At 39.0% G+C, this 65,154-nt stretch overlaps 4 protein-coding genes across 10 annotated transcripts; 1 reads left to right on the top strand and 3 right to left on the bottom strand.

The window, feature by feature from the left end:
* Window positions 1–12,973: 12,973 nt before the first annotated feature.
* LOC137137957 (alpha-tectorin-like) lies at window positions 12,974–23,305 on the bottom strand. Of its 4 annotated transcripts, none has more exons than XM_067524802.1 (19): window positions 23,020–23,305; window positions 22,256–22,383; window positions 21,891–21,985; window positions 20,722–20,946; window positions 20,498–20,569; window positions 19,305–19,410; window positions 19,083–19,209; window positions 18,458–18,707; window positions 18,138–18,300; window positions 17,890–17,980; window positions 17,688–17,750; window positions 16,715–16,917; window positions 16,504–16,638; window positions 16,033–16,220; window positions 15,366–15,514; window positions 15,035–15,280; window positions 14,753–14,915; window positions 14,111–14,203; window positions 12,974–13,550 (listed from the first exon to the last, which is right to left on the bottom strand). In XM_067524802.1, exons 2-18 carry the CDS (start codon window positions 22,299–22,301, stop codon window positions 14,111–14,113), a joined length of 2,415 nt encoding a protein of 804 aa, XP_067380903.1. In that variant the 5' UTR covers window positions 22,302–22,383; window positions 23,020–23,305; the 3' UTR covers window positions 12,974–13,550. The 4 variants fall into 4 exon arrangements, with proteins under 4 accessions (XP_067380903.1, XP_067380904.1, XP_067380905.1 ...); XM_067524803.1 differs by having other exon boundaries at window positions 22,256–22,352; XM_067524804.1 differs by having other exon boundaries at window positions 22,256–22,369; window positions 23,020–23,127.
* A 3,257-nt stretch (window positions 23,306–26,562) lies between these two features.
* Window positions 26,563–36,655, bottom strand: LOC137137960 (Fc receptor-like protein 5). 2 transcript variants are annotated; one of them, XM_067524810.1, is made up of 9 exons: window positions 36,359–36,655; window positions 35,014–35,049; window positions 33,438–33,698; window positions 33,113–33,358; window positions 29,319–29,354; window positions 27,772–28,032; window positions 27,447–27,692; window positions 26,814–26,987; window positions 26,563–26,699 (listed from the first exon to the last, which is right to left on the bottom strand). In XM_067524810.1, the coding sequence occupies exons 1-9, from the start codon at window positions 36,387–36,389 to the stop codon at window positions 26,584–26,586; spliced, it is 1,407 nt and encodes a 468-aa protein (XP_067380911.1). In that variant the 5' UTR covers window positions 36,390–36,655; the 3' UTR covers window positions 26,563–26,583. The 2 variants fall into 2 exon arrangements, with proteins under 2 accessions (XP_067380911.1, XP_067380913.1); XM_067524812.1 differs by having other exon boundaries at window positions 26,814–26,936; window positions 36,359–36,654.
* Window positions 36,656–38,938: 2,283 nt separating this feature from the next.
* Window positions 38,939–49,055, top strand: LOC137137962 (V-set domain containing T-cell activation inhibitor 1-like). Of its 2 annotated transcripts, XM_067524814.1 has the most exons (4): window positions 38,939–39,236; window positions 41,529–41,882; window positions 45,016–45,369; window positions 46,734–49,055. In XM_067524814.1, the coding sequence occupies exons 1-4, from the start codon at window positions 39,170–39,172 to the stop codon at window positions 46,829–46,831; spliced, it is 873 nt and encodes a 290-aa protein (XP_067380915.1). In that variant the 5' UTR covers window positions 38,939–39,169; the 3' UTR covers window positions 46,832–49,055. The 2 variants fall into 2 exon arrangements, 1 of the variants encoding a protein (XP_067380915.1); XR_010915872.1 differs by lacking the exons at window positions 45,016–45,369; window positions 46,734–49,055 and adding an exon at window positions 42,945–44,113 and having other exon boundaries at window positions 39,063–39,236.
* A 3,291-nt stretch (window positions 49,056–52,346) lies between these two features.
* On the bottom strand, window positions 52,347–63,519 carry LOC137137958 (alpha-tectorin-like). Of its 2 annotated transcripts, none has more exons than XM_067524807.1 (20): window positions 63,208–63,519; window positions 62,706–62,738; window positions 62,005–62,080; window positions 61,641–61,735; window positions 60,718–60,936; window positions 60,501–60,572; window positions 60,090–60,201; window positions 59,848–59,947; window positions 59,293–59,542; window positions 58,952–59,117; window positions 58,689–58,779; window positions 58,301–58,363; window positions 57,796–57,998; window positions 56,962–57,093; window positions 56,532–56,719; window positions 55,615–55,763; window positions 55,290–55,535; window positions 55,011–55,170; window positions 54,369–54,461; window positions 52,347–53,529 (listed from the first exon to the last, which is right to left on the bottom strand). In XM_067524807.1, exons 3-19 carry the CDS (start codon window positions 62,048–62,050, stop codon window positions 54,369–54,371), a joined length of 2,385 nt encoding a protein of 794 aa, XP_067380908.1. In that variant the 5' UTR covers window positions 62,051–62,080; window positions 62,706–62,738; window positions 63,208–63,519; the 3' UTR covers window positions 52,347–53,529. The 2 variants fall into 2 exon arrangements, with proteins under 2 accessions (XP_067380908.1, XP_067380907.1); XM_067524806.1 differs by lacking the exon at window positions 52,347–53,529 and adding an exon at window positions 53,890–54,127 and having other exon boundaries at window positions 63,208–63,518.
* Window positions 63,520–65,154: the final 1,635 nt, after the last annotated feature.

The raw sequence follows: 65,154 nt of genomic DNA, 5'->3' as shown, positions 1-65,154 counted from the left end.
GTTTTAAAATTTGATGTCTATAGCATATTTTTTAACATACACTGGATATTTTGCTGAATTAATTTTAACTTGCAAAGGTGGGACATCTAATAAACCTACATGAGTGGAATGTAATGCCCACAATTTAGATGGAACTGAGGCCAAACTAGAAAGAGGAAATTGCTGCTTTGTCACTACAAACATAAATTGTGTCTTGACATCTGTTAACAAATCTTTAATGAACAAATGTGTTGGCTCTTCCACATATGACCAGAAAACAGTAAGCTCATCAAAAAATCAACGGATCTCGGCTTGTCTGTTAAGGGGTCGCCACAGCGGAACATGTTCCGAACGATGATTTGGCATGTGTTTTTACGCCGGATGTGTACTTTAAAGTACTTTAAAACTATCCTGGCCCCCCTTTCGGTTCTCTGATTGATTTTGAGTTGATTGTTGTGCCCACATAAAAGTGGGATGAATATGTGGGGTAAACAACAGATGGCTGTGGGATACCACAGATTTGACCCAGTCCTCACCTTAATCCCGTATTGTGCTAACATTTTGGTAGTTTTCCTGCTCTTTGTAGAAACAGCAGAGGTAGGACCAGGCTGCTGGGCAAAAGCATCACAAGGGACAAAGTCTCTGTTACACAACTCGCATTTAGCTGTGTTGAGAACTTAATTGTAACAGTAAACACATTACCACAAAATCTAAACCACAGCACCCCCATTATGATCAGGATGGTGCGGACAGCTCTCTGCTTCGTTTGGTCAACTTGCCTACTGTTACTGCCCACTCTTCCTGGACGTGGGCGAATCAGAACATGAAGAACAGAAAGGCTGCAGAACAACGTGACAACTAAGGAAGGGATTAGCACAAAGGCAGCTATCACATATTTGTAAAATCGGTTGTACTGCGGGATAAAAACGCCTCCCCATATAAAACAAATCAGCCAAATGCAAGCAGTGATGATGTTTCTGATCCTGACTCCGCTCGCCTGTCTCAGACCTCGGTAGGTGATGGGGTGAACAACAGCCAGGTAGCGCTCCACACAGGTGACGATGGCAAACAAAATCTGTGCTGGCCAGACGAAAGAGCAAAGGAAGACACTAAACGTCATCATGATTGGGACATGTTTGTAGCTGCTGTAGAAGTAGCAGGTGTAGCCAAAGGCTCCGATCATCTCTACGCCGGCCATGTTGTAGTTGAAGAAGTCTGAATGAGTCATGGTAGCTCCTGAAAGCCAGTGCTGTTGTTTCCACTGCTGAAATCCCAGATAGAGGACAAAGACAGAAACAGGGAGGACGAAGACATTGTAGTTTAGAGCGACGGCCAAGAGGACGTACATGCCAACTGGGGAGTCAGAGCATCGCATCCCATCCAGAGAGAGAGAGGAGTTGGACAGTGAATTGAAGTCATTAGTGATTATGAACGACATTTGTATGTCTTGAGGAAGAAGAGAAGGATTGAAATGTGGGGAAATCACATGAAGGGACAGAAGAAGAGAAATCAAATTAATCTATAAAATTGACTATGCAATAACATTTACATAACACACAACAAATTGATTCTAATTTTATAGCCTTTGTTTAGAAGTGTTTTAAAGTTATTTCATCCAGTCAAAGCTGTTATTGTTGGAGGCCTCAGTGGGGAGTGTTTCCCCTTTGGGAGAAAACCTTTGAGACCTGTTTAGTCACATGCTTTTATTCAAACTGACAGACTTGAGCATACAGCAGTAAATGCTGAAGAGTTTCGTCATCCCACAGAAAATCATTTCTTTTTTAACTTTCCAGTCTAGATTTCTTGTTGTTTTTCCTGTTGCAGTAATGATGTTTCACACATGAACTGATATAATCTGTTAACTAACTTCTTAACACAATAAGAATAAAACCACCCACCTTTTCTTATGTGTTTAATCCTGACCTTTTATTCTGTGGCAAGTCTCTTTCTGTGTGTGTCCAAATCTACACTAGGTGTTTGCTGAAGACAACTGAGGGCAGGACTTCTTTATTCTTTATGTTGCACTATGAAAAGCCATCATTCAAGTTCTTTGTGATTCTTGCATTATGGAAATAGCTTCAGTCACATTACTCTTTACAGCCACAAAGCAAAGCAAGTTTATTTGTAGAGCCCACTTCATTACAAAAGAAACTCACTGTGCTTTACATTTAAGAAGATGTAATTCAGTGATACACTATTTTAAATGAATGCACTCACCATAACATTAGAACCACCTCTTAATATAATGCACTCCAGTATGATTTCACCATCCTCCATGGCCAGTAATAATCATTAATTGTAATCTGAATTCCATTTAATTCTCGCGGTTGAAGCAGTGTCTAAGTCTGGGAAAACACTGTGCTCTCCCCTCTCCGCTACTGTCTTTGTACAAATGAGTGTATAGTACTTCCTCCAGCTCCTCCGCTGAGCTCCCTAAGGCTACATATGTAACATTTTCAATATTTTTAATATTTTATTAGGATCTGTATACCTGCAGTGGTGCAGTTGTAGACATTTAATTCAGAGTGTTTTGGTGTCATATTGCAATTTTGCAAACACTTTAAAAGATCACCCATGGCTACATCCTGTCCCCACCCATCTGCGCCTTTTCTACTATGTATCCCTCACGTTATTGTACTGTTCTCATAGTTACCTTCACTTCATGCTCTCAGGACAAAAAAATCATACATTTCAGCATTTTATCTGTTTATTCAAGTCTTTATTTTTCGTTTGGAACAAGTTGAAATCAAACATCTTATCACACTCTCCCAAGATGCTAATTTTTAACAGATTTTTTCTTATTCTGCTGTTTACAGGGTGACGATAGCCTCCCTCAACTTTCTGTACCCTTAATTAAAAAGAAATATACCTAAAGTTATTTTATTGAAACAAACTCAAGTAATGTTCAATTATATTTTCCAAGTATACTATATGTAGTAAGAATACTAATGTCAGTGTACCAGTAGTACACCTATAAGTATACTATCTCAGTTGTTATTTGGACTTGTTTGGCCCACTTTTTAGTGTAATGCTTTTTATAAAGTATAAAGTACACTATAATATATACTGCAGTTATACCTAAGTATCTACTATTTGTTTACCTGTCCTATATCCCCTCCTCTCCCCTTCACATCAACAGTGACAATCCGTTGCAAGAGATTATGTTGCAGTTAGAGTTAACAGATTCAGTAAATGTTACACATTCAGCTAGTACAAAAGTTTTTTTTCATCATGAGAAGACACAAAAATGGTCCAAGAGTTTTTAAAAGAAGTTGTAGTAAAATCATTCAAGTTGTATTAGTGCAAAAGTTTGTATCCCTGTTGATAAAGTAAGGAACATTAGTACTAGCTAATTGTCCATTAAATATTATGTTAATGAATAGAAAACTTTTGTTTGACTGTTTTTAATGTCTCCAAAAAAAACAAAAAAAAAAACAAAAAACAAGATGCAAACTTTTGGACTCAGCTGTAGTAATATGTATCATTCCAGCATCTTCTTACGTGTTTGTAATAGTTTCAAAATTTTTTAACATTACTTTCATAGTGTATCAATGATGTCCATTAGCTTTGCTGCTAAATAGACAGCATGACAATTCCCCTTTCATTGATTTAAGAAGCTATTTTTATTCAGATCTGTTAAAAAATAAGGTAACGTGACATTGTAGCCTGTCAACCTGAGGAGAGTTAACTACAATCTGGACCCAGAAACATAAATATGACTTAGATGCAGTAAGACCATTACAGTATACACAGTATATCATTACAATGTTTGTATGTTTACATTTTGCATGATAGTTGCCAACTTTTAATGCTATTTTCATCAGCTTCCAATGTGTCATTTAGCTTTATGCTAACTAGCCAGCTAACGCTATATAATGAAGCACCAAACCAACCGTTTAAAAATTAATTTATTAAGTCATCCTAATAAACTGGAGCTATTTATTTATCTTTTCCTCATTCCAAGAAAGACGTGAATTGTACTTAGTTTAGATTGTGTATTTCCTACAGACAGGAATGAAATGCGTCTACAAAGCAATTTTCCAGACATAAAATAAATAAGAGTTTAGTCAGTCAATAAATTATTCTATATATTAGTAACACCATCCATCCTGTAGGATATTTAAGTCATTCTATATATTGTACATTCTGCATAGTAACATATGTGCTAATGTAATATTAGATTTATAAATTTGACCCAGTCCTCACCTTAATCCCGAAATGTGCTAACATTTTGGTAGTTTTCCTGCTCTTTGTAGAAACAGCAGAGGTAGGACCAGGCTGCTGGGCAGAAGCACCACAAGTGACAAACTGTCTGCTACACAACTCGCATTTAGCTGTGTTGAGAACTTAATTGTAACAGTAACCACATTACCACAAAACCTAAACCACACAACACCCATTATGATCAGGATGGTGCGGACAGCTCTCTGCTTTGATTGGTCAACTTGCCTACTGTTACTGCCCACTCTTCCTGGACGTGGGCGAATCAGAACACGGAGAACAGAAAGGCTGCAGAACACCGTGACAACTAAGGAAGGGATTAGCACAAAGGCAGTTGTCACATATTTGTAAAATCGGTTGTACTGCGGGATAAAAACGCCTCCCCATATAAAACAAATCAGCCAGATGCAACCAGTGATGATGTTTCTGATCCTGACTCCGCTCGCCTGTCTCAGACCTCGGTAGGTGATGGGGTGAACAACAGCCAGGTAGCGCTCCACACAGGTGACGATGGCAAACAAAATCTGTGCTGGCCAGACGAAAGAGCAAAGGAAGACACTAAACGTCATCATGATTGGGACATGTTTGTAGCTGCTGTAGAAGTAGCAGGTGTAGCCAAAGACTCCAATCAACTCCATGCCGGCCATGTTGTAGTTGAAGAAGTCTGAATGAGTCATGGTAGCTCCTGAAAGCCAGTGCTGTTGTTTCCACTGCTGAAATCCCAGATAGAGGACAAAGACAGAAACAGGGAGGACATTGTAGTTTAGAGTGATGGCCAATGCGACGTACATGCCAACTGGGGAGTCAGAGCATCGCATCCCATCCAGAGAGAGAGAGGAGTTGGAGGGTGAATTGAAGTCATTAGTGATTATGAACGACATTTATATGTCTTGAGGAAGAAGAGAAGGATTGAAATGTGGGGAAATCACATGAAGGGACAGAAGAAGAGAAATCAAATTAATCTATAAAATTCACTATGCAATAACATTTACATAACACACAACAAATTGATTCTAATTTTATAGCCTTTGTTTAGAAGTGTTTTAAAGTTATTTCATCCAGTCAAAGCTGTTATTGTTGGAGGCCTCAGTGGGGAGTGTTTCCCCTTTGGGAGAAAACCTTTGAGACCTGTTTAGTCACATGCTTTTATTCAAACTGACAGACTTGAGCATACAGCAGTAAATGCTGAAGAGTTTCGTCATCCCACAGAAAATCATTTCTTTTTTAACTTTCCAGTCTAGATTTCTTGTTGTTTTTCCTGTTGCAGTAATGATGTTTCACACATGAACTGATATAATCTGTTAACTAACTTCTTAACACAATAAGAATAAAACCACCCACCTTTTCTTATGTGTTTAATCCTGACCTTTTATTCTGTGGCAAGTCTCTTTCTGTGTGTGTCCAAATCTACACTAGGTGTTTGCTGAAGACAACTGAGGGCAGGACTTCTTTATTCTTTATGTTGCACTATGAAAAGCCATCATTCAAGTTCTTTGTGATTCTTGCATTATGGAAGTAGCTTCAGTCACATTACTCTTTACAGCCACAAAGCAAAGCAAGTTTATTTGTAGAGCCCACTTCATTACAAAAGAAACTCACTGTGCTTTACATTTAAGAAGATGTAATTCAGTGATACACTATTTTAAATGAATGCAGTCACCATAACATTAGAACCACCTCTTAATATAATGCACTCCAGTATGACTTCACTATCCTCCATGGCCAGTAATAATCATAAATTGTAATCTGAATTCCATTTAATTCTTGTGGTTGAGGCAGTGTCTAAGGCACTGTGAACTTCAAGTACACTATTAGTTTATTTACTATATACCTTTTCATTAATTTCTTTAACTAAAGTCTGGACCCAGAAACATAATTATGACTTAGATGCAGTAAGACCATTACAATATACACAGTATATCATTCCAGTGTTTGTACGTTTACATTTTGCATGATAGTTGCCAACTTTTAGTGCTATTTTCATCAGCTTCCAATGTGTCATTTAGCTTTATGCTAACTGGAGCTATGTATTTATCTTTTCCTCATTCCAAGAAAGACGTGAATTGATACTTACTTTAGATTGTGTATTTCCTGCAGACAAGAATGAAATGTGACTACAAAGCAATTTTACGGACATAAAATAAATAGGAGTTTAGTCAGTCAATAAATTCGTAATATTATATGTAACGTAATATTAGATTTTAAAAATTTGACCCAGGCCTCAAGCTGAGCCAATAATGTGCTTCGAGTTTGGTAGTTTTCCTGCTCTTTGTAGAAACAGCAGAGGTAGGACCAGGCTGCTGGGCAGAACTACCACAAAGAACAAGCCTTCCCCTATGCACCTCATTGTCAGCTCTGTTGATAATCTAATTATATTAGTAACCACATTACCACAAAGCTTAAACCACAACACTCCCATTATGATCAGGATGGTGCGGACAGCCCTCTGCTTTGACTGGTTGATCTGCTCCTTGTTGCCTCCCACTTTACCTGGCCGTGGGCGGTTCAGAACACGAAGAACAGAAAGGCTGCAGAACACCATTACAATTAAAAAGAGGATCAGCGTGAAGGCAGCTATCACACGTTTGTAATAGTGGTTGTACAGCAGGATGCAAAACCCTCCCCATGTAAAACAAATCAACCATGTGAACCCAGTGACGATGTTTCTTATCCTGACCCCTCCCGCCTGTCTCAGACCTCGGTAGGTGATGGGATGAACAACAGCCAGGTAGTGTTCCACACAGGTGAGGATGGGCAAAAGTGTCTGTCCTGGCCAGATGAAAGCCCAACCAAAGACTCCCAACATCAGCATGACTGGGAGATGGGTGTAGCTGCTGCAGTAGTAGGAGGCATAGCCTAAGACTCCAATCAGCTCTATGACGGCCATGTTGAAAGTAAAGAAGTCTGAGTGAGTCACAGTGGTACCTGAAAGCGAGCGCTGCTGTTTCCATTGCTGAAATCCCAGATAGAGGGCATAGACGGAGATAGGGAGGACAAAGAGCGTGTAGGTTAAGTAGATGGCCATGACGATGTGCCTGCCGACTGGGGAGTCCAAGCATTGTATCTCATACAGAGAGAGGGAGGCGTTGGAGAGTGAATCAAAGTCTTCTGTGCTGATGACCGACATTTATAGAACGGAGTCTTGAAGAGGAAGAGAAGGATTAAAAGTGGGAAAACCAGATGTAGAGACAGGGACAGAAGAAGAGAATTAAAATGTAATGTGATTGTACATAACATACATTTTAAAAAAATTTGATTGCCTATGTTTTTTTGTCCAGTTCAAGTTGTTTCTGAGGCCTTAATGGGTGCACCTTAAGTTAAAGACTGTTTCATGCTTTGTCTTTGTGGGATTACATCTTTCAGACTAGATGTTTTCATCCAAAGCGACTCCCAAGTAATGTAAAACGCAAGCAAAAAGTCAGGAAGAAGACATCAAAGTCCAGTGCTGTGAGAGAAAATGTTATAGTTTCATGAGATTCAAAGGCAAGTTTTTTTTTAAGTTAGTAGTAAATTGCTCAAGAGTTTCCTCCTCCAACAACTTCCCACAACTCATTTTTTTCAGTCTAGGTTCTTTTTTTTCTTGTGGTCATGTTCCACACATGAACTGATATAACGTAGTGACTAATTTCGTAAAACACTTAAAAAGAAAAACACTCACCTTTTCTTTTGTGTTTAATTCTAACCTTTTATTCCGGGGCATCTGCCGAGCCTCTCTGTGTCTCTGTGTGTGTGTGTCCAAATCTACACCAGGTGTTTGTTAAAGACAGTTGGGGGCAGGACTTTTAATTCGCGTTGCACTATGAACCACCATTCCTGAATTATGGAAATAGTTTGTCACATTATTCTTTTACAGGGAGATAATTCCAGTTGCACACCAAGCTCATTATTACAAAAGAACTCACTGTGCTTTACATTTAAAAAACATACTCTACAAATATGCAATTAAATGATACTGCCACTATTTTAAATGAAAGAGATGGTCAAAACATTAGAATCACCTCTTAATATAATGCATTCCAGTATGACTCCATCACCCATTAGAACCTGTAATTGGTCATAAACTGTGATCTGATTTTCATTTAATTCTTGCAGCTGCCTGTGTCCAAGCCTTCAGTCTGTGGATCAATAAATTGCTGACAGGCAGGAGGCAGCGTCTGAAAGTTGCAAAACACATTTCCTTGCCTCATAGGGCTGCGTGCTCTTCCCTCTCCTCTGCAGCCTTTCCTCCAGCTCCTTTGGGACCTCGGATTTGAAAAGCAATGAGTCGTAAGCGTGTGCATGGACTTGGGATGCCAGGAGTATAAAAGCATATTATTAACCCTTATCATACCCAAGGGACAACGGACGATGCATCTGCGACCACGTTGTCAGAACCCTTCACATAACAATATTCAGACAGTAGGACTGTAGAAATAAGGAGCATCTGACCAACCAGAAGTGTAAAAAGGTCAGCGGATTATGGTTGGTGTACACGATTATAGCAACACTGCTGCAGTCAAGCTACACCTCAAACTTTGCAGAGGTGGTCACAGTTGCCTTTGCAACCTTTTTTTACTCATCTAAATACACTACGCAACCCTGCATGCCACCTGTTACCTTGCTTTTTAAAAATACTTATTTATAGGTAGGGAGACCCAGGGCCCAAGTATCATCAACGGCCTTAATTAGCTCCAGCTTTAGCTACCTGCAAGTAGAGCACAAAACAACTTGATGAGCCAGAGGCCTGTGGGGGGGTGGGAGTGATTGGATGGTACAACAAGAAACAGGACTTTCCAAAAGAAGACCACGGTTTGAATCCAGAGCTAGATGTCGTGTACTTTAATGATGATTGTTTCACTACATTATCCACGATGTGTCACTGTCACTGTATAAACAGTAGCTATGTAACATTTTGTTTTTATGTAATTTGTCTATTAACTTAACCTTGGCGTGAAGTTTATGTCCCAATCCTTGGGCTGTTGTGTGTTTATGTGGCTTCAAACAGTGGTGCACCTGGGGGATCCAATAGTGATACCAAAGGGTATGAAAAGCAGTAATATTTGACACTTTGGGCACCATCATTATTTGGTGCCACACTAAAGGTCGGCAAACACTTGACAACTGTACAGCTGATTATGAATCTGATTTCATTTCTTGATATCTGTTCAGACCTAGTTGGTCCTGGTGTCAGTGTCAGTCCGGCCATGTCTGTGTTAACAGTCATTAGAGACAGTCGTTAAGTGTTTGCTGTGTAAACACTCTAGTCTTTAGTCTGAAGACCCAGTCAGTGCCAGTTGTCACTATCACAAGAATACACAATTGTTTTCTGCTCTTGTGGGATCTGGGGGGGTATCCGTCTCTGGGACTTAGAGTCATTCTCGACTAGTCGTTGGCAAACCATCAGAAACCCAGGCGTGAAAAGCCCATTCAACACCCTATTAAGCGGCAATTACCATACCACAAAAAACACGTTAAAAAAAGGGAGCAGCAGGTCAAATAACATAGCAGAGAGTATTCTACATAGCAACAATATGGTTAAAAGCACTTTGCCATCCTAGTCCCCCTCAGTCCCCAGTCCAAAAATTGTACAGTAACATGCAATAACAATGAGACTTCAAATGATCAGCTTTTCATTTTTATGGTTTATAATGCATGATATGTTACCCTGACATAATATTTTGTGGTGAGCAATGCTTCGAGGTTGAATTGTGAGTGATTCATTACTGGCAGTGCTGGCATGCACTTTATGAAAATCTGCTGGCAATAATTTCACACTCAATCATGCATGCAAAAAACCCAAAGTCCTGATGTCATTTATCATTCTGACATATTGAGCAAACACACTCGTTAATGTGTGATGTATGTAAACCAGCGAAAAGCAGCAGACACAGGAAGTGGACCAACATAGACAGAAGGCTACTGATGAGGTGGGTGAATTTTGATAACTTATGATGATTATTTGATAGATGTTTAGATAACAATGCTTGTGTTTAATGATTACATTTCTTTAATTTTGGGTCATTTCACTGGTAATAGTATGATCTTGTAGATTAAGGTACTGAGTTGTGTTGGACATTAACTTTACTGCAGATTACTTAAATCGGATTAATTAAATCAGTGAAATGCTGAGGAAAGTGTGGGTCATCTTGAAGTCAAAGTGACAGTGAGGTCACAGTATAGTTACTGTAACTCATTCACATAAAGTGGAATTCCTGAGGTTTAGGTGTGTTGCATTCACATGACAGGAAATATTTTTCATAGGAAAGATAATTACTGGTTGGACTATTTTCAGAGGCGTTTTGGTTAAATTTGAATAAAGAACTTTCACATGACCTTTTTTTTTGTGTGTTACATCAGATGTTTCACTAATTTTAACCCTGAGCTGCGAAGGCCAAACTATACATCGAGTATCAAAGTTTGTGTGAATATTTTGACTAAAAATGTCCTTTAAATCTTGATGTTCCTTTTTTCTCTTCACTTTCTCCTTTGTCGTTCCTCTTCTGGCTTCCAGACTAAATGAAAATGCCACTCAACTTCTTTTCATTCTCCAACGTGTCCCATCTTCCTTCTTCCCGCTTGTCCTCCAACGTCACGCAGCTTTTGTCAATTGACACCTGCTTACAATCCTCAAAAAACGTTTTCATCTTTACGAGCTTCTCCGTCACCAGCTTCCTCCTGCTCCCTCTCTTCATCCTCGTCCTCTACGTGGGGCATCAGCGATGGAGAAAGCAGAGTTCTGTTACCGCGACAGCGACAATGAGCCACTCCGACTTCCTGACCTACAACATGATTGCCATGGAGATGATCAGCATTGCGGGGAATTGTTTCTGCTGTAATGGCACATTTTCTGGCATCCAAAGTGTAATGGTTGCGGGGCTGTACATGTTTTCCATCTCTTCACCAGGACAGATCCTGTTGCACATCCTCACCTGTGTGGAGCGCTACTTGGCTGTTGTTCACCCCATCATCTACCTGGGTCTGAAACAGTCAGACGGGATCAAGACCAGAAACATTATCACGCTGTGTGTTTGGATTGCATGTTTTATATGTATGCATCTGACTGAAGAATTCATTGTAAACTTTAGCACAGCTTCCGCTGCTTGCTTCTTGCTCTTGTCCTTTTCTGCCGTCGCTTTCTGCAGCATCTCTGTCATCTGTGTTCTGATTCGCCCACGGCCTGGGGACGGTAGCGGGGACAGAGAGAGGGTTGACCATTTGAAACAACGAGCTGTTAACACCATCATGGTCATACTTGCAGCTCTGTTGTTCAGGTTCATGGGGAACCTGAGTTGCATTGTTTTGTACAGTTTGGCAGAACTGCAGGATGTGAAGTGTGAGCTGATAATCTCTTCATTCTGGTTCTCTCTGCCCAGCAGTCTGGTGTTACCTTTGCTGTTTCTGCACAGGGCAAAAAAAATACCACGCTGATGCCTTCATGACCTCTGACCCATAAGAAGGCAGCAAGGATTTGAGTTATTTATTATTATTATTGTTGTTGTTGCCTTTCGAGAAGCTTGGACTTTCAGGCACAACACCAGCTCATTTATTTTGAGTGCACTGTTGCTTTGGTAGAATCACAAGAAGGAGTGGTTGAAGTATTTCCCTCTACAGTAAGTTTTGTTAGAAAGATACATTATAATAATCATATAATACATTAAATACTAATTAAAAAAGAGAAGACTAAGAAAAATGTTTTAAAGTTTTTTTATGTGCCAATTTTTTAAAAAAAATATTATTATTATTTTTGTACATTTCGCCAATAATTTATAGTGCATGGATAATTTCTGTTTCTGGTCTGTTCTGCAGACCTCAGCTCCCTTGCAATTTTGAAAATTGACTGGCGTACAGATATTATGTAAACAAGCTGCTGTTTGAAACCTAACCCAACACTTAAAGCTTGTTTTCTGTCTGTGTATGAATAAAGTTATGTTGTAAGTTTACATGCTCAGCATTCTTCTGTTGTCTCCATAAATTTGGTATTGCTGCACGAAGGCTTCTTTCAATTCACAAATTAATAATTTCCAGTCACTACTTATTCGAAGTTGGATTTGACTTAATACTTAATACCATTAATACTCCTAATAATGTTATTAATGTAATTAGAGGCATTTTTAATTTTTTTTTCCATTTCTGCAAAAAAAAAAAAGGCTTTAAACTAGAAAAAACAGTTAAAGAATTAGACAAAACTGTGGTAAAAACCCACTTCGACTTGTTGAGTTTTTACGCTGGATGCCCTTCCTGCTTCAAGCCTTCCTGCTTCAACCCTTGCACTTTGCCTGACTCGGGACTGGCACAGAGGTTGGCCTTGGTGGCTGGGCAGGGCCACAACTGGTCGGGTGGGATTCGAACCTGCGGCCTTCTGCATCCCAACCCAATACCACTGATCCACTAATTAACCTAAATCCCCCTACACAGTGTGTCACAAGGAAAATGAATGGTTCAGAAACATTTATCAGGAGACAGATCTGCTCTGTCTGATTTAAAACACCAGTGTTTATTAAAAAGGTCATTTAAATCCTGTCTGACATTAGGCAAAGCTATGAAAAGCTACTGGTATGGAAATTGTTCACCACATCTGTTGTTGTAGACAAGTAAAATATGATTAAAATCTTGTGTTTATCCTGCACAAGTGTCCTTGAGCACAATGCTGGATAAGTGTGTTGTTTTACTACGCTGTGACTTTGTTCCTGCTGCGCTTTATACTACACAGTCACTAAATTCACTAAATCCTTTTTTTTGGTTTGCAAGATGCAAAAAGAACAAAAAAAATGTTATGAAGTAGCATCAAACGTTTATTACTTTAAGTAGCATCATTAGCAACAGATCTCTTCACAGTTCAGTTTTAAATGTTCTTCCTGTATTTTATTTATTTATGGATATAGGAGCAAATCTGGAACAAAATCATCTCAAGCCATGTTACATAGAAAGGTCAACAACTTACAGAAATACAGAGAAAAGTTATCTGTCCCGCCCTTTATTTAACTAAAATAATCAACATATTGAGACTAGTTATATATTGTCTCCCAGCCCTTCATCTATTTAGACCTGCACACAGCCTGAAATCCTGAGACAGCAACCTCCTAAATGTTCTGTATGCAGTATTCATTGGAGTCTAAAGAAAATCAATTGTAGCTCACACACCTCCCTTCACCAGTTATAATTATGTATCTGTCACAGACATTCTTGTCCTGTTCTCACATTTTCACTAAAACAGATGCAAACACCAGCTGTGTGATGTAACACGTCTTCACAGTCCTTTCAGGATAACAAAGATTCGCATGTCTATAAACTGAATCAGGGCCAGTCCAAAGTCAGGGATCATCATGAAGGTCGACAGCCTGTCAGTCCCTCTGAGTCGCCATGGAAACAACCTGAAACAACAGCCAGAACAACCTGCTCTTTATCTGTCTTTGAAGGTGTAGCATGTACTAATGCTCAGTAACTAATGACTAACACTAATGGATTTAAAATGGATGAGAGGGCCAAAACATTAGAACCACCTCATAATATAATCTACTCTAGTGCAACTCCACCACCCACTATGACCTGAATAATAAACAATTACTGCCAGTTTCAACCTAAAAACGAAAAGGAATGATAACCTTGTCAAAGTAGAATTCCAGGCAGAGCCACTGTATTGTCATCCCTTTGATTTTCTCCTAGTGTTCTTTGACTGTCTGAACATCATAACTGTTCTTTTGGTTTAATTAGATTCTTGGACTCTGCCTCTTGTTGCTCTAGTGGACAGATTAGAGGGTGGAGGGATGGGTCACTAAAGCAGAGGACGGTCTCAGACCGAGTGTGTGAAGTCAAGTGTGAAACGACTTTCTGTTGCTTATTGTGTTAGTGCTTTATGCGACGAACATCATGTGACAAAGCAGGTTCTGTGGGTTGTATGATTATAACCTACAACAGAAGAGTTGTCTCTTACCTAATTAGTCCAGGCCATGCTGATAAATGCTAAAGCTTCATCTTGATATTTAGGCCTGACAGATCTGCGTCCTCGAACAACTCCATTACAAACCTATACATAAAAAAGACACACAAAAAACATGAAGTCCAGAGCACTAAATGTAACCAGGGGAAGGGACAAGAAATGAAAAGACCTAATCATGACATCAGTTTACTGAGTAGAGCCCGATGTTCACCAGACACAGTGATTTGAGTTCTGCTCAAACACTTTGGTCCTGGTGCTCCCATAATCCTTTAAATACCGTTTGCCAGACGTGTGTCTTCTGTCTGACTACTCTGCCATAAAGGTCTGTGATGGACTGTTACTGAGATGTTTGTCCTTCTGTCAGGTTCTCCAATCTCCACAGAGAAACCACCTCCATGACCAAAGGACTTTGTGTCTGGTTACTCAGTTTGGACTGACAGGCAACTGTAGAAACTCACTGAAATGGTGTGAATACCTTTCACAGTACTTTGCCACCTGTGTGTTTTCCCAAATCCCTCTCCCATTAGGTCTTATATTTACTAGTGTATTAGTCCAGCTCGACTTGACAGAGGACTGTTACATAATCTAAAAAGAGTTTCATAGGATAGAAAATAGAAATAGAATGTCCAAATGTACCGGGACACAGTCGTTGTTCTCTTTGACACACAGCTGCAGTTTGCAGTGCAGGTAGATGTCACCAGATTTCCCAGTGAACTGGAACATGTTGAAGGTGAAGTAGTTGGATGTTCCCAGTCCGTTTCCCTCCACCTTCACCGTCTGGTCAGTGGGGTTCGCACAGCTGCTCACAAACAGGAAAACAGACAGAACATCAGAGCAGATGTTGGTTTCAGGAATCAAACATCACATTTATTAAAGAATCTCTGACAACAGCAGCTCACACCTGAGTGTGTGTCTCACCCGTTTATGATCAGGTCGTATCTCAGACTTCCATTGGGTGATGGTTCACTGGTTGCCCAGCAAGAATCAGTCACCACAACAACCAAGCTGTCATCAAGTCCATCAGTCTTCAGCTCCACCCAGATCCTCTGGTCCAGCTGGACTGCAGTGCTCGGGTCCACAGCTTGAGTACGTTCAGCATCATTGTAAACGTTCATGGTCAGAGAGTAACTCCAAGCTCCAGATGTGATATGTTGAATCACAGAACTGCAGAGTTCAAACACACGCAAATCAGTTGTGTTATACTCACTAAACTCCATACAACAATCTCACAACATAAACTGAAAAACACCTGTCTTTGATACTGAAGGACATAGTCTTGATGTCTGGCTGAGTTTCAACACAGGAGAAGTCGATGTAGACTTGGTCATGGCGTTGGATGATGTCAGAGCTGTTCTGGTTTGTGATGGCGTTCTTGTAGATTATCTGGCTGTTGTTGGTCTGTGAGGTCACAGGAATTTAGATGTTATTGCACATTCCTAATGATAAAAGTTGAATCATATCAACTGGACTTCTTTCTTCTTGGTTGGAAATGTTTTGCTATTTAGCCAAGCAGCTTCTCTTCTAAACACCCCTTATCAACCTAGAAGGAATCACTAGGTGTGGTCTCCCTAGTGGATTTGTGAAGTGGTCTTAAACGTCCTGGATGAATTAAAGGAAAGCCTATATAGAGTGGGGGACAGATGGGCAAGGGATTTTTCAGATAACCACCCCTGGATGAATAAGAACCTTCGTCAACAAGTTCCTCATAAGTTAATTCAATAATAAAATTTTACTTTTAGCTGCTGTGTGAGTGAGACATAAACATGATAGACGATCAACATAATTAAACAACAATGAGGGTCGGAGCTGAACAGGATAGAACGTTTCCAAACTATAGAAGATCAGGAGAAGCTCAGCAGAGCAGGAAGAGTTGTAGCTGCTTGTTAAGCATAAAGAGGTGGAGAAGAAAAACCCACCGTGACCACCGCCCCACAGGTGTTGCTGTTGTTGAAGCTGAAGGTCACCATGTGGGTCTGCTGGTCCATGTGACCTCTGCAGGTCTGATCGTTGAGGTGTAAGGTGGAGTAGTCGATGCCTTTGTCCTCCAAGAGACAACCCACCAGAGACAGTGAAGCAGAGTCCTGGCTGCAGACGGTCGGACCACCTGAACATTCAGCAGCACAGAGGAAGGAAATAAAAACATGAAACAGTGAACAAGTCAAATAAGGGCTTTATCTAACAATTATGTACAGTTCTAATGGTTAGAGAACTTCGGACTGTAGCAAAAAAAAAAAGACAACACGTATAAGAAGAGCTCATTTAATGAGGTCCAATCTGTGGTTCTGAAATCAAGTTCTGAAGGTTAATTGTCAGCAGCTCTGAGATTATTTTTGCCTCCAGCTCTTTGAAACCGTCCAGCCTTTTACATTCAGGACAAATCATCATACCCAGAGTGTTTGTCGATGTGTACTCGGAGGCAAAAAGGGCCCGACAGAAGCAACGAGTTTCTCCACTGTCCATCTTCTGACCACAGAATTCATGAGGACTGCAGGTCCTGTCCTGACAGAAGGCCTGAGGGTGGGCTGAGAGAGAGAGGGAGGTGTTAATATCTCTTTATTTAACTAAATATCACTTTGTGAAACTGTAGGTTGATCTTACAGCAGCCGGCCTTTGTCCACCAGTCCCCCACTGTCTCGTTGTTTTGCAGGTTGCAGGCTCTGGAGTAGGCCTTCAGGAACTGACAGCTGAGTCCGTCCACTGCAGGATATTTACACAAAGTGTTGGTGCAGGCGGTGACGTAGGGCTGTGGGCTTGTGTGGATGATACAGGCAGTGAAAGGTTCCTCGCTCATGAGCTCACAGCTGTTACACAGATATAAAAAGACAATGGAAAACAGAATAATGAAGACTAATCTGTGCTGAGTTATGTTCTCTAAATAAAACAAAATGTAAAGACAGGACAGATCTGTTGACATAAAATGTGATCATCACCCTCAGTGTAAAGGGGTGAAGTTTGTAAACCCATGATGAAATCTGTGTGAATGCACAAAGACAGTAATAAGCATCTTTTTCATCAAGTTAATAATAATCAATTATTGTGGAAATGAGTGCACATGAACGAGCCTCGTTTGCACTTCCACAATTCACCAAGGATGGACATGTTGTCTTTGCCCCTTATTGGATCTATCAATGTGAGTAAAGGGCAGCTAAAAGGAAGAAGTAAAGTTTTACAGCTTGTGTTGCTCAGACAGCGTTTCTAAACAGCAAGAACGCAGGAGCTGCTATTATGAAACTGTTACACATCGAAAATTTTCATTCCAACTAATTTCTAACCCGTCATTGTTTTGATAATGACACATGACCGGTTACTGACTGGTAGAGCTCATGTTAAAACTTCTACTATCTACTACTTCTACTAGCCTGGAATTATGACAAAACACCTAAGTGATGTTCTCACAATCAGAAAACTGTGCCAGAAACTGCTTATGCATGGTTTCAGTGTGTTTGAACTGTTTATCTGGCACCAGGTGTGATTATTTTCTATCACTACGAAAATGAGCCTGGTGTCATGTATTTACCTACTGACATTTTATGACAGATAAATGTTTTTGCGTATGGATGAATCTACTCACAATTCAGTTGCCCAAGTGCAGTTGATGGTGCTGTCAGCAGTGTCACTGTACTGCATCTCACAGCTAGAAGGTGACAAACAACACACCATCAAAACTGTTTCCTGTGGTGTATTGTGTTTTCAAACAGAATCTACTTCGAGAACAAATTAGAAAGTACATAAAAACCCTGAACATGAACAGAATTCTGTAAATGAGGTCTTACCCTGAAGAACTGTAGTTAGAAAACCTCAGTTCACTTGAAGAACTGATGGAGTTTGCACATAAACCAGAGAGTTGGGATGGTAGTCCAGGTCCTGAACAGATTCAGGACAGAAAGTCTCAGGTCAAGTCCCAACTATGAACAAACATCACTAACAGCAGAGTTTACATTCTGGATGTGATTTCTCTGCTTCACAGCTGATTGTTTTATCTTTTGAAGATATAGGTACAGTAGGATGTTATATTCTGTACCTGTCAAACTGATCTGGGCGGTGTAACCATCAAAGAAGACAGAGGTGGTGTAGTTGGATAGAGACACCTTGGCGATGACTCCAGTTTGGTCCTTAGAGAGCTCCACACTGTGAACCAGCTGAGTGGAGCTGTTGAGGGTCAGCGTTGTGTCGTCCAGCTGCATCTCAGCAGAGACAAAGTGGAGGAAACACTGATTCAAACATCTCAGACACAAACAGGCTGTTTTCACATCAACAACCACTGAGTTCACCACAGTTCAAACAACTGAGAAGAACCAGGAGAAGCAGCTCTGACACTGACTGAGTCTGTAGGAAACTTACCCGAACTCTGCCACCTTGTTCCAGGTGGATGAGGACACCTGAGCCGTTCAGTCTCAGTGTCACACTGTCCAGGAAGCTCACGTCTTTACGACTTCGTTCCTGGAAGTTCCCCAGTATGAGGAAGTCTGGGAGTGATGGAGTCGACATCAGAGAGTGCACACACCGATCCTGGACAGAGTTAACTTGCCCGTTAAAGTCGATGACTGTGGGGCCAGTCAGAGTGCAGGTGGTGGTGGATTCCAATGTGCAGCTGATGGACATAGAGAGACTTATCAACTTATCAGCTTATATAAATCAAAATCCAATTTAGCTCTTTAACTAGTTACCGTGTACTGCAATCCACACAGTTTCAAACTTCTCTGGACTCCGGACTTATTGCTTTCATACACTTTGACTTTCTAGAATATTAACTAAAGCTATTCTCTGCCAGCAACCTTCAATTAATTACGCTATAAATCTTGGATTACATGATTTAAACACTAATAATTTAACTAGATCCATCCTTTAAATTGAATCATTAATCATATTTCAAAATCGCTACTGAACGTAAACCAGCCTGTATCATCAAGACTCTGATTCATATTTCTAAGGCCTTTCTTTCTCAATATAAATCAAACATATTTACACGCCATTGCCTTTACAATGCTCCAAGGGGCCACACTCATTGAAACTGAGGGCTGCCGTTTGATTACAGGTCAGATTCAAGCAAGTCTCTGGAGAGTTTACCACGGTGCCAGGTCTGTACAGAACACCTGGGAAGTGAAAAAATGTTATATCATAGATAACTTGTTAGTGGTCAAACAAAACTGAAACATTGAAATGTTACAATTTAGCTTTTCAGGACAACCTGAGTGTCTGCATCCACTGCTGTCTATTATCGTCCAATATTGTTGAGAAGGTTGGGTAATGTTTAACTTATCGACCGTGTTTCCATCGACCTGAACATCATACACCTAAACAGCAATAAACACATGCGCTGTTACTACCACAGAGGCACAGATCAGCACAAGCAAATAAAAGAGTTGGTCGTTATACCATTGAGTAATCAGAAAAGAAGGACCTTGGTTAGAGAGGTGACCAGGAACCCAACTGTCACTTTAAGACAGTTTCCGAGGTTTTCTACAGAAATGGCTTGAGATAAGAGACTCTACTAATCATGGAAAAAAACTTAAGATGACAGGTCACATACTGTACAATTACCATCCAGTCTAATGGTATACACTGCCCAAATCTAGGTGGTAAAAGTACAAAACTCAATACTCAAATAAAACATCCAGTATAAATAAAAAAAACAGACTACACAAGTAGAAATACATATTTTTTTAATATAAAAGTACACAACCTAAACTATGCCTACGTTCAAAGTAAAAAAGTAAAATACTTGTATTTCAAGTGTAGGATGTGATGCTAATAACCAAGTCTAATCCAGATTTGTTTTACTAATTTCACAAAGGGAAAATTAAGTCAGTTATTGTCAGTAAGTAGAACAACTGATAAAAGGGTAAAAAAGTATCAAAGATCTGTGTAAATGTTGATCTTATGGAACAAGCAGCAGGCACTAAAAGTGAAGCTAATTTACTTCACTGCTTTATCCACAATAATACATCAGTATTTATTATTTCATATGTTTTCTAATCTTTATCTGCAAAAAGATACGAAAAGTAGAAACTTAAGCTGTTAAATAAAACTAATGGAGTAAAAGCACAATATTTTTCTCTGATTTGTTATGGAGTATAAGTAAAAGAAACATAAAACAGAACTCCAGTAGCTCAAAGTACATTATTGGGATAAATGTACTCAGATACTGACAACCTCTGTCCAAGTGTACAAATTGTGTACAGATGTAAAGCTGCAATTGCAGCCAAAGGTGCTTTTACACAGTACTGAACTAGAAGTCTGAATACTAATGTTACTGTGTGTAGATCAATGGTCAAAATGCTTAAACAATGTTTTATTTTATTTTCAAATACAATTTATTATGCAGTAAAATGTGGAAAACTTGGTGTCCAAATACTTAGTGTAGAGACTGTATGAACTTACCAATGATTCCTGCATGCTGCTATAAAAATACAGAGCTGATTGTGTCCCATGGTTTAATAGTACAAATCTAGCCTGTAAAGAGTCAAAAGGGAATAAACAGATGCTACAGTATATGATTACATCAATAACCATTTGGTTAGATTCAGTTTAAAAGCTTAAATGTTCTGATGAGTGGGTACTTACACCTGTCACATTAATCTTTTCATGACACCAAAAATACTCACAGCAATATTAGAGTGATACACATCCACAACCGGTATACATTGTAGTTTGGTCTTGATGGATGGCAAATGCTGATTGACAAAGGCTTCATCAAGAGTATTGCTTGGTACGATCTGAAAAATGCCACTGTCTTTCAATAGTGGAGGCCCCACAATACAGTCTCCTCTGCTCTGAGGGTCATAAAAACCATTGAGACAGATGGCAAAGGCGTCATTGGTGAAGTTCACCTGGGAAAATGAAAGAGACATTTAAACTATCAAACTATCATTTCTACAAAAAGTTCTGACCAGCTTTTACTTACTAAAGATTTCAGTCTAAATTCTGATTGTGGTTCATGAGGCTACACAAGTGAAAGTTCAGATACACTGCTAAATTAATGACACTCTTTGATAGAAAGATGTGCGCACAGCATCAAGTCCTGTTGATGAGCTATGTCAGACTTTGTTCACACATTGAAGAATGTGTTACTTTGGGACAAACATCTGTCCCCTGATGACATGATGATTGACATTAACTGGGATGTGTTGATTTATTCATTCACTGGTGACATTTCGTTGGTCTGCTCACCTCTTCACTACCACAGGTAATAGAGAAAGTATCAGGCTTCATGTTACTTGTGAGGGAAATTTCAAAATCTAGGTAACACTGTTTCACTGTTTCACACTTCTCACAGACCCAGTATCAAACCTGCTTACACCAGTGCTTCCTCACCTTTTACTCCCCAGCAAGACATCCTGTCTCTGGCCACACAAAGAAGTGTCTTAGCTAGATATCAACCATAAAACTACCTACACCTGAACATTTGCTTCCTAGAAGGGAGCCCACAGGAACCAGCACAGATGATCAGTCTCAAGGACTTAAAAGAGATGGAAGACAAAAGGACAAAGTGACAAGAACTTGCTAATTAAGACTCCTGACCACATTGTATAAAGGTTGATTTGCATTTACTCATCCCTTTGTTCTTTGTGTGAACCCAGCTGTTGAGCTAAATGTATAAAAGGCTGAACAACCTACACATCTTGGTCAACATGATGGACCCGCTCATGAGTGTAGTTCTGTTATGCTCTGCATATTTCTCCATTTTGCTGATTAAATTCACCATTATCGTTCACTTGTGAGCTGCCTTTTGCCTCCTAACTTGCCTTACAGTTTTTGCCACAACATTACTCACATAGATTTGGTTGTACGTCTGTCCATAAAATGTGATGGGACACGAGCTGATGTTCAGCTGTGAAGAAACATGAAAGATCTGCAATCCTTGAGCACCTGAAGATAGTAATAAAACAGCATTTGATCAACAGTCAGTCAAGTCTTTTCATGACACAGCATCATTTCGCATTTCTTCTTTATATCAGAGGAAAATCTCAGCATATTGGACAGATTCTCAGCAGCTAAAGCTTCACTGCTCCTCATCACTTCAAGTCATTCTGCTCTTTGTTCCTGATTCTTTGTTTGTGTCTAATGTTAGTTCTGCTGACATCCATCAACAAGTCTTGTGGGTGAAGGTTTTAAAATGGCTGCTGTGTGTGAACTTACCTGCTAGCAGGCTGAGAGCAGACAGGTAGATCAGGGGGTGGAGCATGTTGGAGGAGGACAGTCAGCTGATGAAGAGCTGGAAGAAACAGGTGGACACCTTTGGGCAGAAAGTGCCTGTAAATGTTTTACTAAAATTTAAAATAACAGCAGTTAGTTACTTCGATGAGTAAGATACATGATTAATGATACATGTTTGGTCGGAGCTATACAGTAGAGTAAATCTAGAGTAGTGTCTATTGTTGTGTCAATTTGTAAACTAAAACTACAACTTTCTCCTTGAACGCTATTTTGTTTACACCAGCTACTTGTATATATAGCGCACAGTTGGGTTAATAGCCACATGAATTATTTTGAATATTTTATCGCATGGAATTAAAAATAAGGTGATATTTAGACCAAACTATGCTGAGAAATTCTATGTAAAAATCAGACATTCAACAGCCCTATAATCCTTTTTTGCTAAACATTTTACCATAATTATTAGAGATTGACAGGTGAATCAGGCTCTGTAAAATATAAAGATTTCTGCAGTCACCCACAGAAAAATGTACAGTTGACACGAATCAATTTTTCTAGATAACTGCAAATTAATGATTGAGATAACAGATAGAAGATAACAGACCTATGGAGTATGTTTAACAAATCCTGTTTCTGTATAAATGTATTATTCTACTTAAGTAACTTTACAGTTCTTTTTAAAAGGTCATGACTTGTTGTGTATTTGAAGAGGCAGAGTAACAGTAAGAATGTATGTATTGACTTACCCTATCAAGCTTAGATTGAGGATGAAGAAGATGAATGTTGTTAGTAGACTCAATGTTGGTCTGTTTACAAATGACACCAACATCTCTTTTTATGTGTTTCTTTTAATTTTATGGGTGTGGATACCGTCTACACCCAGGAGAAGATAAGTGGTGGGCTGGAGGTGGAGTCAGAAATGGTGCTACCTGCTGTGAGCCTTCCTCTACTTTTTCTAAAGAGCTATTTTAAACAGACCTGATGAGGAAAACTTTTAAAAAAAATGTATTTATTATTCAGGACATAAAACATTTTTTATAAATGAAAAACTGCAGAAACCAAAGAAGCATCAAATAAGATTTACTGTATACAACAGATTAACACAGAAAGAAATGTGACATATGATGTGACAAATGTGACAGCTCATAAAAGTGTTTCTACTCACAAACATTCTGCATTGAGAAGGGGATGGGTTTTGATTTCTCTTCTTGGATTTATTATGCTTGATTCATAATTTAACAGCTATCAGTGAAGTCCCTCCGCTGAAAACCAAGGGGCGCTTTTTGGTATAAACACCGATGTCAGTCAGCACTGCTCTGCTATAGCCAGAATTAAAAAAAACATAGTGAAGCTGCCTTTGGGTGCTAAACTGCACTAGTGAAGCTTAATGAACTTTAATGAACTTCCTGATGTGCGAAGCTATGACAACTATTCCAGATCAGTACATTTGGTATGTGACAGGTAGCTCGTTGAACAAGTTGCTCTACTCTTTTGAAAGAGGTGTTCTTTTCTTATACAAAGGTATGAATAACACACTTGGTTAGTTAGAATATAAACCAACAGAGAAATATAATATTTTCTCTGGAGTGTAACAAGGTGTGTTTAGTTAAATGGTCCGTTATCAATACACCGTATAAAATAAATGTCATTTAAAAAAATCTCTGCCTGCCACACATTTGTTTGGATGTGTTTTGTTACATAAAAGCAGCTTTAAAATTTGGTTACAGTAAGTGTCTTAACAGTTGCCAAGTAAAAGTCACTGTCATTGGATTTTGTATTCCACATTAAATCGAAATTCCCCTCAGATTACAATTGTGTGTCAAAAAAATGTAAATATAGTAAATATTTGTATACCACAATAATGAAAGTATGTTTTAAAAAGAATAACAAAAAAGATCTAAATGTTACCGATACATACATATTTTATCAAGATCTAATTTGGCAAAAGTCCTCTAAATCTAATTCCCTCATTTGTCCCTAGTTGGTTCCCAGTTTGTTAACAACTGCCTCTTTAAATTGAATCGCTTCTGCATCACACTTGACAAAATGGTGGATACCATTGCTTACAATAAGGCCACAATGGCACCCAGATTCACACTTTTTTTTTAAAAGGTGACATTTAAACAGTGCAAACACAGCAGTTTGTTAGGCACAAAAACATCAGAGGTAGGTTAGGTCAGGGTTAGGGCCAAAATAAAAGGGGAGTAGTAAATAAATCAGGGGACATTTATGCCAGTTAACCGAACATGCCTGTCTTTGGACTGTCAGAGGAAACTGAAGTAGCTGGAAGAAATCCACACAAGCACGGGGACAACATGCAAACTCCATGAATCATTTATACCGGCAATGTAAGAGCAAACACAGCCTTAGATATTTAAGTAAGTTGTTGTTATTATTTATGATTGTTGTTATTTTGTGTCAAATCGTTTCATTATAATAAGTCCTAATTGTGCCATACGTTTATGGTAAATTAATCATGTGAGCCATGGCAGCAGCACATGTGCAGTAGGAGGCACATACAAAAGAAAAGCAATAGAAAACTGTGAAAATTGTTTTGCTTTCATTTTATGAAATTCGTCTAAACTGTGATTTCTCTCACAAAACATACATTGTTTTTTTAATATTTATAAAACAGACTTCTTACAGTTATTTAGGCATAATGTTATATCTACAAAGCTCCATGAGATCTTGGTTAAACCTTTGAAACTCTACTATTGAAGGCTACTCGGTGTCTTGAAACACCTTCTCTGCCTTCAGTGGATCTAATGACATAACCTTTATTTTATCTTTGACAAAGAGAGATAATAAGATGATGAGCTTTACATTTGACAGTTTTACACCTGCACACATTCCAGCTTCTCTCTTGGCATTATATCAATGAATTGTATGCAAAGAATGAGAAAAAGGGGGCTGGAAAAATGCCAAACGACATTGATATTTCCTTCTTCCTCCTTGGAGAGTGACATTTAGTTTAGAAAATGATGCAGTTAAAAGTAATAAAATTCAGCACCCAGACGCTCGCAACTCCTTTACTTAATTTTCCCTGAGAAGAATGAAAAGGGAAGCGTTCTAGATATACACACGCAAACTCCAAGACACAACTCCAAACATTTTTCACTCGCTTTTTTTTTTTTTTTAAGAAAAATAAAAATTTGTAAGTAAATAAAATTTAATTTGGGTGAAAAAGAACAAAATCTGACAAAAGTTTGGGCCATTTAGTGTCAGAGTGGTGAGCATCCTGACAGGGATGATAAAAGCTGATGATAAAAGGTGCCAAAGCTCAACTCGTACCAAATCTGTAGAAATGCTAAGATCAGAAGACAATACCTACAGTCAGATTGGACCCTTAAAGAGAAGAGGGGACAAGGATGTGGGTTTAAATGGATCTGGGCAGGGAACACCAAAGTTAACAGGAAGAAGATACTATTCCTAACCTTTGAACATTCTTATGAGTGAAGTCTTTTAGTTTTTTACAACTGCACAATTGTCATTTGCTAATAAAAATGGTGATTATCTGGGCAATATACGTGTACCAAGCAACAGAATTCTGAGTACGCTTGAAAATACAACACACCTTCACACTAAAGAAGGTCTGCTTTCAATCACCTGTTTAGCTAAATGGGTTTGGTTCAGGTCAAGGTCTGTCCACATTCTTACCACAAGTTAACCCTCCAGTGTTCATTTGGGACGGGGCCCGAGACCAAATCGAGTAGAGGGTCTCAATTTGTTTGTTTGAACTAGACCCAAGTGTGACCTGCACAAATATACTGCAACAATGACTACTGGAGTTCAATTCAACTTGACCAAACGATTATCAACATCTTCAGATAAAAAGAGACCAGACAAATGGTCTTTGCCCGCTTTTCCGCCCAAGGCCGAGTCATGCTGGTGCTCCACAGCACTGTATTGTAAAGTGTTTGCAATTACAATCCCTTGGGCCCTCGTCCTCCTTCTTCAAAGCCAATTCATAATTTAGGGTAGCCTTACAGTACCAACCCTAAGAGCAGGCACCATGTTATGCTCTAGAGCTCCTTAATCTGACCCCAAGAATGACTCAAATGTGGAACTGGTAAAGGCCAAAGAAAACGGTTGGCCAGAGCAGGAATCACAGCATGTTCTCAAATGCTGACCTTTTATTATACTTTAGTCAAAATTTCTATTTTTTAAATTAATTGGTTTTCTTCTTCTTAGGTTTTGGGTACAATAAATAATTTTGTATTAAGTTAACAACATTTCTAATTGTAAAGACTTTGGGTGTAGTCCAGATGTGTCGGTGCACCAAAAAAACCAGAGTGACAACGTTTTTCCTCTTATGTCTGTTGAGCTCCGAAGTGATGCCCTGTTGTCACAACGACAATTACATCATCGCAAACCTGGTCAACCACGGTGGGTGAGGAAATCTCCACGGTAACGGGCAAGTGTTTTACTAAAATCAGAGCAGGTTGGAAAGAAAAAATACATTTATCAATCTTTAACACATAAGGAGTTCTGTTAGAACAGCTGAGATGGATTGTAAGATCGATGAATTATTCAGTGTTACCTGTGCATGTTTGTCGATACAAATACACCATGAGGACAGTGGAGATGAAGTACGGACAAAGCACCAATAGATGGAGAACCACACTGACCACAAGCTGGTGGGGAGTGGAGTCAGGGGCAGAGGCTGCGGAGGCAGGTGGGAGTGTCATAGGATTACTTGAAGAAACAATCCGACCTGGTGAACATCAAGATTAAATAGGTCCTCAAATAAGGATCAATGTTCACTACAGGAACCTTCCGCTGAACAGGAACCTTTTGAGGTACTTCTTTCTGTTGGGTGATTCTGGAGCAACCTCAGCTCTGGATTGAGGGTTTACGAACATTGCTGATTGTTCACATACATTTACTACTGTATTTCTTTATACTGCTTGTTTAAAATTCTTTAGTTTGTTGCTGACAGTATTCAGGATGGAGCAGCCTGAAAGGTTTTGTGGTTCACTGATGACAAAGTTCACTGTTGACTGTTTTGTCAATTTCTGCAGAGACTGTAAATGGGAAATTTCTCTTTTTATATGTCAACAGACTAATTTGCTTTCCAGGACCCTGCTAGAGAGTGATGGATGAACCTTTTCCCCCTGGGGAAAGTACCTGCTTCTTGTTTTTGGAAAAATCTGATGCAAAAGGATCTTCTTACCTGTGACGTAGATCCAGCTGGGTGGAGACTCTCCATGACTGCTGATGTGACACTTGTAGAGGCCTTCATCAGACATGGTAACGTTGTGGATGGTCATGTGACCTGTAGGCTCAGTCCTGATGAAGGAGCCATCTTTATAGAAATCAGCTGGGAGCTTGAAGGGAGGCCTCTTTGTTTGACAGTGCAGAGAGACATCATGTCCCTCCATCACAGGGAGGACAGGACTCTGCAGGATCACTGCTCCACCTCAACACAGAGACAAACTACAGCATTTCATCCATTTCCACACAGCTTCATCAACACTAACTCCACAGTCTGATCTTACCAGTGACAGTGATGGTGATGCTGTTACTGGTTGATCCCTCTCTGGATTCACACCAGTAAACTCCACTGTCCAATGGGACAATGTGGCTGATGTTACAGGAAGAACCAGCTGGTTTTCCCCAGTCTCCACATTTAGTTCTGGTGTGTTTGCTTGTGTTCCTCCTCAGTGTCCATCCAGCAGAGCTGTCGTCCTCCTCACAGCTCAGAAAGACAGAATCACCTTCAAACAGCTGAGAGCTGCTGGGACTCACAGTCAAAAAGCCTGTGGGGAATTTAAAATACATTTATTTTCTACTGCTTGTAAGGCCCAGACAGAGGTGAAGACACACTAAACATTAAACAAAGCAAATCATTATCATAGCAAATCCACAAAACACAACAGTAAATATCATGAGTGTGGTCTCAGTAAGTGAAAGGTGAGATGGGAGAACCAAGGAGCAGGACTAGAACTGCCAGATAACAAAATTGATTTCTGCGGGAAGTTTATAACATTTTTGGAAAAATTACAATCTTTAAGTGTGTAGTGATTTACAACTTCTAAGGGCATCCAGTCATGGATGAAGGAAATATCAGAAGGACAGAGTTCTGATAATTCTTTACTTTTATTAGCCTTAATTGAGTGCGATTTCATTTTTAGGGTGAGAAAAAAACTTTTTTAAGAAAATGCAATTCTTTAAATACAGTTATTTAAATGTTGCTTGTTGAAGTGAAATGTCTCCCACAAAGCAGCAGAGAGCACTTAGTAACTGACCACCACAGCACAGACAAACAGTAACGAACCCTCAGTTTTAAGGACTTTGAACTCTGGGCCCTGTTTTTACTAATGAACCACTGAGAAAACATCAAAGAATGAGGTTTAACAAACTTTCCTGTTTCCTGTTAAAGCTTAAGGGGAATTAATGCACTGCTTTACATCCCGACCTCTAAAAATACTTTTAAATGAAGGAAGTGGTTACACAATGTGTCAAAAGAGATACATCAGTCTGGTTGACTGTCAAGTGGATGAAGTTTAGTTTTTAGTCTCCACTTTCAGTAGCTGAGTTTCAGAACCTCGTTTGGATTCTTTTCCATCCAGTTTTTATGTTTGCTGAAGTCTGCTGAGCGTTAGCAATTGAACCACATTCTATTCTGTGATTTGTGGATTGTTAAGTATTTTCTTTTATTCCTTATTTATATACAGTAATACTAACACAAACATGGTTACAAATTCCTGACCTTTCACAGCCTCTTAAAAGGAGACTTTTTCAAAAAAATAATTTTATTGTTTAAAAAATAAATAACAAAACAAAACAAAAACTAAAAACAAACTAAAATAGAACAATTAATCTGTAACTATTAAAGTGATTAAACAGTTCAATAAAATCAAATCCTGCATGGCAGCATCTTCATAGCTCGTGTAGAATCCTAAACGATGGGATAACTTTCCATTGGTTATTGCAATCGCTGCAGGGTAGAATAGATTTAGTGAAGAGCTGTGATGGGTTGTGTTTTGGGTGGGAACATTCAGTTTTGTCCCAAAGTTTTATATCATGAGAGAACATCACTAACCTTGGTTTGTCCTGCAGCACAGCAGCAGGGTCACAACTGGAGAGAAATGAGACAAGTCAGCTTCAGAGAACTGAAACAATCTGGGCAGAAAAACTCATACCAATAACAGCAGAACTCACGAAACATCGACACATAAAAAGAAACAACAATTGTTTTCACGAAAATGTTCAACAAAGACTTTTATGCAAAACTGAAAATACATCTTCTAAAAGCAAATTAATAAATTATAAACACAGACAGTTTTCCCCAGTTACTGCACAAGTCTTCACTCTTTTTAAAATTACTTAAACATCACATGTGCAGGCAACAGCTTTCAGAAATCATATATTTTTAATAGAGCACCTGAGTCCAGGTAATGTGATTTTAGTATAAATAAACCTCATGATTAATGCATTTATTACATTGAAAAAAAACAACCATTGAAATTATTTAGATACAAAGTAAATAACGTGATAATACTACTACTACTAATAATAATAACAATAATAAAATGTTTACAGTCTATATGTAAAAGAAGCCCCGTTGGAATGTAACTCTTTCACAGGAGCAACAGTCAAAAAACAATTTAAGAGATTAATTGATAATTTAATAGTAATCAGCTGCAAACATAAAGACCTTTCATGGTGAGCAACTACATGAAATTGATAAAGACAGCAGAGAAGGTGTCTTTACACAGTACATTCTGTACTTTATGCGCGATGTGTAAAACTGATTTTAACGCCGGTGGCTCATAAACAAGTTTGACAGCTGCTTTTGTTCACATGTTATATAATTTAATTATTTGCCATCGCAGAAAACTGCTATGAAATGTAATCTTAGAAGGAAGCTGTTAAAAAAATATTTCTTTGACAAAGTTATTTCCAACTGCAGAATTTGAAATGTGTAATTATGATTTGAAACTTAAGTACTGCACGTTACTATATGTTTTAAGTTTGAAATTGACTTTGCCAAGTTCCTGTCCATCACTAAATGTAGATTTCTCCAATGTAGAAAGTATTCATCGTAAAAATCGGATGATTATAAATGGTGATCAGGTGGGTTTAAAGCAAAGTGCATGCACAGCTTTTTTACACCACAGACCTGAATTTGACTCCAGGGTCTTCTGTGTGGTTAGATTTAGGCAAGAAAAGCACTTTGGTTAAGGTTACAGTGGGATTGTGGTTATGTTTAAAGGTTATGGAGAACCACAAAAGCCTTTTGCTTTAGCCAGTAGACTGTTTTTCTCTAAGCTTAATCAAAGTCCTGTGAGAGTCAGAACACAACCAATAACTAGAAATTGCTGCCTTGCTGTTCCTCCACCAACCGGTTTACATACATGTCTGTTAAAACGTATTTTCTAATCAGTTCAAGTGGATGATTCTGCCAAATAGTTCTTTACAGCTGATCGAGATATGAAGGTCACAACAATGTGCTGGATGTGAGATCACAGCTACCTTTGACCATCAAATCTAATCCGTTCATCCTTGTGTCCAAGAAGAGCCACTTTTGAAGAAATTCAATTAAAGTTGTAAATAAATTAGTATGTTCATGAGAATGGGACACAGAAATCCCCAAAACAGAACGTCCCTGGCCACGGCTGTCGCCAGTGTGGAGGAATAAGAACTGTATTAATGCTTCATTTAACTGCTGTACAGCAAAACCAGATAGTAATATGTTCAGTATCACCATATTTTCAACTCATTAATCCTCATTATAATTCTGAAAAAAACATAATGCACTGGAAGAAATTAAAGTTTTAAGAGACATGATGAAGCACATTGTGATTTCCAGCTGTTACTGGCTGCATCACAGCAAAGTGATGAAACATTCAGGACTTTGGAATTAAAATGTTATGCTCACACTGATCCCTAAATCTTTGTGCTGTTTGCCACCTCGGCAGAAAAGCTGTAGACAGTTAATTGAACAGGATATGTTGTACTTACAGAGCAGCCATTGAAGAGATGCTGGGTCCATTTTACCATTTACTGATATGAGTCCACTTCCTCTCTGTAGGTGGGTGTAGAGGATGTGCGGTTCAAGTCAAACCTGCCTGTTGCTCTTCTAGAAATGAATGTTTGAATCATTTCTTTCCAAAGCTGGTCAGCCATAACCTCTTTAGCCCCGTCTGTTTCTACATTTGGCCTTTCACAGCTTCCTCATGTAGACCTACTCACCTGCTCACCTGTTTGGAGACTTAAGCCAATTTGTTCTTTTATTTAACCCACGTGTTGATGTTGTCAACCTGCTAAGTCTCCTGCTAACATCACTTACATGTTTTACTAGCAACATGCTATGTAAGAGTCACTACGGTGACATACTTATCATGTAATTACCTGCACAGTTGTAGCCACGATGCCCACTGCTTCTTTGTATGTGTATATATGTGCTTATAAAACCTTTAAATCTTCAGCAGAGTGTGTGCCTTGATTTTTCATTACATCTGCTACTATATACTTCTGCTCCACAACATTCGTATTTTTTACTCCATTATATTTATTTGATGGTACAGTTTCTTTTCTGAGTATAATTTGACTAATAAAACATTATACATTTCAAAAAAGCAGTACAAACTGCAGTTCAAAACAAGCAAAACAGAGAGCACATGAGGTTCCTTGTTGCAGTTTCAGATGTCTCAGGATTGGTATCAGTTTCAACACAGTGTCATTTCTATTATTAGATGCAAAACTTTTTATATCACATTAAAAAAGGGACAAATCTGCCTGGTCAGAGCAGGAATCACAGCATGTTCTCAAATAATCACCCGATGCTATACTTTTTTCTATCATTTTTATCTTTTAAATTAATTGTTTTTTTTCTTCTTGGGCTTTGGGTATAACACATAAATTTGTATTAAATTAACAACATTTCTAATTGTAAAGACATTGGGTGCTGTCCAGATGTGTCGGCCCTTCAGAAAAACCTGAGTGAAAAAGTCTTTCCACTTATGTCAATTAAACTCAGAAGTGATGCTCTGTTGTGACAGCAACTATGACATCATCGCAATCAATTAGTCCCTGGTCAACCGAGATTGGTGAGGAAATCTCCACGGTAACGGGCAAGTGTTTTACTAAAATCAGAGCAGGTTGGAAAGAAAAAATACATTTATCAATCTTTAACACATACGGAGTTCTGTTAGAACAGCTGAGCTGGATTGTAAGATCGATGAATTATTCAGTGTTACCTGTGCATGTGTGTCGATACAAATACACCATGAGGACAGTGGAGATGAAGTACAGACAAAGCACCAATAGATGGAGAACCACACTGACCACAAGCTGGTGGGGAGTGGAGTCAGGGGCAGAGGCTGCGGAGGCAGGTGGGAGTGTCATAGGATTACTTGACAAAAGAATCCGACCTGGTGAACATCAAGATTAAATAGGTCCTCAAATAAGGGTAAATGTTCACTACAGGAACCTTCCACTGAACAGGAACCTTTTGAGGTACTTCTTTCTGTTGGGTGATTCTGGAGCAACCTCAGCTCTGGATTGAGGGTTTACGAACATTGCTGATTGTTCACATACATTTACTACTGTATTTCTTTATACTGCTTGTTTAAAATTCTTTTACTTTGTTGCTGACAGTATTCAGGATGGAGCAGCCTGAAAGGTTTTGTGGTTCACTGATGACAAACTTCACTGTTGACTGTTTTGTTAATTTCTGCAGAGACTGTAAATGGGAAATTTCTCTTTTTATATGTCAACAGACTAATTTGCTTTCCAGGACCCTGCTAGAGAGTGATGGATGAACCTTTTCCCCCTGGGGAAAGTACCTGCTTCTTGTTTTTGGAAAAATCTGATGCAAAAGGATCTTCTTACCTGTGACGTAGATCCAGCTGGGTGGAGACTCTCCATGACTGCTGATGTGACACTTGTAGAGGCCTTCATCAGACTTGGTAACATGGTGGATGGTCATGTGACCTGTAGGCTCAGTCCTGATGAGGGAGCCATCTTTATAGAAATCAGCTGGGAGCTTGGAGGCAGGGCTCTTTGTTTGACAGTGCAGAGAGACATTATGTCCCTCCATCACAGGGAGGACAGGACTCTGCAGGATCACTGCTCCACCTCAACACAGAGACAAACTACAGCATTTCATCCATTTCCACACAGCTTCATCAACACTAACTCCACAGTCTGATCTTACCAGTGACAGTGATGTTGATGCTGTTACTGGTTGATCCCTCTCTGGACTCACACCAGTAAACTCCACTGTCCAATGGGACAATGTGGCTGATGTTACAGGAAGAACCAGCTGGTTTTCCCCAGTCTCCACATTTAGTTCTGGTGTGTTTGCTTGTGTTCCTCCTCAGTGTCCATCCAGCAGAGCTGTCGTCCTCCTCACAGCTCAGAGAGACAAACTCTCCTTCAAACAGCTGAGAGCTGCTGGGACTCACAGTCAAAAAGCCTGTGGGGAATTTAAAATACATTTATTTTCTACTGCTTGTAAGGCCCAGACAGAGGTGAAGACACACCAAACATTAAACAAAGCAAATCATTATCATAGCAAATCCACAAAACACAACAGTAAATATCATGAGTGTGGTCTCAGTAAGTGAAAGGTGAGATGGGAGAACCAAGGAGCAGGACTAGAACTGCCAGATAACAAAATTGATTTCTGCGGGAAGTTTATAACATTTTTGGAAAAATTACAACCTTTAAGTGTGTAGTGATTTACAACTTCTAAGGGCATCCAGTCAGGGATGAAGGAGATATCAGAAGGACAGAGTTCTGATAATTCTTTACTTTTATTAGCCTTAATTGAGTGCGATTTCATTTTTAGGGTGAGAAAAAACTTTTTTAAGAAAATGCAATTCCTTAAATACAGTTATTTAAATGTTGATTGTTGAAGTGAAATGTCTCCCACAAAGCAGCAGAGAGCACTTAGTAACTGACCACCACAGCACAGACAAACAGTAACGAACCCTCAGTTTTAAGGACTTTGAACTCTGGGCCCAGTTGTTACTAATGAACCACTGAGAAAACATCAAAGAATGAGGTTTAACAAACTTTCCTGTTTCCTGTTAAAGCTTAAAGGGAATTAATGCACTGCTTTACATCCCGACCTCTAAAAATACTTTTAAATGAAGGAAGTGGTTACACAATGTGTCAAAAGAGATACATCAGTCTGGTTGACTGTCAAGTGGATGAAGTTTAGTTTTTAGTCTCCACTTTCAGTAGCTGAGTTTCAGAACCTCGTTTGGATTCTTTTCCATCCAGTTTTTATGTTTGCTGAAGTCTGTTGAGCGTTAGCAATTGAACCACATTCTATTCTGTGATTTGTGGATTGTTAAGTATTTTCTTTTATTCCTTATTTATATACAGTAATACTAACACAAACATGGTTACAAATTCCTGACCTTTCACAGCCTCTTAAAAGGAGACTTTTTCAAAAAAATAATTTTATTGTTTAAAAAATAAATAACAAAACAAAACAAAAACTAAAAACAAACTAAAATAGAACAATGCAAATTACTCTGACTGATTAATAGACAATTAATCTGTAACTATTAAAGTGATTAAACAGTTCAATAAAATCAAATCCTGCATGGCAGCATCTTCATAGCTCGTGTAGAATCCTAAACGATGGGATAACTTTCCATTGGTTATTGCAATCGCTGCAGGGTAGAATAGATTTAGTGAAGAGCTGTGATGGGTTGTGTTTTGGGTGGGAACATTCAGTTTTGTCCCAAAGTTTTATATCATGAGAGAACATCACTAACCTTGGTTTGTCCTGCAGCACAGCAGCAGGGTCACAACTGGAGAGAAATGAGACAAGTCAGCTTCAGAGAACTGAAACAATCTGGGCAGAAAAACTCATACCAATAACAGCAGAACTCACGAAACATCGACACATAAAAAAAGTGTGTACTTTATGAGATGAGATGTAAAACAGGTTTTAAATGTGGTGGCTCAGAAACATCTGACAGCTGCTTCTGTTCACATGTAATGTACATGCAATCGCAGAAAAATGGTATGAACTGTATTCTTAAAAGGGACATGTCTCAAAAATATTTCTTTGTCAGAGTTGTTTAATAATGCAGGTTATGACAGGTGTGATTATCATTTAATCCTGAAGTTATGTACTTTACTTTTTGTTCTAAGTTTGTACTTGAAGCATCCTGTCCGTCACTAAATGTGGATTTCACCAATGTAGAAAGTATTTATCATAAAAATACGATGGGCTTAAAGCAAAGTGCATGCACAGGTATTTCACACCACAGACCTGAATTTGACTCCAGGGTCCTCTGAGTGGTTAGATTTAGGCAAGAAAAGCACTTTGGTTAAGGTTAGAGTGGGATTGTGGTTATGTTTAAAGGTTATGGAGAACAACAAAAGCCTTTTGCTTTAGCTAGACGACTGTTTTTCTCTAAGCTTAATCAAAGTCCTGTGAGAGTCAGAACACAACCAATAACTAGAAATTGCTGCCTTGCTGTTCCTCCACCAACCGGTTTACATACATGTCTGTTAAAACGTATTTTCTAATCAGTTCAAGTGGATGATTCTGCCAAAAAGTTCTTTACAGCTGATCGAGATATGACGGTCACAACAATGTGCTGGACGTGAGATCACAGCTACCTTTGACCATCAAATCTAATCCGTTCATCCTTGTGTCCAAGAAGAGCCACTTTTGAAGAAATTCAATTAAAGTTGTAAATAAATTAGTATGTTCATGAGAATGGGACACAGAAATCCCCAAAACAGAACGTCCCTGGCCACGGCTGTCGCCAGTGTGGAGGAATAAGAACTGTATTAATGCTTCATTTAACTGCTGTACAGCAAAACCAGATAGTAATATGTTCAGTATCACCATATTTTCAACTCATTAATCCTCATTATAATTCTGAAAAAAACATAATGCACTGGAAGAAATTAAAGTTTTAAGAGACATGATGAAGCACATTGTGATTTCCAGCTGTTACTGGCTGCATCACAGCAAAGTGATGAAACATTCAGGACTTTGGAATTAAAATGTTATGCTCACACTGATCCCTAAATCTTTGTGCTGTTTGCCACCTCGGCAGAAAAGCTGTAGACAGTTAATTGAACAGGATATGTTGTACTTACAGAGCAGCCATTGAAGAGATGCTGTGTCCATTTTACCATTTACTGATATGAGTCCACTTCCTCTCTGTAGGTGGGTGTAGAGGATGTGCGGTTCAAGTCAAACCTGCCTGTTGCTCTTCTAGAAATGAATGTTTGAATCATTTCTTTCCAAAGCTGGTCAGCCATAACCTCTTTAGCCCCGTCTGTTTCTACATTTGGCCTTTCACAGCTTCCTCATGTAGACCTACTCACCTGCTCACCTGTTTGGAGACTTAAGCCAATTTGTTCTTTTATTTAACCCACGTGTTGATGTTGTCAACCTGCTAAGTCTCCTGCTAACATCACTTTGTTTTACTAGCAACATGCTATGTAAGAGTCACTACGGTGACATACTTATCATGTAGTTACCTGCACAGTTGTAGCCACGATGCCCACTGCTTCTTTGTATGTGTATATATGTGCTTATAAAACCTTCAACTCTTCAGCAGAGTGTGTGCCTTGATTTTTCATTACATCTGCTACTATATACTCAATGTCGTGAAGCAGAAGTATATTATATTTAAATATATATATATATATATATATATATATATATATATATATATATATATATTTGTGTGTGTGTGTGTGAATGTGTATTTATATAATTGATGTCTACAGTTTATTTTCTCCTTATAAGTTTACTAAAAGGTCTGAACGTTTTTAGTGGTGTTCTTTTGTTTAACAAAGTTTATATGTTCACGTCTTTCCACAACAACTACTTCTGGTACACGTTTGGTGTTTTTGGGTGTTTCTTGATATTGTGTCAAGTCTTCTCTGATTTCTCTGGTTCGAGGCCAAGCAAAGTAAAATGATCATTTATTTCACAGAAATAATTGGACAGGGAAAAAAATTAATAAATTAGTGCAGAAGAATTTTTGTCAGGTTTATCTTCCACATGCTGTAAACATCTGGATTTTGACATCATTAAAACCAGATGTACCAGGTACAACATGTGAATGCTTCGTGTGCACTCATGCATTAAATGTAAGCAATAATGTACAGTAACCTATTATTTAATATTTTATGAAGGTCACAGAGGCCATTATTACTTTTACCGTTATTAATTAAGCATATTCTACTAACAATACTAATGTACTGTTTTGCTGTAGTAGGATTTTACCTGATTTGTACGGTGCAGTATAAACTTAATCAGTGTGTATTACTGAATCTGGTTAAACGGGCTCAGCAGCGCTTGCACCTCTTGTGCCAGATAAGGAGAGTACACCTCCCCCCCTCCCATGACAGAGAGCTTGCTGATCAGCTACATCTGCTTTTGTAGCTGCACATCTTCTGTTATCAAATTTGTGCAGAGTGGTGAGGACAAGGTGCACAAATGCTGTCTGACCATAGCCTGGAATATCATCAGAGACTCCATTCACTCTCATGGTTCTGCAGAAGATAACGAGGTTCTGTAATAGCTTCATCCCTCATGCCATCAGACTCCTGAACTCACAGTAACCCCACCCGTCTCTCCTCACACATACACACGCTTTGAAATATATTTTGATCAGATGTGCAATATATTTAATAGTCATCCTGCTCTGTTTTATCATTATTCATTAATTGTATTTACATTTATTTCTTTTTTTCTACAACTCCAAACAGCCAGTGTGCACTAACTGCTGTGTGTTGTTACTCAGCTCTCTGCTGGCGTCTGGTGGTCACACTTACTATGAAGCCAACATGACTTCCAGGAAAAATGCAACACCACGTGGTGGTATTAATGTGGACTGGGGTCAGCGTGGCAGCAGTTTAAGGTTGAAACTATTTTGCTCCATTTGAAATCTGATATTTTGACAGCTGCCACCAGAAGAGGACTCCTTTAAACTTTCCCCACACACATCACTATCACTCTGACTGTGGTTGGCAAAAGCAGAAAGCAGATCAATTTCCTTTTAGTTCTGTTTCCATTACTTTCATCATGTAAAACAAGTGGCATAATATAGAATTGTATCTAATTATTTTCAACAGGATGTGTTGGCTGTGATTTACAGTACACTTATAAAAAGTACACACCAGAGCTCAATAAATGAAAAAATAAATGTCAAATCACTCCTGGTGTTTAAAATTAACATTACATTTCAGCAGAAGAAAGAATCTGCCGTTCAATCTGAGCAGGAAAACTGTAAAAAGATCACACATCTTACAAAAACACACACTCACACGGCTAAAAATGTAACTTCCTTAGTGTTATCATGTTGTAAGCAACGTGGTGAAATGGATATCACCGGGAAAACTCCTGGGAAGCGTCCATCTCCTCTGGGTCCTCATAGATAGTTTAATCATCGCACACTTTTAATGTAACAAGAGCAGCTGCAGTGCACCAGTTAGTCTGTCCCACCCATTATCTCTACTACCTCCGTCTCTTAACATCGGCAGCCATGACCGCAATGTCGACTTATCAGAGCACGCTGCATCTATTTGCAACCATTTACAACTCAAAGGCAAAAATGTCACAGAAAAGCTTAAGAAAAAAACAGCTAAAAGATAAACGGAAAATGAAATGCAGCAGATGGAACAGGAAGTTGTCTTTTTAAAACCTGTATTTTTAACCCAGATGTTTATTGCTCTTTTAAAATTGCTTTGTCAAATTCCTTTTGAAATTCCATTATTTCTTTCAGACTTACTTTATTTATTTACTTATTAATTTACTATACTAAGTCTGCTTTTAACATAAACAGTGGGAGGGACTATGACATAAGCGATAGATGAAGCTAGGAAAAGACTTGGATGCACTTAGCATTCTTCCAGTGCTAGAGATCGCTGGGCAGAGTCTGGTGCTCCTCCATTATGCATTATTTCAAATCTGTTTTTTTCACGCTAATAGTACAAGGGATCATAACGGCTGCCTGTGGAGGTAAGTGTTAATGTGGGCAAATGTTTTTAATGCTGACAGATCAACTGTAATGGGACCATAATTCTACGTTGTGTCTGGTCCACATCAATGTTTTCCTCAACAAACAGTCTTTGACTTTTATTTATTTCACTAGTTCTGGTTAATAAACAGACTAAATTGATTAAATAGTTATGAAAACATTTGATAATTATGTTTTGATGGATCTACTAATTCTGGAAAATATCAATATAATTGTTTCTTAATACACATGGTTAAACAACAACAACAACAACAATCAAAAAGAAACACAATTGTTTTTTTAATATTTGAAAGCATGTACAGTTTTGTAAAGTGTTTGGGTTCAAATGTGCTTGGGTGAAAACAGACTTTAAAGATTTAAAGTCGGTGCAGCTATGTATTTTCCAATCAAAAGTGAAAGTAAAACAGCTACATGTGCACGGTCATCTGGACCCTGGATATATTTATGTCTGAAGGGGGGAGACACAAGAAGAGATGTCATATTGTTTACACACAATTATAATATGTATTATCCTCAATTTAATAAAGTTGGTATTGAATATACACTCACCTTACTTATACAGGCAGCTCACATCCAATGCAGAAATCGATACAAAATTACTTAGAGACCTTATATACGTATAGAAATTCTATAACTTAGCATTCCTTGCTTGACAGTCAGCTTAGTTGGACATAGCTTTCATCAGTTTACCACAGAAAAAGAAACATTTTCTGAATTAGCGAATTATTAGCAGCCTGCTAGCTAAGCTAACAAGCTGACATCTGGTGACTCCAGCAAAGCTGGACACATAGTCTGCTCTGCTAACTTAGTTAGCTAAGTTAGCTCATGTTAAATGTCAAAGTAAACAAAAGAAACATTTTATTTCCAGTGGAAGTTCTGGTATTTAATTACAGCAATTGTTATTATCTTCTCAACTTACCACTATCTTGATAGCTCCTCTTCATTTTCAGTCCGTTTTCCTTGTTTCATTAGACCTGTTTCTTTACATTTTATCATCCACTACTTTCCTCTTAGGGAGGTGTGTAACTGGTAGTGTCATTGCAAACTTTGCACACAGCCAGTGTTGTACATAGTTTAACTTTTGTCAGCCCTCAGGATTCCCCTACTGGTCTGGGGCCCAAGCTTGCCGGCTAGCACGGAGCGCCTTTGGTTACACACATTATTTGGCAATAGTTTAATTTGTTAGTGACTTGTTCAATTCAATTCAATTCAACTTTATTTATATAGCGCCAATTCACAACAAAGTCATCTCAGGGCACTTTACAGAATAAAGTCAAGATTATAAAGATATATAAAGAGAACCCAACAATTCCCCCTGGAGCAAGCCATAGGCAACAGTGGAGAGGAAAAACTCCCTTTAACGGAAGAAACCTCCAGCAGAACCAGGCTCAGGGTGGACGGCCATCTGCCTTGACCGGTTGGGTTGAGTGGAAAGTGGAGAGAGAAAAGAACAGAGCAACAAAAAGCAACAGCAAAACATCGGGCAGATTGGTAGGACCAGTAGCTGCACGCTGGAAGACACACAGCTTCAAAGCCGGGGGACACCTGCAGAAAGGGACAGAGAGGGGGACAGAGGAGGACAAAGACAACTACGGGAGAGAACACACAGAGTTAATGACATACAGTGGTGACAATTGTGGGGTGAGAGGAGAGGAGAGATGGTCAAGAGGAGGAAAGTAGCTCAGTGCATTGGAGGGTGGGTCCCCCAGCAGTCTAAGCCTATGGCAGCATAACTATAACTAACTATATGCTTTATTAAAGAGGAAGGTTTTAAGCCTAGACTTAAAAGTAGAGAGGGTGTCTGCTTCCTGAATCTGAACTGGGAGCTGGTTCCACAGGAGAGGAGCTTGATAGCTAAAGGCTCTACCTCCCATTCTATCTTTGGAAATTCTGGGAACCACAAGTAGGCCTGCATTCTGAGATCGAAGTGGTCTACTGGGATGATATGGTGCTATGAGGTCTTCTATACATGATGGAACCTGACCATTCAGAGCTTTATATGTAAGAAGCAGGGTTTTAAATTCTATTCTACATTTAATGGGAAGCCAATGGAGAGAAGCTAGTGAAGGTGAAATATGATCTCTCTTGCTAGTTCCAGTCAGCACTCTTGCTGCAGCATTTTGGATTAATTGCAGGCTCTTTAGGGAGTTACTGGGGCATCCTGAAAGTAGGGAATTACAGTAGTCCAACCTAGAGGTAACTTGTTACTACTGTGTTCCTGCTCTTTCACTCTAAATGTCTTTACTGAATTATTTTTTTCTGTTTTTATTTAGATCCACTGAAGGTACAAGCACAATCTGGACAAAATGTTTTACTGAAATGTCTCGGACATACACATTACCCCATTGAAGCGGTGAAGTGGTTAAAACCAGACCTGAGATCAGATCACTATGTCTACTTCTATCGAGAGAAACGGCCTGTTGAATACTACCAGCATGAGGATTTTGTGGGCCGAGTTGAGCTGAGAGACCCACAGATGACGGATGGAGATTTTTCGTTGATTCTGAAGAATGTCACCATCAATGACACTGGAAGATACGAGTGTGAAATTTCATACAGCAACACAGAACGTGTGAAACAAGCTCCTTCTAAGCTCTACTGTTCTTTCGATCTTAAGGTTGATGAAGGTAAATTCAGTCTTTTCATTGGATTTGAACTGCCTAGTTTTTAGTAGTTGAGGAAGTACTGACATCTTTTAATTACTGTGGATTGGAGGCGTAAAAATAGCAGCATTACAGTATCAAAAGAAGAAGCAACAGGCAGAGAGGGAGTGAGTATAGACAGATGAAGCAGCCAGGCCTGATGAAATTAATTTATTTAAACTGGTAAAGTATGAGATTAAAACCAAGAATTACTGTACTTGCAAAACGGCATTTCAAACAGAGTCCTGAAGAATGTTGTATGTTGTACCAATCGTAAAGCCACTGAAAGCAAATTTGTGATTTTGGGCAACATAACTATAAGTTCATTAGATTTTATAACTGGAAGCTCAGATGAGCAGGCAAAAGAGGCCAACAGCAAACTCAAAAGATCAAACATTTACAAGCTGGTAAATGACTGGAGGCAAATACGAGAAATGGGAACAGGTGTGCACATGGATCAGAGGAAGGAAAACAGTCTGAGGACATCTGCGTAGATGTGGGCAGGTAGAGAAAAGCAGGACTTGTAGAAGATGGATTTCAGCTTTACGTGACCCTGAACAGGATAAGAGGTTACAGATAATGGATGGATGGAAGATGTGGATGATGGATGTAAGATTGGACAAAATAAATAGATCCAGGCCAGACAGACAGGTACAAGTGGATCAGTCATTTTGATATATCATATTAAAGACTGCATTTGCACTAAAAACATGTAGAACATTTACCAACAAAACCAAAAACATTCAACATATCAACATTAGATTTATTACCATGACAGCAGAAGGATTTGTCCTGAATCCACTGTAACACTGTTTTGCTGAGTGGTAGGACGAAAAAATGATAACAAAGTCTTCAGGGTTCTGTGTAGTAAAACTTAGCCAATTCAAATTGTTTTACTTCACCACAAACGAGACACGTTGGCAGCAGTTTCAGTTTATTGAACTCAGGGATTTATTGGCACTGTGGTGAATTATTAGAAATTTAAGGGATATTCTGCTTTGCTATAACACATGAGATAATGCCTCACAACTGGTCTCTTCTTTGCAGGTCCTGAAGGGTCCGGGTTTGCTAGCATCCTGCAGCTGGAAAAACATCTGATACTTACTGTTTCAATAGCTACTGTTGTTATTCTTATAGTTTTTTAGGAACCATTATTTGTGTAGCAACGAAACATTGAGGAGGTAGATCCCAGTCTGCTAATTCTTTACAAGACAAAACCTCAAGCCCAAACACTTATGAAAGCTGAAGAGATTAATCTCCAGAGGTTTCTCTCCGAGTGACAAACATGTCACGAATTCATGTGACCATTGCTCTGTATGATGAGCTTGTTTACATGTATTTGAAGCAGGAAAAATGGATGACCACAACGCCACTGTTCAAACAAGATGGAGGATTCTACCATTTTGGCAGAATAACATATTGGTTGTGTTTGAAGTATATAAAGTAGTAGTTGCAAAAGTGCAAAGTGCATGAACTATACTGTTCACCTTCTTTAAGATGAAGATTGCTGTTTAAAGTAAGAATAAATGCCTTGAGTGGAGGTTTAGCTCACTACAGGCTGAGTTTAGGCCTAGAGTGAGAGGGGGAGTCGCACCCTCGAGATGTATTTGTTTTTACATTTGCTCTGTGGTTTTCAAACTTCAGACGTGTGTCCAAAATGACACAAGGGTTTCTGGTCTGCTCATTGTTGATCTATTAATTATGGAAAATATCAATATATAGGTTTCTTAATATGCATGATTAAACAACAACAACAACAACTAAAAAGAAACACAATTGTTTTAAATAATATTTGAAAGCATGTACAGTTTGGTAAAGTGTTTTGGTTCAGAAGAAGAGGCACAGGGTGAACACAGATTTAAAAGATTTAAAGTAGGTGCAGCTATGTGTTTTCCAATCAAAAGTGAAAGTAAAACGGCTACATGTGCTCAGTTATCTTCCCTGCATGCAGGTATGTTCCTGGATGTATTTATGCCTGAGGGGGGGAGACACAAGAAGAGATGTCATATTGTTTACGCACAATTATCATGTGTATTATCCTCAATTTAATAAAGTTGGTATTGAATATAACTTGGTTGTTTATGGACATCTGACAACTTGCATGGAGCTCTGGGTTTTCAATGTTTTAATGCGGATCCCAGAACAACTGACAGCAACACTGGATAACACTCACCTTACTTATCCAGGCAGCTCACATCCGATGCAGATATCAATACAAAATTACTTAGAGAGCTCTATACATTCCGAACTGCCCTCTGGGGACAATCAACTAAGTAGCTTACACTGTGCTTTAGTGACTTTATTTTTGTAATTTTTGTCCAACTGTTACACACAGAGACTGTTGGGGCTCTAGATAAAAATGTATGTGTCATAAAACCGTTATGCTTAAGAAATGGAAAATACAATAAAATACCCACGAAACTGCAGAAAAACTTATTGTAATACACTGTAGTAATTTATATTACACTTATATACGTATCTAAATTCTATAACTTAGCATTCCTTGCTTGACAGTCAGCTTAGTTGGACATAGCTTTCATCAGTTTACCACAGAAAAAGAAACATTTTCTGAATTTGCGGATTATTAGCAGCCTGCTAGCTAAGCTAACATGTTGACATCTGGTGACTCCAGCAAAGCTGGACACATAGTCTGCTCTGCTAACTTAGTTAGCTAAGTTAGCTCATGTTAAATGTCAAAGTAAACAAAAGAAACATTTTATTGCCAGTGGAAGTTCCGGTATTTAATTACAGCAATTGTTATTATCTTTTCAACTTACCACTATCTTGATAGCTCCTCTTCATTTTCAGTCCGTTTTCCTTGTTTCATTGGACCTGTTTCTTTACATTTAATCATCCACTACTTTCCTCTTAGGGAGGTTTGTAACTGGTAGTGTCATTGCAAACTTTGCACACAGCCAGTGTTGTACATAGTTTAACTTTTGTCAGCCCTCCGGATCCCCTACTGGCCTGGGGCCCAAGCTTGCCGGCTAGCACGGAGCGCCTTTGGTTACACACATTATTTTGCAATAGTTTAAATTGTTTGTGACTTGTTACTACTGTGTTCGTGCTCTTTCACTCTAAATGTCTTTACTGGATTATTTTTTCTGTTTTTATTTAGATCCACTGAAGGTACAAGCGAAATCTGGACAGAATGTTTTACTGAAATGTCTTGGCCCTACACATTCCCCCATTGAAGCGGTGAAGTGGATGAAACCAGACCGGAGATCAGATCACTACGTCTTCTTCTATCGAGAGAAACGGCCTGTTGAATACTACCAGCATGAGGATTTTGTGGGCCGAGTGGAGCTGAGAGACCCACAGATGACGGATGGAGATTTTTCATTGATTCTGAAGAATGTCACCATCAATGACACTGGAAGATACGACTGTGAAATTTCATACAGCAACGCAAAACGTGTGAAACATGCTCCTTCTAAGCTCTACTGTTCTTTCGAACTTAAGGTTGATGAAGGTAAGTTCAGTCTTTTCACTGGATTTGAACTGCAAGGTGTTTTTAGTAGTAGAGGAAGTACTGACATCTTTTACTTACTGTGGATAGGAGATGTAAAAATAGCAGCAGTACAGTATCAAAAGAAGGGGGGGGGGGGGCTGTAGCTCAGTTAGTAAAGGCAGTCGTCCACGGACCACATGGTCAGTGGTTCCCAGCTCTGGCTATATGTTGAAGTTTCTCTGGGCAAGACACTAAACCCCTAACAGCACATTCCCCTCCCCAGCTGTGCAGTGCTGGTCCAAGCCCGGTAGAAATTGGGGAGGGTTGCGTCAGGAAGGGCATCTGGTGTAAAAACTATGCCAAATCAACATGCGGACAATGATCCACTGTGGCGACACTGACCTCACAGGATAAGCCAAGAGGACAGTATCAAAAGAAGAAACAACAGGCAGAGAGGGAGTGAGTATAGACACATGAAGCAGCCAGACACTTTGGATATGAAATTAATTTATTTAAACTGGTAAAGTATGAGCTTAAAACCAAGAATTACTGTACTTGCAAAACGGCATTTCAAACAGAGTCCTGAAGAATGTTGTATGTTGTACCAATCGTAAAGCCACTGAAAGCAAATTTGTGATTTTGGGCAACATGACTATAAGTTCATTAGATTTTATAACTGGAAGCTCAGATGAGCAGGCAAAAGAGGCCAACAGCAAACTCAAAAGATCAAACATTTACAATCTGGTAAATGACTGGAGGCAAATACGAGAAATGGGAACAGGTGTGCACATGGATCAGAGGAAGGAAAACAGTCTGAGGACATCTGCGTAGATGTGGGCAGGTAGAGAAAAGCAGGACTTGTAGAAGATGGATTTCAGCTTTACGTGACCCTGAACAGGATAAGAGGTTACAGATAATGGATGGATGGAAGATGTGGATGATGGATGTAAGATTGGACAAAATAAATAGATCCAGGCCAGACAGACAGGTACAAGTGGATCAGTCATTTTGATATATCATATTAAAGACTGCATTTGCACTAAAAACATGTAGAACATTTACCAACAAAACCAAAAACATTCAACATATCAACATTAGATTTATTACCATGACAGCAGAAGGATTTGTCCTGAATCCACTGTAACACTGTTTTGCTGAGTGGTAGGACGAAAAAAATTATAACAAAGTCTTCAGGGTTCTGTGTAGTAAAACTTAGCCAATTCAAATTGTTTTACTTCACCACAAACGAGACACGTTGGCAGCAGTTTCAGTTTATTGAACTCAGGGATTTATTGGCACTGTGGTGAATTATTAGAAATTTAAGGGATATTCTGCTTTGCTATAACACATGAGATAATGCCTCACAACTGGTCTCTTCTTTGCAGGTCCTGAAGGGTCCGGGTTTGCTAGCATCCTGCAGCTGGAAAAACATCTGATACTTACTGTTTCAATAGCTACTGTTGTTATTCTTATAGTTTTTTAGGAACCATTATTTGTGTAGCAACGAAACATTGAGGAGGTAGATCCCAGTCTGCTAATGCTTCAAATCAACAGTTACAAGAAACATCCTTAAACCCCAAACCTTCTGAAAACCGAAGAGATTAACCTGCATTTTGGTAACATATTGGTTGTGTTAAAAGTATATAAAATAGTAGTTGCACATTTGCTCTGTGGTTTCTGGCCTAGTCATTAAGTTAGAATAACTAATATGTACATCCAAGAAACGTGTATTTATGATATGAACCATATGAAATAGATTTTAATAAGATTCACTACCACTGGTACTATTATGCAGCTGTTGGAAGAATAACACAGGAAAATTTGCCTTCCATGATTTTCCACTAAACAATTAATGCAAAAAACCCCACAGTCCTGCTGCCAGTTGTCACTGACAAATTAAACCAGCACACACATTATTGTAGGATGTATGTAAAGTAGTAATTAATAATTGATACTAAATATCAATAGATATTGGAAGTAAACTTGCACCATTATAGTTAAACTGAAAACGATTAAATATTTTTCTTTTAAAAACAAAATGCTGGTGTGTTTTTAAAGCTTTGCAGAGCACAGGAAGCTCTCTCAGCTCACTGTCTCACAGCTTCTACCTGTGGATCAATAACTTCCCGAACGACAGGCAGCCGAGTATGAGGCTATGAAAATACACTTTCCAAACATTTGGCCATTATGACCACCAAAGGGCTATGTGGTTCCCCCCCTCCTCTATCTGCATACAATGGATCCACCTTCTCAAGCTCCTTCAGTAAAGCTCTGTAACCTCATTTCAGATAGATTGGATAATAGTCAAAACATATATTAGGTTTTAAAAAATATCAACCATATAGAGGAGGTAATAACAAAAACTTTTACGTATGATCTACGATGTGGTCCCAATTTCAATGTGAAAGTAAAATCACTAGAATTAGGGTAAAACTAATTAAAACTAACTAAAACTATGGCCAAACCATGGTCTTGTTCCTAAATATAACCATGTAGATTTTGTGCCTCAGTGTAACCAAACTGTGAATCATTTCCACCATCAATGGTGACGGAGGTTCAACTAATGTTCCTGTGAGTCTTTTGAGATGGTAGGGACTAGGTATAAAATGATGTATTTCTTTTTATTAGGCACATTCTAGTACAACCAGAGAAAAGACCCAAATCTATTTCCCACTGTTGACATGATTGGAAGATTTGTCAATGTGAAGGCGAAGATTAAAACTCCAAATCAGCTCCATTACGGCCACATTGTAGGTGAATGTGTATGTTTCCTGTAATGTTTTTAGTAGAGTAGTAGGCATTTAATCATTGTTACTCTTTATGCATGAATGCACCATTATTAATACAATAGTAAAACACATACCTTCACTTGTTGTATTTACTCTTGATCTGTTATTCCACAGTGTCAGTGTGTTTGTGGATGTGAATGGGTCTAAAGATTCAGTACGTCAGGGTTTGGTCAAAGACAGATTGGGGCAGACCTGTTTTGTTTTTGCAAAATGAACAACCATCATTCCTGATCTTTGAGATTGTTGCAATATGGAAATTGTTTCTCTCACATGATTCTTCTACAGGGAGATCAACGTTACTAAGGATCAGCTGGAGAAAGACGACACTGGCGGCAATGACTATAGTACAGTATGATATAATAAGATGTCACTATAATATCCTTTCACCTGGATTTTATCAGTTTGTCTGGTGAGAAAAGTAAGTGAATTCAAAGCGATTTCAATCAAATCTAACTGGGCTCAGTGGTGCCCAAACCTGCACTCCAGTGAGTGACATCAGATTTGAGGTTTAAATGAGAGCTACAAACACTTTCAGCATTTGCAAATGTGAACGACAGGTGAATCCCAAATCCTTTAACTGATGGTTCTTTGATACTTGAGACCATGATAACTCTTAAGTCACAAAGAACAGACATGACTGCAGATGAGGGTTTCGAGAAAAGATGTCTTGTTTCTTTTAAAACAATTTACTTCGTTCCTCTCTCCTCGTCTTTTCCTTGCATCTCTTCCAGCGGGGGACACTTTACATTCATATCTAATGAATGTAAAGTAGTGAAGAGCATCAGACAGACTGGCCATCAACAGACAGAGTGCTGTTAATGAAGTGAAGTGTTTTATAAACTTGTGGTTATTACATTACACTGTATGATGAATGCTGATAACAATGGATACATGTGCAATGTTTGCTGAATAAAAACTATGGCTCTATAATTTGGTGTAATTTTGTGTAACTCAACAGCAAACACATTACCATGCCGCCACTTTCAGACATTGGGGCCAAGATGTACAATCCTCATTTTTGTGCAGAAATGCAGTAAAAGTTTAGCTGATATTTTTATGAAACCTCAGCGTCCTACTATGCTACTGTAAAGCTACTTGGTAGCTCAGGTTTCTCCTGAGCTGAGGCAGAGGGAGATGTTGTACTGGCTTTTTACTGAGTGAATCAGAAACAAGTTTTATCACCTGTCAGAATTTCACATCGTATAGCGACACATATATAGGCACATACTAGTACAACCAGACATCAATACCTGTTATGTAGATACAGAGGGGCCCATTCATAAAGTAGATTGGTATCAACACGTCTAAAGCTCAATGATGTTTTAAACTAACAAGTTCTAAAATAACCTAAAGGACAGGCGTCCATATGAACATTGAAACAGTTACCTGTTGTCACCATTCCTCCCTCCAGAACATGCTTCTTGTGATGAAGGGCCAAAAGCACAGTCCTCCATCCGTGCAAAAATATACTAAAAGGTTTATCTGAAGACAAAGACAAAGGCTTCCACATTCCAAATGACTCACATTAATCAGATGTCTTTTAGTTAAGAATTCACTATTTGTGTTATTTTTCTTTCACTGTCCAACTGCCTAAACCTCTTTTTTTTTTTTTTATAAAAATGCATCGGAACATATTTTTTACAGAACTGGGGCTGAACAGGGACTGTGGATTTTGGCCCCCATCACTTCCAAAAAAGGGCTATAGGAAATGTACGGTAAGACCACTTTGTATTCACATGGTGGCACCTGATGCCCTTGAAAAACGGTGAACCTGTGCTTACACATGCATTTATTGAAGACTAAACCTGGTTCCAACATGGCCACTGGCTCTGACCTTCTTGCGAAACAATAATGGGGAAAATAAATTTGCCTGCTGCAACATACCACAGAAAGTATCATAATATCAGCATCAGATTTGTAACATGCAAATAACCTGACAGTCCTTCTTTCGGCTGAGCCCGATACACACAAGAATCCAAATCTACACACACGGCTTTAATCAAAGAGAAGTATTGATACACTTAGATAATGGTGAGGAGTAGCTGAGAGCATTTGGAGCCATAGAAGACAGCAATCAGAAACTATCTCTGTGGAGGTTAGTGCTTTTAACAACTGTGATTAAATATTAATGAAATTGTTTTTTAAATTATTTCATACCTGGAGGAAACCCACGCTGTCTGCTCCGGTTTCCTCTCACAGTTTTCACTTTGAGTTGGCCATGGATGTGAATGTTAGTGTGAGGAATTGTCCGCGTCCATGAATCATAGTTGTATGATTTACATCGATCAGTCATGATAGACAAGGGTACAACATGGGTATAAACCAGGTGGTGACTAAACCGACCTATACACAGCTGGATGTACCGTGCACTCTGGCAGCTGTCAATCGTGGCCATTTTTTTTTTTTTTTTTTTTTTACCATGCTGACTCCTGTCCATCACATTCTCTATATGCTCCATAATTTACAATCTTGTAGATCTATGCAATAATTTGACTTAAACAATTTCCTCATTTGTAATATAATAAAGCAGAAGTATAACATGGCTCAAAAGGAGAATACGCTAGTACTATTATGTCAAAATTGCACTTACAGTGCTGCACTTGAGTAAATGTATTCAGTTCAACTGCTGTTTTGATTTGTTCGTTGATACAATGGACATGGTTGAATATCAAAAAGATAAAGATAAAATTTACTGTAAAACATATTGAGTTGAATCAATTTAGAGCCACCATGTATGGATTAAAACTTCTGAGCATTTTGGTGTTTGCTTAGATTTGCTTGGTTTTATCTGTTTCTACAGTTGCATTATATTGTTGGTACGGTACAAGTGTTGGTATGTGTTTTGCAAACACATCCATTGCATTTTATTCAAGTTGTTCAGATTCCCATCTTTACAAACAGTCCAGACGTCCCCATGGTTCTGACGTGAGCTGTTTGGAAGTCAAACATCAATTATTATTCATGAGCCCCCACTCTGATTGGCTGGATGTGTGGCCTCCATGTTGAATCCCAGCCAGTAGGATCATGTAACTAATGAGTCATGCATGTTCTTTTACACTGCGGCTGCAGCTATGTAATAGTGAGTCTGGTGGTCTGGTTGCAGTTTTAGACCATTTTTAAAGTTGTGGACCTCTTTGGTGTTCAGGAGAGGGTGCTCCACACCATAAATTCTGCTTGTTTCTAATCTAGTGACTAGTGCAGATGTTTCTTAACCTTTGAAAAGAACAAAAACCTCCAACACTGTGAGTTCAGACAACCTTCATCCCCATCTTCTTCTCTCAGTGTTCATATTACTTACCACATGTCTTTATTCAAATGTTCCTAACAGGCAAAATTTCAGCAGTATGGAAATTGTCTTGCCCCTACATAGGAGTGGAGACTCGATTAGGGAGATTTTTGGTACTGCCACGCCTTCACTTTAAGCCGTTTTCATCATACAGCTCCTTAGTAAAGCTTTGTTTAGTTGCATGTTTTTTCATCTCCTCTTCCTCAGGCCTAAAAACTGACACATCAGTAATCTCATCTTCTCCTGGCAACAGCACCTCCAGTCTGAACGATTGCTTGGATATCAGTACGATTGTTTTCATCTCCACGACCTTCACGGTTACCAAACTGTTCTTCGTTTTCCCCATCTCCATCTTCGTGCTGTTCCTGGGTTAACCTGAGTGGAGCGCTATCTGGCTGTTGTTCACCCCCTCACCTACCGGGGGTTAAAACAGTCAGGGGGTGTCAGGATCTGCACTGTGTATGTTTGGCTGCTGTGTGTCAAATGGAGCAGGTTCACAGCTTTTTACTACCCTGAATTGCCCATTTTTCAATTGTTTAGCTTATTGGTTCTCTCTGGTTGTCGTCTCTTTCTGCAGCATCTCTGTTCTTCATGTTCTAATTCATCGAGGGCCAGGAGATGTAGGCAAGAACAGGGAGCGGGTTGACCAATTAAAACAAAAGGGCTTTCAACACAATATTGATGATAATGGGGGTGTTGTGGCTCTGGTTTGTAGGGTTTCTTGTTGGTCTTGGTATCAGTGCTACTCCACTGCAGAGCTACAGGGCTTGGTGTGTGGCGACGATATATGTTGCTGTTCCAGTGCTACAACTAAAAACATAAGGCTGTTTGTATTCTATATTTTTCTGTCATTGAAATCCATTGTCAGTGGCTCAAACAGAAGAAAATGCTGCATTTGTTTGGGATTATTTTTCAGCAGTGGATTTATATTCAATTGGTACTTTGTGTATGGCTCAAATAAATAAACTACATCAGGGTTCAAATACATACAGAACACGTTCATATCAATTCACTGTAGCTTTTTTCCTGGGCTTTGCTCTGGCTTACATAATTTCATTTGAATACAGAACTTTCTGTTATTAGGTCATTTGAATAGTGTCAACTGTTTATGTAAATGAATAGTTAAAGTAATCATTCTTAATGGTGTCTTCTTTATGGAGGTTTGCAGGTGGACCTTTCTCAATAGTAAATGGTCTGCACTAACATACTGTAGCACGTTTCTACCCTGATGGTACCCAAAGCACTTTATGCTGCTTCTCTTTCACCAATGTGGGAGCCTACGAACACTCACCAGTGGCAACTACGCTGTTTTTGAACGTTTTTGAACAGAAGACGAATCTAAAGAGACCTTTACACATCACAGTCAGATTCTCCTGGATAAGCTGGTAGAAATCTGGATTGCTGAATGGAGACCTGGATGTGTAAAGGTACAGTACAATAACCTCTTCTAGATTAAGCAGCATTATTTGAGATCATCATACAGAGTTTTATGTTTACATAGATGTTTCAGTTTAAGCAGATCTAGTATGGTGATTTATTTAAACTTGGCTCTTTTAGTTTGTTAGATTAATTAACCCGCAACCCAAACAGGATATGTGGTTACAGATAATGGATGGATGGCTAGTTCTCTGCGGTAAGAGGACCCTTATTTACTAACACATTCAGATAAGAGAATATGGAGGCAAAATGTTCAGGAGGGTGCATTGACTGTCTTTGAGGTGACAGTTGTTTGCATTTTGGCTTCTCTTTTCTGACGCCATTTTATTTCCTCTGATATGTTAGTGGTTTTGATGTGAAGACATTGGTCAAAAAACACTGATCAGTTGTACAGTTTTATGTGAAGCCTGGATAAAGCTGCAGGGGAATAAGAATTTTTTTTTTCAGAGTTGTATTTTGAAACAATAACATTTTTTTCAAGCAGTGTGATGTACTGTATCTAAAAACTCAGAAGTGCTGAGTTCTGTTTTTTCAGCTCAATGAACATGTTTTCAAATACTAATCCAATATCATCATCCTGTGGGTCCTGTGGGGATTTGATCAGCTGTTGAACAAACAGCAGCTGCTCTCCTGGTGCTGAGGAAGTGATCTGTAGCCACCTGCTGGTTGCTTCACACAGAAAATGTAATAAAGGGGAATATTCTGTTTTTTTTTATCTAACAAGTTTAAATGCATTTTTGTAGTGTTTTCACTGATACTTTTGTCCTTTTTTGTGCAGCTCTCTGTCCCTACTTTTTTGTTACAGAGGAAGGAGACAAAATCTTCCAGATGGCGATTCGATTCACACACATAATATAATCTCTGGATATAATTGCCATTTATGGAATATTGTTTTCATTCTGTGTATGTTAAATTAAGAGCTCTACCAAGATCCTAATGTATTTTATCCATAATTGTAGTTCATCATTGCATCAGTTTGTGAAAAGAGCCCTAGATTGTCAGAACTGTTTGAATCAGGAGTTAATAAACTAGAGTTTCATTCAATCCTTGTTTATTTGTTGTGTGGAGTAATGTTGTAGTTATGTGTTTTGCACATGTTACATGATACCAGACCAAATGGTCACTTTGAATTTGAAACAAATGAAAAGGGTTTGGTGGTGAGAACGAGGCTGCAAAATTCAATAAAACATACATATCAGTAAAGACAATCACAAGAATTTGCTGTGAAAGTTGACAGCCTGTCAGTCAGAGTCACCACGAAAACAACCTGAGAAAACAAACAGACCAAACTGTGTTTTACAGTAACAGTGTCTGCATCCCTTTGAACCCGTGGTGCAATGACTGTCCCACATGTAACAGTGTTTTCTTGTTGACTTTCTACTCTCAGTTGAGCAGCAGAAAAAAGCTTTTTTTGTTCAATCAATCAGATCAATGACATCACTAACAAACATACATTTACATCTCAAAATGATGGAAATCTAGTGTATATCAGCAGACTGGTTTCTTACCTAATTACTCCAAGCCATTGAGATGACGGCCGCAGTATCATCTTTATTTTTAGGCCTCAGTGATCTGCGCCTGCGAGAAGCTCCTTTACAAACCTGGAAAATAAAAGGGAGAGAAATTTGAAATCCAGACTTTAGGAAAACAATGATCCAGAGGTTTGTTTGATTAAAGCTGCTAAGAGGAAACATTTGTAATGTCTTCAGTTCGATCATATACAGTATTTCTTTTACATTAAGTGTAAAACAAACATATACAGAATCTGGATGCGAGAAAGGGCGAAAATGGGAAATAAATTTCAAAAAGTAGCATATCTGGATCATTTAAATGTCAAACTTTTTAGCAGTAAGCAATAAGATTTCTGTAAAAGTGTCATGTCATCACTAAAGTAGTCAAAATTATATACTTTGGGGCAAGATGACAAGGACTGCAGTAATGTGTCTTGATTAAAAGCAGAAAAGTTGGAAAGTGAGTTCTATTTGTGTACTTTAAAGAAGTAAATTGGATGTGAATCTAAAAAAAAAAAAAACACCTGAAGTCATCTGTTCTCTCAATTCAAACTATCTGCACAGATCACTACTATGGTTCCTGATTCAACTCTGATTCTGAATAGGTCTCATTCTTGTGTGTTTGATAGAGAGATGTACCGGGAGACAGTTGTTCTCTTTGATACACAGCTGCAGTTTGCAATGCAGGTAGATGTCACCAGATTTCCCAGTGAACTGGAACAAGTTGAAGGTGAAGTAGTTGGATGTTCCCAGTCCGTTTCCCTCCACCTTCACCGTCTGGTCAGTGGGGTTCGCACAGCTGCTCACAAACAGGAAAACAGACAGAACATCAGAGCAGATGTTGGTTTCAGGAATCAAACATCACATTTATTAAAGAATCTCTGACAACAGCAGCTCACACCTGAGTGTGTGTCTCACCCATTTATGATCAGGTCGTATCTCAGACTCCCACTGGGAGATGGTTCACTGGTTGCCCAACAAGAATCAGTCACCACAGCAACCAAGCTGTCATCAAGTCCATCAGTCTTAAGCTCCACCCAGATGCTCTGGTCCAGCTGGACTGCAGTGCTCGGGTCCACAGCTTGAGTACGTTCAGCATCATTGTAAACGTTCATGGTCAGAGAGTAACTCCAAGCTCCAGATGTGATATGTTGAATCACAGAGCTGCAGAAAGGAGACACGCAAAGCTCATAAACCTCTTTACAAGTTTGAAGTGTAAACTGATTCAAATGAGGTCACGCACCTGTCTTTGATTTTGAAGGACATAGTCTTGATACCTGGTTGAGTGCGAACACAGGAGAAGTCAATGTAGACCTGATCACTACGAGTGATGATGTCAGAGCTGTTCTGCATCATGACTGTGTTCTTGTAGATTATTTGGCTGCCGTTGGTCTGCACGTTTACAGGAATGGAACTGTTAATTGTTACTTGTAAATTCTAACTTTCAGTATTAAAATTGTACTTTTCTTAGCTTGGATAGAATAAATGCTAAGCCATGACACACAAATCCTGCTTCTGCAACAAGATACATGTAAAAAAATAATGAATACCAAACAGTAATGACATATATACTTCTCTTTCTGGTCCTGGTTAGCACTTAGAAAGCAGAATTCAGTTTCAATTTGTTTTGGGTCAACAAAAGAGAAGAGGATTACAGTATTTCAATCTGCTGGATATAAAGCAGTCGATGTGTCATACAATGGAAACACTAGACACATTTTTAAGAAGATAAAACCCATTTTAAGATGACACAGAGGTTTCTGCCTAATAAAAATGCTAGAGAATTTAATTTGTGGGCTGTTATCACTCTGAGCCTTTGCACATCTCACTAACATTTTAACTTTATCCTAGTTATGCTGTAAAATGTTTTGTAGCATCCAGGCACATCAGGAGATATAGGCATGTAAAGCTGAGTGTCATCCGCATACAGATAGTGATTCTCAGTCTACTGATGACAACACAGAGGAGTAACATAGATTAAAAGTAAAGCATTAAAAATGCAATGGTTCAAAAATCAATACTTGGGCAATACTGCAAATTATTTCAAAATGTTAGGAGAAGATATCAACAGAAACTACAAAAAAAGTCTGAAAAAAACTTCATCCAATAAAGAATTTAACTAACTGCATCATCAATAAAGAGGTGAAGAAGCGAACCCACCGTGACCACCGCCCCACAGGTGTTGCTGTTGTTGAAGCTGAAGGTCACCATGTGGGTCTGCTGGTCCATGTGACCTCTGCAGGTCTGATCGTTGAGGTGTAAGGTGGAGTAGTCGATGCCTTTGTCCTCCAGGAGACAACCCACCAGAGAAAGTGAAGCAGAGTCCTGGCTGCAGATGGTCGAACCACCTGAACATTCAGCAACAGAGAGGAAGGAAATAAAAACATGAAACACTGAGCAGGTTACAGAGACTCTACAGACATTTACACCATGTGGGACACAACACATAAATCAAGGTTTTTTTTTTCTTAAGAATTCTGGCTGCAGAGAGAAACACCTGAGCATCATAATATTGTTCAGAAAAAAACACAATTACATATTTTTCAAATCATTGACATTTTTTGTCAAGCTGTTCTCACAGCTGTGGTACCTAAAGTGTTTCTCGCTCTGTACTCAGAGGCAAAAATGTCCCGACAGAAGCAGGCAGTTTCACCATCTGTCTTCTCACCACAGAACTCATGAGGACTGCATGTCCTATTCTGGCAGAAGGCTTCAGGGGCATCTACAAAGAGAAAAAGTATGAAAAGCTGTAATATAGAAACAAAACATCCTTGTGCTAAGAAATGCGAGGCTCTTTAATTGAATGTATAAAAAATGTGCTTGGCTATGTAGTGTTTGTTGTTTTATATAGTATGTATGTATGTTTACAATCATTTTAGGACGTTTTAATTTGTATAAACAGCTGGACATAAAACAGCTGGGCCTCCATGGAAATTTCCAAACCCATTCATCCATTTTCTTGTACTTCAAGTTAAGCATAGTACTTCTGATGTCCCATTCTCCCTGCAACATTTTCCAGCTCCTCCTGATTGATTAGTACTTTGCAATCCCTGAAGAGTATCTGAGGAGCTGAGGGTTGCAGTGGAGATCAAGTGGTAAATTAAAAGCTCCGATCTCGATTCATCATTTTCTGAATAACATTGCATCCGACTATGAGGTGCCATCTTTCATCCTAGCAGCTTCAACTGCAACAACTGTGGCTCCCTCCCTAGGTCCCTGCCTCTGCCTGGCTTGCTTTGCTAGACACTAGTCCCTAACCCCGTGGTCTCTGGGTCCACAGGCCCAATAGATCACGGCTTGGCCACCAGACATTTGTAATCAGGGGCCCCTCCCAAGATTATTCCCATTATTCCCAATATGAACCAATGGGTTCATATTTTCAATTGTGGAAACATTACAGGTTGAAAGTGAATGACTGTCTTACAGCACCCGGCCAATATCCTCCAGTCATCGTCTGTGTCAATGTCTCGCAGGCTGCAGGCTTTAGCATAGGCTTCCAGCAACTGACAGCTGAGTCCATCCACCGCAGGATATTTGCACAGCGTCTCAGTGCAGACAGTTATGTAGGGCTCTGGATTAATGATACTGTTACACACTGCGAAGGACAAACCCTGCAGGAGATTACAGCTGATTCACAGATAAAAGGAGAGAAAATGGGAGATCATTTTTCAATGTCTGATTTTCTGACATCCGTGCCATGATAGTGTTTAAGGACTGAGGTTTTCCACACATAGTGCAGACGCGAAGAGTATAACAATCAAAAGAAAATTCATACTGGTGCATCGCTTCTTCCAAATGAAAATAACCTGAATTCAGGTCTGTTTATCTTTATACCTGTTCCCATTATGTGATATACAATGCATTGCAATTTACTTTAAAGATGAAGCACAGGACAGAGACATTTCAAATTTATTCATGAATTAACTCACTGTGTTGTTGCCCATGTGCAGTTGATGGTGCTGTCAGCCGCGTCGTTGTACTGCGCCTCACAGCTGGAGGGCGATAAACAACACAGCATCAGTACTGTTTTCTATTGTGACTCATTCACAGGAACACAAAGACACTTCCTGACTGTTATGGGCTCAAGCAAAGAAGCATGTAGTCTTTATGTCTTCGCTTCAGTCCACAGGGCAAAAGCCCTGTTCTTCCAGACACATACAGAAAACTCAAAAGTGAAGTAGAGGAGATGGTCGTCGTTATCAGATAACGAATAAAACATAGTCAGCGTTTTAGAAAAGCTCATCTCAAAAGCAAAATGCATCATACATTTAAACTATTCAATAAGCAGAATTCAGTGAGCTGTGATTGAGATCTTACCTGTTGGCACTGTAGTCAGAAAGCCTGGCTTCCCTCCACTCACTGGAGTTACTGCACAAGCCATTGAAAATTACTGGTACACCCGAACCTCCTGGACACATTCAGGTTCAGGACAGAATGTGAGTCAGATTAGTTCAAACTGGATCAACAGACACGTCACCAAAGGACAGCAGAGTTTACTATCGATGCCAAAATGTAGCACTGGGCTCAACAGTCACCAATTCATTTTTATGTTGTAAGTGGCAAGAATTTATTTTTTGTACCGTTAAAAGTCATTTCAGCGGTGTAGCCATCAAAGAAGACTGAAACAGTGTAACCGCGGTAGCTGGGGAGAGACACCTTGGCGGTGACTCCAGTTTGGTCCTTAGAGAGCTCCACACCGTGAACCAGCTGAGTGGAGCTGTTGAGGGTCAGCATTGTGTTGTTCAGCTGCATCACAGAGACAAAGTGGAGGAAACACTGATTCAATCGTCTCAGACACAAACGGCCTGTTTTCACACCAACAACCACTGAGTTCAACACAGTTCAAACAACTGTTTCTGATCTCACTGAGAAGAACCATGCGAAGCAGCTCTGACACTGACTGAGTCTGTAGGAAACTTACCCGAACTCTGCCACCTTGTTCCAGGTGGATGAGGACACCTGAGCTGTCCAGTCTCAGTGTCACACTGTCCAAGAAGCTCACGTCTTTACGACGCCGTTCCTGAAAGTTCCCCAGTATGAGGAAGTCTGGGATATAGTAATCTGAGACCAGAGCGTACGCACAACGATCCTGGACAGAGTTAACTTGACGGAAAAGGTCGATGACAGTGGGGCCGGTCACAGTGCAGATAGCTGTGCTGCCCTTTTGGCAGCTGATGGAGGAAGAGAGAATCAACAATATCAACACCAGTTCAGTTATTGACCTACCTAGTATTTAATCACGTAGCACTAAAACAGGTGCAACAGAATTCCAGAGAAACGAGTCACTGTTATTATGTCAGTGCCTCTCTGGTCACTGATGTTGTTCTTATCACTGATGTGCTGAGTTAGTAATGATGCAAACCCAAACTCCTGCTGCAACTGCCCATTCGAAACTCAATGCAAAATAAATGAAGTTTAAGAAAAGCTGTCATCAAGTCTTATCAAGTGTTTTATCAAAGCCTTTCTGTTTACGTACATGCCGTGTCCTGTGGTATGGATGACTGCGGTCACATCACAGGCTAGACAGAATTCATCCGAAGTCATATACTGAGCTCTGCCAGGGCGATACAAAACCCCTGAGACATGAAGACAGGTAAACGTTAGTTTTAAAATCCACTGATCACTTACTAGTGTGTAAACTGTGTGTGCAAAATCTTAAATTTTCTCTATTTCACCACCAATGTTGACTTTTTTTGTGTGTGTCAGTTATTTGCTAACCTAAGTGTCTGCATCCACTGACGTCTATGATGCTGTACTCTTGTTGACTTTCAGGAGTGTTTGTTACATTCAGTTTGTTGACTAAGTCACCTTTGATTTGAACGTCATACACCTGTAAAGCAGCAATACAACCAATGTAACCATCACAGGAATGAGACAAATGTGGAAGAATAATTCTGTCTTATGTAAAAAAAAATATATACAACTTTAAAACAGTGTGTATTGCGAGAGGCAGAAATTGGTAGAAACATCATCTTTACCAAAGGCTATATTTTAACCCTAACAATCTATGGCTTCAGGTCCCTATGTGGAAACACTGCCAAAGTCCCTTTGAGTTTGTCCCCCGTTTTTGTCTGCAACCAGATATTTCTGCGTCCACTAGGAAAGAATTGCTGTCAAACCAGTACTCACTACTGAACCCATGCTAGAACTCCTCAGCTGAAGAGCTGCTTGTGTCCCGAAGTTAGCTAGCACCAAAGTACCCTGTAAAGAATAAAGAAATGAGAATCAGAGTTTTAGGAACATTTTCTGCACAGGTTTTCAGAAGGGTTTGGATTTACTTTTATCCAAAACAATGGGCACTGACACCATTTAAATTTATATAGTTGTGACTCTGAACACTACTCACTGATGTCCCCTTATGATTCAGATGTAAAACCACCGTTCCTTGTAAATGAGTCTTAATGGTCGGCAGACGCTGAAAGTAAAATTCTTCTTCTGAGGGATTTGGTGGAAGAATCTCCAAAGCTGCACCGACGCTGCTCGGCCCCACAAGACAGTCTCCCCTGGTCTGGGGGTCGTAAAAGCCATCGAAACAGACGACAAAGTGGTCCTTGGTGAAGTTTATCTGTTAAAAACCAGGGAGACATATCAAGTAAAAGCTAGAACAAAGTAAATGAGTTTTAACAAGTTAACCCAGTTAACGGTAATTCCTTTTTGGAAATGTTAGTGTGCACATTAGATTGTAGATCTCAGCATTACAACGATTTACATCCTTGTCACACGTTTATCTAAATTCAGTGCAGAGGTTTCTTGGATGAGTAGCAAACATTTCCACATAAAAGTCCAATTGACACAACTCAACTTCCAGAAAAATGATTGACGCTCCAGTTAAGCAACAAGTCACAGGCCCAGACCGTCAAACAGGAAGCGAGAGGTTCCGAGGCTTTTTATAGCAGGGGAAAATTGGGCTGTACCACGTTCAGTGGTGACAGAGGGAGGTTTTTTTTAGGTAACAGCCCTAGTTAAAGTATCCTGATCTGTTGTGTTTGTATTGTTTTAGATGGAAAAAGTACCAGAGTGCCTTAGCTGATTATTAACCATTCTAGTTTTATTTATTTATTTATTATGTAGTGGGTATTTCTGGTATATACAGACAGGAAGTAGAATGTGGTTGTGCTCCAATATAGTTCTGCTGCTACTAGTGCTGCTCTTTGAACCCTTTGAACAAGGATTCTATACAGGACCTGCAGAGGGCAGCAATACACCTTTAAGAATAATTAGATGAAGCTCTTCGGGTGATTAGTTCACTACAGGTTTCACGTTACTCACATAGATTTGTTTGTACATCTGTCCGTACAAAGTGATGGGACATGAGCTGATGTCCAGTTCTGAAGAAATACTAAATACCTGCTGCGCTGCAGCACCTGAACGGAGACACATGAAAAGAATTACAGTCTCTTGCTGACTGGACAACAGTGAAGCATAAAATGTGATACTATGAAGGAACAAATCAGCTTTTGTTAAACAATCAATCAGAACTTTTCAGAAAACAGCTTCAGCTTCTCCTCATCACTTCAAGTCATTCTGCTCTTTGTTCCTGATTCTTTGTTAGTGTCTAATGTTACTTCTGCTGACGTCCATGAACAAGTCTTGTGGGTGAAGGTTTTAAAATGGCTACTGTGTGTGAAGTTACCTGCCAGCAGGCTGAGAGCAGACAGGTAGATCAGGGGGTGGAGCATGTTGGAGGAGGACAGTCAGCTGATGAAGAGCTGGAGGAAACAGTTGGAAATGTTTGATTAGACAGACACTTTTTAAACTCAAAAATGGCAGATGGCCAAGATTAACATTTGCATTCTGAGCTCACAGTGTTCCTGACAGTGCTGTATGTCAACCAACATGGCTGAAAGCAAGAAACCTTTTTATCATAGATTTACAGCAACTGCCATAGGAATATTTGCAACATCAGCAGAACTACTGTAACCTGAACCTCAGGAAAGCTACGGTAATGCTGTCCTTCCTGGTCCACAAGAAAAAGTCACGCACTTTGCATTACACGAGTCTGTATGAACGCTACAACATAAAGTTTCATTGACTCTCACTTTATACTTTTGCAGTAGGACAAATGTTAATTTTTTTACTCTACATGTGCTTTAGTTTCTAGTTCCTTCACTGAGAACTCTACAAACAAAACATATTAAGCTTATAATATCTTATGTTTAGTTATAGATTAATCTACAAAACCATACAGAACTTTGAAAGCAAATTAAATGGCAACTTTTTTCAATGTAAATATAGTAAACAAGCTTTTGTGCTTTTAAGAATTCTGATCACTGGACTTGAGCAAACAAATCCAGAGACATATCCATGGTCTGTAAAATGTATTAGTGCTTTTACCTAATTCAAAGGATCTTAGTACTTCTATCACTGCTGGAAAAGACAATGATAAGAATACAACAAAGTTAATACCTTTACAGATGAATCAAAAACACATTGTCTGTCTATATGTAGCTTTAGAAATATAGTGTTGTTGTTTAACATTTCAGGTACTTATTTTGGCATAAATCACATTAATTTGAGGCATGTTTTTGAGTTTTGTCTTTAGAATTAAATCCATACATTTTTGAATGGACAAAATAATTTTAATAATACACCTCAGGACCCCCATACTGTCTTAATTGCAACAAAAACTGATGAAACTTTGCTTTAATGAAAGATGAAACATGTATTAATTTAATTTAACGTTTTTGACTAAAATAGTTTTGTGTCATTATACTTTTGGTTTTTAAAGGCTACTTTTTCATTTATAAAAAAAACAGTCAACAAATAGCTTTTTTACTTTTTTGACAATTAAATGAACCAGGCAGAGACTGACGGAGGAGTGTGCAGGTTGTCTTACCCTTTGGAGGTTGGATGGAGGAAGAGGATGAGGAAGATGAAGGTTGCTGTTCGACTGCTGGACAGATTCGTCTGTCGGTCTCTGTGCATGTGAGATGCTGGTTTCTTTGTTTCTTTTTATGTCAATCTTCAGTGCTGACAACACAAAGAAAGGGGGAGTGGAGGCTTAACAATGGTGTCACATTTTTGACCTGCTTTCTTCTTCACACACAGTTCAGCAGGTGACAAGTAGAGTAAACAATGTAATTTCGTTTAAACTAACCAAAGAAATTAATTCCTAAAGCAACACTTTAAGGTAAAGCCATTTAAGAAAACTAAAGATATTGCTGTGTTACTTTAAACCAGCCCAGTGTCAACAAGGTAACTTTGTCTGAGCACAATGGAGAAAAGATGTCTTGTGCAACATTGTGTTGAGGTTTCAAGATTGGACTTTCCAAATGGCATATATTGCAACATAGGAAGTGTTTTCTGTTTACTGAAAACTACGTGTCTAAATACAATACAATTCACTCAGTAAAATGTAGATCCACTGGTCTGTGTTGTAAATAGTCACTTATATAAAGCTTTTATCCAAAGTGCTTTACAATGTTGATTCCCATTCACCAATTCACACACGGATGGCAGGGGCTCACCTGACCCACAAAAACTTGGTTCAGTGCCTTTGACATGTAGCCAGAAGCGGGGATCGAACCACTGACCCTGTGGTCCACGGTCGACTGCCTAAGTGAGCTACAGCCACCCATACCCACCCCGTGTTGTTTCGAGATAACATATGCTCTAAAGTCACAGAGTGTGGTGAATACCTCAGCCCTGCCCATATACAGGAACAAACATACGTCAATTACTTTCTCATGATTAAACCACATTTTCTGTTGGAACATGTGACTGGCAGGTGTTTCCTGTTAACCAGGTGTGTCCTCTGAGATTGATTTCCAAACAAATAGCTTTAAATAATGACTCGTGGTTTAGCTTTGGGTTATGTGTGAAGTCACTATTTTTTTAATTAATAAAAGATAAATCAACACAAAGACATTGGACATAGCCAATAAAACAACTGGAATATCATGAATAAGAAATAATATTATATTATAATAATATTAGTTATTTACTTATATATAACTATTACTTATATATTATATATAAGGTGCTATATTCTATGTTGTTGAGTATATTCACTTAAAAATACCATTAAATAAAAGCTAAAATTCTGAAATAGTTTGATCCTAAATTCAAATGTCTTCAGTGTCCAGCCGAAGGCAATTCATTGACCTTACTGTTCCAATATTTTAGCTGTGCTTTAAATGGGTTTTATCTGTCCTAGTTTAGCCTTTGGAGATTAACTGTATTTCTTTTACTTTATTTGATGAGCTGTGTGTCCTTAAGAAAAGTTTTGGACCTTTAGAGTAATGGTCTGTTGAGTTTGACCTATGCTTACTGGTTTGTACTGGTTCTGTCCTTTAACCAGTACAAACCGTATAACTGGACTTTCTTGGAGTTCTGGAAGATGCTTCACTTCTCATCTGAACGATTCAACCAGCCCAACCAGTTATGTGTTATCATGCTTAGCCTGACGCCAGTTTTAATCCGCCCTAAGCAGATCCCTCCACATGGTCATGTGATGCACATCGTCCATTTGTGTCTCATGTAACGTTTCATCACACAGATGTAACATGACATTTCAATGTCTGCTGTGTAGGTCATTTCATTTCACAAGTCCTGGTGCAAGGTCCCATTCCATAGCATTTCCACAAATTTAGGGAGAGATGAGCCAGAAAACCGTTTATTTATTAGAGAGGATAATGTCACCAACAAGTCTAATATGGCGTCAAAACCAAGCGTCACATGATTTGGTGAAGTCTGACTTTTTTTAGAACTGGTAACTGTCACTGAATCACACAACTGTCAAATTAGAAATATTGTACAATGACATAATGGAATGTGACTGAAC

This window comes from Channa argus, chromosome 12 (genome assembly GCF_033026475.1).
Source record: "Channa argus isolate prfri chromosome 12, Channa argus male v1.0, whole genome shotgun sequence".
Taxonomy (NCBI): domain Eukaryota; kingdom Metazoa; phylum Chordata; class Actinopteri; order Anabantiformes; family Channidae; genus Channa; species Channa argus.
The sequence above is the reverse complement of the archived record's forward strand: the minus strand, read 5'-3'. Positions and strand labels throughout refer to the sequence as shown.

Coding starts and splice junctions, on each gene's coding strand:
- LOC137137957 (XM_067524802.1), bottom strand. CDS start 22,301: ATGCTCCACCCCCTGATCTACCTGTCTGCTCTCAGCCTGCTAGCAG. Junction 20,947..21,890: donor AGACGTACAACCAAATCTAT/GTGAGTAATGTT, acceptor TCATTTTCCCAG/GTGAACTTCACCAATGACGC. Junction 16,918..17,687: donor TGCACTTGGGCAACTGAATT/GTGAGTAGATTC, acceptor TCTGTGTAACAG/CTGTGAGCTCATGAGCGAGG.
- LOC137137960 (XM_067524810.1), bottom strand. CDS start 36,389: ATGGACACAGCATCTCTTCAATGGCTGCTCT. Junction 33,359..33,437: donor CATCAACATCACTGTCACTG/GTAAGATCAGAC, acceptor CTCTGTGTTGAG/GTGGAGCAGTGATCCTGCAG. Junction 26,700..26,813: donor GTATCGACAAACATGCACAG/GTAACACTGAAT, acceptor CTCTGATTTTAG/TAAAACACTTGCCCGTTACC.
- LOC137137962 (XM_067524814.1), top strand. CDS start 39,170: ATGCATTATTTCAAATCTGTTTTTTTCACGCTAATAGTACAAGGGATC. Junction 39,237..41,528: donor CATAACGGCTGCCTGTGGAG/GTAAGTGTTAAT, acceptor GTTTTTATTTAG/ATCCACTGAAGGTACAAGCA. Junction 41,883..45,015: donor CGATCTTAAGGTTGATGAAG/GTAAATTCAGTC, acceptor GTTTTTATTTAG/ATCCACTGAAGGTACAAGCG.
- LOC137137958 (XM_067524807.1), bottom strand. CDS start 62,050: ATGCTCCACCCCCTGATCTACCTGTCTGCTCTCAGCCTGCTGGCAG. Junction 60,202..60,500: donor GTTCTAGCATGGGTTCAGTA/GTGAGTACTGGT, acceptor GCTGCTTTACAG/GTGTATGACGTTCAAATCAA. Junction 57,094..57,795: donor GAGGATATTGGCCGGGTGCT/GTAAGACAGTCA, acceptor TTCTCTTTGTAG/ATGCCCCTGAAGCCTTCTGC.